The 69,997-nt window shown below is 34.2% G+C and overlaps 1 protein-coding gene across 2 annotated transcripts; it reads right to left on the bottom strand.

Moving 5' to 3' along the window:
• Nucleotides 1-4,949: 4,949 nt before the first annotated feature.
• On the bottom strand, nucleotides 4,950-40,183 carry LOC136031465 (uncharacterized). 2 transcript variants are annotated; one of them, XM_065711086.1, is made up of 3 exons: nucleotides 40,152-40,183; nucleotides 17,100-18,557; nucleotides 4,950-5,055 (listed from the first exon to the last, which is right to left on the bottom strand). In XM_065711086.1, exons 2-3 carry the CDS (start codon nucleotides 17,941-17,943, stop codon nucleotides 5,015-5,017), a joined length of 885 nt encoding a protein of 294 aa, XP_065567158.1. In that variant the 5' UTR covers nucleotides 17,944-18,557; nucleotides 40,152-40,183; the 3' UTR covers nucleotides 4,950-5,014. The 2 variants fall into 2 exon arrangements, with proteins under 2 accessions (XP_065567158.1, XP_065567159.1); XM_065711087.1 differs by lacking the exon at nucleotides 40,152-40,183 and adding an exon at nucleotides 30,680-30,820.
• Nucleotides 40,184-69,997: the final 29,814 nt, after the last annotated feature.

Genomic DNA, 69,997 nt, shown 5'->3' on the forward strand with positions numbered 1-69,997 from the left:
GTCCCGGTGTCCCGGTCTGTATATACATCGTTTTTGAATTGGTCTTTTTTTTAGTTTTTGGTTTTTCACCTTTTTTTTAGTTTTTTTTAGTTAATACCTCATGATTCTAATGATTGCCCTTGAGCTTTGTTGATGGTGATTGCTAATCGAACATTCCCTGTGTCCCCGTCGTCATTTATATATCCCCCTGTGCCCCCCGGCGTCCACGTTGTAGTTGTGTTCCTGTGTCTCGGTCGTCATTTATATTCCCTGTGTCCCGGTCGTCATTTGTGTCCCGGTGTCCCGGTCTGTATATTCATTCGTTTTTGAACTGGTATATGATGAAATAAATTTTTGTGTTTTTCCCCTTTTTTTCTTTTTAGTTTTTTTTTGGTTTTTACTTTTTTTAGTTTTTTTTAGTTTTTTTTTCTTTTTAGTTTTTTTGTAGTTTTTACCTTTTTAGTTTTTTTTTATTTTATTTTTTTTAGTTTGTTTTTCTCCTTTATTTTTCAGTTTTTTCCTTTTTTTTTCTTTTTTAGTTTTTTTTAGCTTTTTAGCTTTTTAGTTTTTTATTAGTTTTTAGTTTTTTTTTCTTTTTAGTTTTTTTGTAGTTTTTACCGTTTTTTTTAGTTTTTTTTTGTTTTTTTTTTTTACTTATGTCCTGGTCGTCATTTATATTCTCTGTGTCCCGGTCGTCATTCGTGTCCCGGTGCTTTGTTGATGGTGATTGCTAATCGAACATTCCTTGTGTCCCGGTCGCTTTCTCTTTGAGTGTCCCGGTCGTCATTTATATTCCCTATGTTCCGGTGTCCCGGTCGTCATTTGTGTCCCGATGTCCCGGTCTGTAATTTCGTCAGTCGACAAACATGACATCAGTCGACACACAAACATGACGTCACTCGACACACAGACAACTTATTTTTATATGTATAGATATACTAACCCCAACACCTAGATATACGCCACTATAGATATACGATATAGAGTACCACTATAGATACCACTATAGATATACGCCACCCCAACACCTAGTTGGTGGGGGCGCTTCGCGCCCCCCCAAGCCCCCCCGTGCGCGTAAGTCCTTACGCGCCATATTAGTTACGCGCCATTGTAGTTGTGTCCCTGTGTCCCACCTGTGAATATATATATATATATATATATATATATATATATATATATATATATATATATATATATATATATATATATATATATATATATATATATATATATATATATATATATATATATCTTCTATATATATATAAATAAGTTGTCTGTCTGTGGATCTGTGGATCAGGTGACGTCATGTTTCTGTGTCGGCTGACGTCATGAAATTAGTTGTCAGGTGACGTCATGTTTCTGTGTCGGCTGACGTCATGAAATTAGTTGTCGTCATTTTTGCTTTGACTGTGACGTCATTCAAGTTATATAAGACATATGTTCACGTAGAAATCTATTAATGTTAAGTTTACAATGACTGATGAAGATGCTCAAAGAGTCTATGCCAAAAAACTTGCTGCTGATAGTTCCTCGGCACGCTTTCTTTTCTGACTTCTCTATCAGCAGCAAGTTTTTTGGCATAGACTCTTTGAGCATCTTCATCAGTCATTGTAAACTTAAACATTAATAGATTTCTACGTGAACATATGTCTTATATAACTTGAATGACGTCACCGTCAAAGCAAAAATGACGGCAACTAATTTCATGACTTAATTTCAGAACTTAATTTCTGTGTTGACTGACGTCATGAAATTAGTTGTCGTCATTTTTGTTATGACGATGCTTAGTATATTGTAAAACACATTAATTTGGTTGATAATATACCATTTAAAACACCAAAATGAACATGCTGGAGTAGTCACTCGGTGAGAGAGGGTGTCAGAACGGAGAATGAAGGTCCCAGGTTCAAATCCTGGTTAGGCTAAAAAAGGTAAAAATCTAAAAACTAAAAAAAAAACTGAAAAAAACTAAAAAGGCAAAACTACAAAAAAAACTAAAAACTAATAAAAAAAAATTAAGATTAAAAAAAAAAAAAAAAAATAAAAACTAAAAAAAAAGTAAAAAGAAAAAACGAAAAAAACTGAAAAAGCTAAAAAAAAGGTAAAAACCAATAAAAAACTGAAAAGAAAAAAAGGAATAAAACTAAAAAAATTTTCATCTAAAAAACTAAAAAAAACTAAAAAAGGTAAAAACTAAAAAGAACTAAAAAGAAAAAAAAAACCAAAAAAAGGAAAAAAACTGAAAAATAAAGGAGAAAAAGAAAACTAAAAAAACATAAATAAAAATAAAAAAACTAAAAAGATAAGAACTTCAAAAAAAACTAAAAAGAAAAAAGAAAAAAACTAAAAAACCTAAAAAAAGGTCAAAACCAATAAAATAAAAAAACTAAAAGGAAAAAAAGGGAAAAAATTAAAAATTTATTTCATCATATACCAATTCAAAAACGAATGTATACCGGGATGACGACCGGGACACAGGGAATATAAATGGCACAACTACAACGGGGACGCCGGGGGGCACAGGATGATATAAATGACGACCGGGACACCGGGACACAAGGAATATAAATGACGCCCGGGACACTCAAAGAGAAATCAGAGACTGGGACACCGGGACACAAATGACGACCGGGACACAGGGAATATAAATGACGACCGGGACACAGGGACATAACTACAAAGGGGACGCCGGGGTGCACAGGAGATATATAAATGACGATGGCGACTCAGGAATGGTCGATTAGCAATCACCATCAACAAAGCTCAAGGGCAATCATTAGAATCATGAGGTATAGATCTGAATACGGATTGTTTTCCCATTGACCATTACATGTTGCATGTTCAAGAGTCGGTAAACCTGACAATCTATTTATATGCACAGACAATGGGACAGCAAAGAATGTTGTATATTCGCAAGTTTTACGTAGTTAAAAACATATATATATATATATATATATATATATCTATCTATATTCACGGGTGGGACATGGGACACAACTACAATGGCGGCGTAACTAATATGGGCGCGTAACGACTTACGCGCGCGGGGGGGCTTGGGGGGGCGCGAAGTGTCCCCACCAACTAGGTGTTGGGGTGGCGCGAAGCGCCACCCCAACAGCTAGTATATATATATAAATATATATATTTAACTACGTAAAACTTGCGAATATACAACATTCTTGGCTGTCCCATTGTCTGTGCATATAAATAGATTGTCAGGTTTACCGACTCTTGAACATGCAACATATAATTGTCCATGGAAAAACAATCTGTATTCAGATCTATTACCTCATTATTCTAATGATTGCCCTTGAGCTTTGTTGATGGTAATTGCTAATCGAACATTCCCTGTGTCCCCGTCGTCATTTATATATACCCCTGTGCCCCGGCGTCCCCTTTGTTGTTGTTTCCCTGTGTCCCGGTCGTCATTTGTGTCCCGGTGTCCCAGTCTGTAATTTCTCTTTGAGTGTCGCGGTCGTCATTTAATTCCCTGTTTCCCGGTCGTCATTTTTGTCCCGGTCATTATTTGTGTTCCGGTGTCCCGGTCTGTAATTTCTCTTTGAGTGTCGCGGTCGTCATTTATATTCCCTGTTTCCCGGTCGTCATTTTTGTCCCGGTCATTATTTGTGTTCCGGTGTCCCGGTCTGTAATTTCTCTTTGAGTGTCCTGGTCGTCATTTATACTCCCTGTGTCCCGGTCGTCATTTGTGTCCCGGTGCTTTGTTGATGGTGATTGCTATCGAACATTCTTTGTGTCCCGGTCGCTTTCTCTTTGACGAATGTCTTATATACCATTAATGACGTCATCGTCATAATGACGACATGACGACCTGATGACATGACGTCACTCGACACACAGATACACAACTTATTTTTTCTTTTCTTCTTTCTTTCTTATTACAGTGATAAGAAATGACGTTATATTAATGTGCTTTTTACCGGATTCGCCCCACGTCAACCGCTTGATTTTGGGTGAATATATTGATTTTGTATGTAAATTAATGATGAAATTAATCAAAGAAAAATCATATCATATCATATAACTATAATAGTCTATATATATAGATATCTAATATTTCTAAGTTTCATGTGATCACGTATTTTAAGTTATTTTCGCTTTATGTTCCTTCATTCATTTAAAGTAATATCTGTTCCTACTGAATTTGACTTACTATACGAATTGGTACGTTTTATTCTGGATTTTCACTTTTCGTTGATCTTTTTTTTGAAAATGTTTTTTAGACTAACTAAATGGAAGAAATAAACGTATTCTTGGCGGTTTTCAGCCCTATAGGCCCCTTCTTTCCTTTGTGAACTAAAGAATGGCTAGACAGACAGACAAATCAATGATGATTTAGCATAATGACGTCCATAGACAGGACAAGTTTTTCAACCCCAAAGGGGTATTGGTATTTATAGAGGCCAGCTTACAACCATTTCAATCTTATCATTAAGTAATGTTTTTCCGTGCGGCTACTAAAGGGAAGTTTTACGCTATACTTAAATATTTGTCCCACGTCGAACTTTAGAAGGCTTTGTAGCTCAAAGCGGCATTCAAATCTTAATCTTTGCATTTATTGTAGATATTCACTCATTTAAAGGAGTATAAATAAAAATTAACCTTTTATTCCATATTTTATTCTTTTGGGTTTTACTGTCAAGTGAGTAACACTCATTGAACTGTTTCCAAAACCTTTGGATTAATGTAAATGAAATTGAAAAACAAAAGGCTTTACTTATTACACGAAGAAAGATAAAGAGAGAGAGAGAGAGAGAGAGAGAGAGAGAGAGAGAGAGAGAGAGAGAGAGAGAGAGAGAGGAGAGAGAGAGAGAGAGAGAGAGAGAGAGAGAGAGAGAGAGAGAGAGAGAGAGAGAGAGGAGAGAGGAGAGAGAGAGAGAGAGAGAGGGTGAGAGTGAAAGAGATAGGTTTGAGAGAAAAGGAGAGAGATAAGGGGAATATACGAAGGACAAAGCTAAAGACATACTTTATTTAACTCTCATTTTATTAAAAAAAGAAAAGCAGGTAACAATGATCACTGAACTCTTGAAACAGATTCCAAGTGAGGTAAAACATCTGGAAAAATAAAAAAGAGGCATTAATCAAAATCTATAGAAAGCAGAAGTATAGTTTTCAAAATAAAAGAAGACACTCCGACGGTTTTAAATTACTTCCAGAAGAAAGCCCTCTATACATAAAAAACAGGATTACAGGCCAAGTATGGCCCTCTCACACAAAACAGGATTGTAGGAAAAGTATGGCCCACTAACATTAAAGAAGAAAGACCTCTATGCACTTTTCCTCTAATCCTGTTTTTGTGTATAGAGAAGTCTTTCTTCCTTAATGTAATCGGTCCATTCTTGGCCGGTAATCCTGTTTTTGTGTAAGTATGGCCCGCTTACATTAAATAAGAAAGATCTCTATACACAAAAACAGGATTACCGGCCAAGAATGGACCGCTTACATTAAGGAAGAAAGACCTCTATACACAAAAACAGGATTAGAGGCGAAGTACGGCCCACTTGCATTAAAGAAGAAATACCTCTATACATAAAAAAGGGGATTACAGGTGAAGTATGGCCCACTTACATTAGTAAGTGGGCCTTCGTAAATTTTCGCATAACTTTCTTTATCCGACCAGTGTAAAATATAACAATCAAAAACGAATATTATCCAAAGGAACAGTATAACTGATTGAAGATTCAATATCGTCAAACGTGAATATTGTGGAGGATTTTTTAGTCTAAGAACCAAGGTTGAGGAAGAACGCCTTTTAAGTCAGCTTTAGTTCCTTTGGAGTAGAAATAATTCTGATCTGCGGGTGCATTCAATGTTAAACCTAACTATAAGCCCAAACACCATCTAAATTTGAAAACAGAACTAAATTTTCGCAGCAGTAGTGTTAAAGCACACATAGTCGAATGTGGAATGATGTCAAAATTTATTTAAACTCCATAATTTGTGTATATGTTACCGTGATTGTCCGAAATCTGGTTAAAGTCGATATTCACCTGTGAATGTCGACATTAACTTTTTTTTTTGCTTAGATTCAATTATTTTTATAAGTCAGCGTATCCAGTCTTATGCAAGTTATGATGGTAAAAGTTAAAGTTAGGTTATATTATGTTAGGTTAGGCTAGGTTAATCTTGGTAATAAATATGACAAATCGGTTAAACTCCGAAGCTAACCTAACCTAGGAAAACAAACTGATCTAACCTAATCTAAACTTTAGATTAGGTTAGATTAGTATCTTTTTACAGATAGATCTTTTTACATTAGATTACTGTCTTTTTATGAATAGATCCATAATAAGAAGTAAAAAAAAAAAAATTTAATTATTTGGTTTGAACTGAACCATCCAGATTGCCTGATTGGATCTGATAACATCATTTTCAGCTCTGCAAATCAGCAATGGTGATCGAAAGTTATTAGGTCACAAAACAAAAGTTTCACTAGAAAAATATTTATTTTTGGATTTTCGATTATTATTGACAAACGCGAAACAAATTTTGTTTGCACAAAATAGGCCTATTTTGGGACTTATAGATAAGAAGAAAACAATTTTGATATCGAAAGCTCCGAATCCCAACAATTTTTACTTTTGAGAAAACGAGATTTAACGATTTGAGGAAGACGGATTGACCCAATCACATGAACGCATTACGTATAATTCTTTGGGTTATAAGTACTACTTCGAAAAAAAAATATTCCAATTTTAAACTACTTCTGAAATAACAAGTTTATAAAGACAAAGGATTTCAGTCGACAATGTATACTAAAAAAAGGAAAAAAAAAAAAATAACGGAGAAAAGACAATGAGGAAAGATGAAGAAATACTATTAGTTTTTCTGCATATTTATTACTTCTTTTGGGTGATTAATAAATAAATACGTTCCCATTTTGAAACATAAGCTAATTAACTTAAATTTTTAAAATGTTTTAATCTAAATTAACCCAATAATCAGACATGTTTACATTCTTACAAGCCTTATGCAAACCAGTGCAATAAAACGACTTACCCAACCTAAAACTATTTTAACGCTAACCAGCCAATATGCTATAAAATTAAGAAAAGAACAAATAAATAAATACACAAAATAATATCATCCGATGGTATCAAATATAATCTTATATTTGAAACAAACCATACTCAGACTTCTCCTTAACGCAAATATCAAATTTTCACATCAGACTTGAACATTTATACTCTGTATATATGTTATATTAATTATTAAATAAAAAAAACAAGTTCTTTTTAACTGAAAGTAAGGAGCGACATTAAAACTTAAAACGAACAGAAACTGCTTCGTATATGAAAGAGGCTGCTTCCTCATCAAGGCCCCGCTCTTTACGCTAAAGTTTGACTCTTTCTCTCAACTCTTCTTTTTAAAACAGTAAAAAATTTTAAATTTTCAGAATTTAATTTCTTAACGTTTTTGAATCAATGCATGTTTTGATTTTGGTTCTCCGCAGAGGAATAATTAAAACGAAATTTGCATTTTTTTTTTGGCTAAATGGCTTTCTCATAATTTTGATCGAATGATTTTGAGAAAAAAGAGCGGAGGAGGAAGCCTAGTTGCCCTCCGATTTTTTGGTTAATTAAAAAGGCAACTAGAACTTCTAATTTTTTACGAATCTTTTTATTAGTAAAAGATATACGTAACTTATAAATTAGCTTACGTAAAGAAATTCTGTATTATCATGTTTTATTACATATATGAGGGGGTTCGCCCCCTCGTCAGTACCTCGCTCTTTACACTAAAGCTTAAATTTTGTCCAAATTCATTAAGAATGACCCCTGAATCACAAAAGCCGTAGAATAAATAGTTGAAATTACTAAAAATACTTTAGCGTAAAGAGCGAGGTATTAGGAGGAGGTGAGCCTTACTGCTCCTTAGTTCCAGCTTAAAAAAACTTTTTCATATTTATTTTTTCACTGTTTTTCTTTTAAATAATGCTAGTAAATCCTGCACTCCCTTCATGGAAATTTTCTTCCCCCATGACATATTCCTCGATGGAAAGTTCCCCAGCATATCCCCCTCTTGTCAACCCCTCCCCCAACCAAAAAATCCTCCTGAAAACGCCTGTACACTTCCCAACAACCATTACTATATGTAAGCACTGGTCAAAGTTTGTAGCTTTTAGCCCCTCCCACTGGGACTTTGGGGGAGTAAGTCGTCCCCAAAGACATAGTTATAAATTTTTTGACTACGCTGAATAAAATGGCTATCTCAGAATTTTGATCCGTTGCCTTTGGGAAAATAATTAGCGTGGGAGGAGGCCTAGGTGCCCTCCAATTTTTTGGTCACTTAAAAAGGGCACTAGAGCTTTTCATTTCCGTTAGAAAGAGCCCTCTTGCAACACTCTAGGACAACTGGGTCGATGCAATCACCCCTGGGAAAAAAAAAACAACAAACAAACAAATAAACACGCATCTGTGATTTGCCTTCTGGCAAAAAATACAAAATTCCACATTTTTTGTATATAGGAGCTTGAAACTTCTACAGTAGGGTTCTCTGATACGCTGAATCTGATGGTGTGATTTTCGTTAAGATTTTAGGACTTTTAGGGGGTGTTTTCCCTTATTTTCTAAAATAACGCGAATTTTCTCTGGCTCGTAGCTTTTGATGGGTAAGACTAAACTTGATGAAACTTATATATTTAAATTCAGCATTAAAATGTGATTCTTTTGATGTAGCTATTGGTATCAAAATTTTAGATTTTTGTTTACTATTGAGCCGGGTTTTTTTTATCCCTAACTTCCTAATCCCTTTTTTTTTTTTACTAACCTTCCTTTTTATCCTAACATTTTATCCCTAACTCGGTTGAGAATTGGTTGTGTTTCATTTTATAATTAAATAAAAAACAAGTGTTTTTCAACTGAAAGTAAGGAGCGACATTAAAACTTAAAACGAACAGAAATTACACTGTGTATGAAAGGGACTGTTCCCTCCTCAACGCCCCGCTCTTTACGCTAAAGTTTGACTCTTTCTCTGAATTCTACTTTATAAAACAGTAAACAACTTTAGCTTAAAGAGCAGGGCGTTGAGGAAGGAGAAGCCCCTTTCATACACGGAGTAATTTCTGTTAGTTTTAAGTTTTCTAGTCGCTCCTTACTTTCAGTTAAAAAAAGTTCAGTTTAACGTTTTTGAATTAATGCATGTTTGATTTTGGCTCTCCACCAAAATCAATTTTTCTTGCTAAATGTCTTTCTCTTAGTTTTGATCGGATGACTTTGAGAAAAAGGGGTGGGGGAGGAGGCCTAGTTGCCCTCCAATTTTTCGGTTACTTAAAAAGGCAACTAGAGCTTTTAATTTTTTACCGAACGTTTTTATTAGTAAAAAAATATGTAACTTACGAATTAACTTACGTAACGAACTTCTATATTTGTATATTTTTATTATGTATAATAATAAAATTTTTATTATGTATATCTCGCTCTTTGCACTAAAGCTTTAATTTTGCCCTAATTCTTTAAGAATGACCCCTGAATCACAAAGGCCGTAGAATAAATAGTTGACATTAATAAAAATAATTTAGCGCAAAGAGCAAGATATTTATGAGGAGATGAATCCCTCATATGTGTAACAATCTTTGTTCGTTTTAAGTTTAAATGCTGCTCCTTTACTTTCAGTTGAAAAACTTTTTCACATTTATTTTTTCTTTTTTTTTTTAAATAATGCTCGAAAATCCTGCGCCCCTTCATAGAATTTCTCTTCCCCCATGACAAATTCATCCAAGGGAAAATCCTTCCACGTAGCCCCCTCCCCTCAACTCCCCTCCCCAACCGAAAAATCCCCCTGAAAACGTCTGTACACTTCCCAATAACCATTACTGTATGTAAACACTAGTCAAAGCTTGTAACTTAATTTCCCTCCCCCGAGGACTCTGGGGGAGTAAGTCAGCCCCAAAGACCTAGTTATTATGTTTTTCGACTATGCTGAACAGAATGGCTATCTCAAAATTTTGATCTATTGACTTTGGGAAAAAATCAGCATGGTAGGGGGCTTAGGTGCCCTCCAATTTTTTTGGTCACTTTAAAAGGGCACTAGAACTTTTAATTTCTGTTAGAATGAATCCTCTTGCAACATTCTAGGACCACTTGGTTGACACGATCACCCCTGGGGAAAAAAAAACAAAAACAAATAACACGACATAAAAAAATAACAAAAACAACAAGGAGTTTAAAACTTTTACAGTAGGATTCTCTGATACGCTGAATACGATGGTGTGATTTTCGTTAAGATCCTATGATTCTTAGGGAGTGTTTCCCCCTATTTTCCAAAATAAGGCAAATTTTCTCAGGCTCTTAACTTTTGATGAGTATGACTAAATTTGATGAAACTTATATATTTAAAATCAGCATAAAAATCCAATCATTTTGATGTATCTATTAGTGTCAAAATTCCGTAATTCAGAGTTTTGTTTACTATTGAGCCGGGTCGCTCCCTACTACAGGTTGTTACCACGAAATGTTTGATATGCAAGTTTATCGTCAAACTCGGGAGTCTCAACATTAAATCAAGACGGGCGTAGCATGTTCTTCTAGTGCCTTAGAAGTGGAGACGCGCAAACAATAAGTTGGCCTTAAAAGATAGATTTTGAAACTCGCTTTGAAAGACGGATTTTAAAGTGGAAATTAAAACAAAAAGAAAGAAAGAAAAAACACATACAGACCGGCTATCAACAAGCATAATGAGTCAATTTGGATGAGCCTTTAAAACAGGTTTTTTTTTTAAATACAATTCCCATATAACTTACTAAAAAAAAATAAAAAAAAATGGACAAACAATATCCCAAGAAGCAAGTGTGCAGTAAGTTTTAACAGGTCAAACTCTTAACCTTTTGTACTTCTGCCTAAAATCAGCGTTAATCTTGCAGAGTCTCTTAAGAGGAAATAGATTTTTGGGCATTTTTGGTACTTTCCAGAAGATTAAGGTTCTCAAACATATAAACATTAAAAGAAAAAAAGGATTTTATTGTCATTTTTAAGGAGTGATGCGGCTCAATGGTAAAAGAAAATATAAGAAACTGAGACTTCATAACAATATATACATGAACAAATCTAATATATAGATAACTTCGAAGACCACACTGCCTTTCCATGACCAAAGTAAAACAGTTCAAAATAGGGATGAAACCTTTTTATTGACAGTGAACAGATATAAAGTTTAACTGGATATTTCGAACACGTATACAGTGTTCATCATCAGCAGTAAAACTAAACTTTACTGCTGATGATGAACACTGTATATGTGTTCGAAATATCCAGTTAAATTTTATATCTATTCGCTGTCAATAAAAAGGTTTCATCCCTATTTTGAACTGTTTTACTTTCGTAAAAAATCTAATTTTGATGCTTATTCAAAATATGTAAAATTCATCAAATTTTATGGTACCCATCAAAAGCTACGAGCCTGAAAAAATTCGCCAAAGTTTTTGGAAAGGGGGAAAAACCCCATATACATCGAAAGACCTAAATGAAAATCACTCCATCAGATTCAGCATACCAGAGAAACCTACTGCAGAGATTTCAAGCTCCTATGTACAAATGTTGTTGTACAATTTGTTGTTTTTGCATTCGAATATTTCCCCAAGGGGGGATTATGTCGACACATTAATCGTAGAAGATCAGGAGAGGGCTCATTTGATCGGAAATAAGAAGTACTAGTACTCTTTTCAAGTGACCAAAAATATTAGAGGGTAGATAGCCCCTCTCCCACGTTCATTTTTCTCCAAAGTCGCCCGTGCAAAATTTTGAGACAGCCATTTTGTTCAGCATAGTCGAAAAACCGAATATTTATGTCTTTGAGGATGATGTGACCCCCCACAGTCCCCCGGTGAAGAGCTGCAAGCCATGAACTTTGTCCATTGCATAAATATAGTGGTTATTGAAAAGTATACAAACGTTTTCAGGGGGGATTTCTCTGGTTGTGGGGGAGTTTGGGGGTTATGTGGGAGGATCTTTTCATGGAGGAATTTTTCATGGGAGAAGGAAATTTTCCATGGAGTGGGAGACAGATTTCTTAGCATTATTTCATAATGAAATAAATCAGAAATTAAATAAAAGAACAAGTTTTTTCACTTGAAAGTAAGGATCAAAATTAAAAATTTTAAACGAACAGAAATTATTATGCACTAGTTGGTGGGGGCGCTTCGCGCCCCCCAAGCCCCCCCGTGCGAGTAAGTCGTTACGCGCCATATTAGTTACGCGCCATTGTAGTTGTGTCCCTATGTCCCACCTGTGAATATATATATATATATATATATATATATATATATATATATATATATATATATATATATATATATATATATATATATATATATATATATATACTAGCTGTTGGGGTGGCGCTTCGCGCCACCCCAACAGCTTGTATTTTAGCTTATTTTTCAGTTTTTTCCTTTTTTTTTATTTTTTTTTAGTTTTTAGTTTTTTTAGTTTTTTACCTTTTTTTAGTTTTTTTAGTTTTTTTAGTTTTTTAGCTTTTTTATTTTTTTTATTAGTTTTTAGTTTTTTTTGTAGTTTTTGCCTTTTTTTTAGTTTTTTTAGTTTTTTAGCTTTTTTATTAGTTTTTAGTTTTTTTTGTAGTTTTTGCCTTTTTTTAGTTTGACAACTTATTTTTATATATATAGATAGTTTTTTTTTTTACTTATGTCCTGGTCGTCATTTATACTCCCTGTGTCCCGGTGCTTTGTTGATTGCTAATCGAACATTCCTTTTGTCCTGGTCGCTTTCTCTTTGAGTGTCGTCATTTATTAGTTTTTTCCTTTTTTTCTTTTTAGTTTTTTATTGGTTTTTACCTTTATTTTAGCTTATTTTTCAGTTTTTTCCTTTTTTTTAGTTTTTTTTTATTTTTTATTTTTTTTAGTTTTTTACCTTTTTTTAGTTTTTTTAGTTTTTTTAGTTTTTTAGCTTTTTTACTTTTTTTATTAGTTTTTAGTTTTTTTTTGTAGTTTTTGCCTTTTTTTAGTTTTTTCAGTTTTTTTTTTAGTTTTTTATTGGTTTTTACCTTTATAGTTTTTTTAGTTTTTTAGCTTTTTTATTTTTTTTATTAGTTTTTAGTTTTTTTTGTAGTTTTTGCCTTTTTTTAGTTTTTTCAGTTTTGACGTCACCTAATCCAGTTTTTTCAGGTGACGTCACCTGACACATCCATCCATCCATCCACAGACAGACAACTTATTTTTATATATATAGATAGATATATATATATATATATATATATATATATATATATATATATATGTTTTTAACTACGTAAAACTTGCGAATATACAACATTCTTCGCTGTCCCATTGTCTGTGCATATAAATAGATTGTCAGGTTTACCGACTCTTGAACATGCAACATATAATGGTCCATGGGAAAACAATCCGTATTCAGATCTATACCTCATGATTCTAATGATTGCCCTTGAGCTTTGTTGATGGTGATTGCTAATCGACCATTCCCTGAGTCGCCATCGTCATTTATATATCCCCCTGTGCACCCCGGCGTCCCCTTTGTAGTTATGTCCCTGTGTCCCGGTCGTCATTTATATTCCCTGTGTCCCGGTCGTCATTTGTGTCCCGGTGTTCCAGTCTGTGATTTCTCTTTGAGTGTCCCGGGCGTCATTTATATTCCTTGTGTCCCGGTGTCCCGGTCGTCATTTATATCCCCCTGTGCCCCCCGGCGTCCCCATTGTAGTTGTGTCCCTGTGTCCCGGTCGTCATTTATATTCCCTGTGTCCCGGTCGTCATTTGTATCCCGGTCTGTATATACATTCGTTTTTTAGTTTTGTTTTTCTCCTTTATTTTTTTCCTTTTTTCTTTTTTTTTCTTTTTTAGTTTATTTAGATTTTTAGATTTTTTAGTTTTTTTATTAGTTTTTAGTTTTTTTGTAGTTTTTACCATTTTTTTAGTTTTTTTAGTTTTTTTTTTACTTATGTCCTGGTCGTCATTTATACTCCCTGTGTCCCGGTCGTCATTTGTGTCTCGGTGCTTTGTTGATTGCTAATTTATATTATATTTATATTTATATTTTTTATATTTATTAATATTTTTTTAGTTTTCTTTTTCTCTTATTTTTCAGTTTTTTCCTTTTTTTTTAGTTTTTTCTTTTTTAGTTTTTAGTTTTTTTTTTGTTTTTTACCTTTTTTTAGTTTTTTTAGTTTTTTTACTTTTTTTAGTTTTTCAGTTTTTTTTAGTTTTTACGTTTTTCACCTTTTTTTAGTTTTTTTTAGTTTTTTAGCTTTTTTAGTTTTTTTTCTTTTTAGTTTTTTTTGTAGTTTTTACCTTTTCTAGTTTTTTTTCTTCTTTTGTATTAGTGTGAAATAATTCAGACGTCATATGCGGACAAACACGACGTCACTCGACAGACAGACAGACAGACATAACCCACAAACAACTTATTTTTATATATATTTATTCATATTTTTTTAGTTTTCTTTTTCTCTTTTATTTTTCAGTTTTTTCCTTGTTTTTAGTTTTTTTCTTTTTTAGTTTTTAGTTTTTTTTAGTTTTTTACCTTTTTTTAGTTTTTTTTTAGTTTTTTTTAGTTTTTTAGCTTTTTTAGTTTTTTTATTAGTTTTTATTTTTTTTTGTAGTTTTTGCCTTTTTTATTTTTTTCAGTTTTTTTTAGTTATTAGATTTTTACCTTTTTTTAGTTTTTTTTAGTTTTTTAGCTTTTTTAGTTTTTTTTTCTTTTTAGTTTTTTTTGTAGTTTTTACCTTTTTTAGTTTTTTTCTTCTTTTGTATTAGTGTGAAATAATTCAGACGTCATATGCGAACAAACATGACGTCACCTGATCCATCCACAGATCCACACACAGACAACTTATTTTTATATATATAGATTTTTTTAGTTTTCTTTTTCTCTTTTATTTTTCAGTTTTTTCCTTGTTTTTAGTTTTTTTCTTTTTTAGTTTTTAGTTTTTTTTTAGTTTTTTACCTTTTTTTAGTTTTTTTAGTTTTTTTTAGTTTTTTAGCTTTTTTAGTTTTTTTATTAGTTTTTATTTTTTTTGTAGTTTTTGCCTTTTTTATTTTTTTCAGTTTTTTTTTAGTTATTAGATTTTTACCTTTTTTTAGTTTTTTTTAGTTTTTTAGCTTTTTTAGTTTTTTTTTCTTTTTAGTTTTTTTTGTAGTTTTTACCTTTTTTAGTTTTTTTCTTCTTTTGTATTAGTGTGAAATAATTCAGACGTCATATGCGAACAAACATGACGTCACCTGATCCATCCACAGATCCACACACAGACAACTTATTTTTATATATATAGATATATGACGGGCGTCGTCCACATGTCAATACCTTACTCTTTTACCTAAAGTTTTTTTTGTACTTTTGAAAGAGCTATTTATTCTGATTAAACGTCCTTTGTGATTCATGGGTCGTTTTTAAAGAATTAGAGAAAAATTTGAACTTTATCGTTAAGAGCGAGGTATTGACGAAAAACCATCCCCCTTGTGTGCGTAATAATTTCTGTTCGTTTTAAGTTTTAATTTTGCTCGTTACTTTCAAGTGAAGAAACTAGTTTTTTTTTTATTTAATAGTTGAAAGTGAAATATGGGAATATCCATTTTGCTTTTGGGGAGATTTTGGGGAAACTATAAAATAATCACATAAGTGGAATTTTTTTTGGAATGGTTGGATTTGATATACAAGAGGACAAAATGTAAATAAAATTGAGATTAAATGCTAAACAAATAATAAAGAAAGAAGCTACAAGTCCTTTAGATTTGATAATGATGATGAACTATTTATGGATTGAACACTTTAAGTAAGGGAAAACAGTCTTTTGCTTTTTTTGACACTTTTTTGTTGTTGAGATTATCAAGTGTACTATTTTGAATCAATCATATTTTGTCATTTATCGTTAGTTACTACTAGCAAAGAATGAAACTTCTTTGTTAAAATGTTGGGTTTAAACTGCAAAGGCACAGTTTGAATGTGAATGCAAAGAAATTTAATTATAACAATAATAAATTAGGGAAACTACAAGTCCTTATAGAGCTTGGGACTAGAGAATGATTTTTTGAATTTAAGCTTTTAATTAAGATGAACAAAAAAAATCTGATTTTTTGCAGTTTATTATTTACTAGCAGGTTTTGAAATTTTGGCGTAATGCTTAGAATAGATTATATTTTGAGCAAATACTTGTCAAAATTATATTTTGAGCAAATACTTGAGCAAAGTACTTCGTTTATTTTAATAAACATTATAGATAGTATTTATTACAAACTAGTAGCATAAAGCTAAAGTTCTTTTGCAAATCTACAATCACACCTTTTGAGGATGGATAAGTTGAAGCTTAATTGTAACTTAATAAATTAAACAAATCGCTAACCCTTCTTTTTAAGTAATAGCATGAATCATTTTTGGGGTTAAAACTTTTATTATTTCGAATGAAAAGGTCAGACTTTTTTAACAGTTCGTTATTTACTGTTTAGTTGCAAGAATTTTTGTTATAATCCTCTGAATTATTCACATTTGATTTTTTATAATAAATTAATTGCAATCATTTTTTTTGTGACAATATTGGGCTACATCTACAAGGTCTAAAACCGGCCAATAGATTTATATTAAATTTGTTTTGTTAAGATATTGAGCTGGAACTACAATGATTTTGTAACAGGCATTATTCGATAGAAAGTAAGGTGGAATATAACTCTAGTAATAATAAGTTGACTAAATTGAGTGTCCTTTTATTTTTATAATAAGAATAAATTATTTTTTTTATAAAAAATTTTAAGTAAATACAAAAACCGGCTATTTTTCACAGTTCACTATTTACCACTTAGTTTTGAGAATTTTTTTGAATCTTATTTTATTTTGCTATTTACACTGCACTGCCAGCAAAAATTTTAATTTCTTTTGTGATAAAGTTAGGATGAATCAACAAAGTCATCATTTTTGTTCAAATAAGCTGAAGTTTATTTTTATGATCATGAATTTAAAGAGGCTTCAAGTCTTTTCCTTTTTTTAAGCCTTTTCTCGATCAAAACTTTTATTAAAGATGAATAAAAATACAATAAATTTCTCATAATTGTCATACTTAACAATTTTTACAAACTGCAAGAAAGAGCCGTAAATTAGTTATTATTTCCTAATCTACAACTCTTTTTGTTCCCATTCTCTTACCTCTTATGTATATTTCTTCTAAAACTTCCTCCGGGTCTAAGCTTTCCCAGCTGCTTCCATTTGTATTTTTGTCATTTATCATCAGTAGCGATAGCAATAATTTGGTATTCTCTCTTAAATGAGAATAGCTAATACCTAATTTCGGAGACAAATCAGCGCAACGAAGCACTTCTATAAGCATTTCATCCGTGGATTTACTTGGAAACCCTAAAGTTTCCATTCGTTTCGGTCCAAGCAGAGCGTGCATAACACTTAACAGCGTGCAGCGCAATTTCTCTGCGCGCTCTTTACATAGTACAACCTTCTCTTCAATAGAGTTTCTCATAATGTCACGCTTGTCCAGAGAATATCGAATGTTAGTACATGCATTGTTCTTTATATAATCTAAGTCTTTACACTTTGAAGTTCTTATGAGAGACTGAATCTGAGTTGGTTTTTCGAATATTACCCTTGATGGAGAATTTTGAGCTACTTCTATTCGTATTTCGAGTGGATTTAGAAAGCCATTTCGGTGACTAGTTTTTTCGTCACATAAATTAGTTTTGACTCGTAGTTTTGGTTCTGGTTTCGTTTCAGGTTTTGGGAACTCAGAAGAAGATTCCTCTGTTGGCTCGAGGTAGGCACGTTTCTTTGGAGGCTGTAGAACCGTATCAGCCTTTTTTTCATTGGATCTAAGGTTTTCTTTTATTTTTTCAGGAGGGGATTTTTCTTCAGACATCATCTGCCTATCAACTTTTTCTAATTTTGTGGTTTGTAACGAAGGTACTTCATGAAATTCAGTTTTTCCTTCACTATCTTGGGAGTCAGATATCACAATTGGCTCACTTGGTGCTCTTTTTAGCATCACAACTTCAGGACTTTGATAAGGCACACTTAGTGTTCTCTGAAGCACAGACTTCGAACGCGCATGCTGCTTTGAAATAGTTGGTTGGCTGTTTAGAATCCGGAGAATGGATCTTATTATTTGTCCAGTCAATTTTAAATGTCGGATTATCTGGTATCCTTGATCGCTTTATCTCCGGTGAAGGATACACAATACCACCACCGCAGTGCAGAAGGCGGTTTTTGGGAATGTTAGCAGAGCTCGCAGCAATTGTATTTATAACCGTATCTGGGTCATATAAGCCGAGATAGGGTTTTGTAAAGGTAGTTGGTGCAAAGTGATGACGACTTGGTATAACATTAGAAGTGGATGCCTTCTTAACTGGAATGCTAGAAGATTTTGCCGCATTTACGTGAGATCCTTTTGTAGGAAGCCGCTGTAGAAACTCCAAGCCAATGTCTTCAGATGAAGATTTTGACAGTACTCGTTTCTTCACAATATGACAAAAATGAGCAGGAACAGTTTTGTCACGAATATTGTACGGGGAAGGCATGCTAGTATGGGGGGACCATGGCACAGTAATAGGTCTGGAGTGACAAGTTGTTGTCGTGAATTTAACTTCCATATGAAACAAGCTAGAAAGAAAACAATATCTATTAACATTTATATTTACTTATTCTTGAATTTGTTACTTCATTTGCTTTAACTTCAATCATGTTAATTCAATGAATATATTCGGTTCTAGAAATTTTAATCCGTATTGTAATTTTCACACCTAAAAATAGTATCTGACTTTTTCAGAATTCCGAGTCAAATTATCAAAGACATTTAATCAGCTGTTCCCTAATAGAGGATGAATAGAATGAAGATCGAGGATAGAGGATCGAAGAGGGTCTATGTATGACTGAACGTATAAGCTCTGATGATACTCCCTTTGAGAACAGTTTAGTAAACGATTCTGGTATTTATCTTAAAAGATCAAAAATTTGTGAAACCATCTCTAGGTGTGATAGTGACTGTATGAAATATGTGCCTAAGAGCAAGTGCCAGGTCCATGACCAGAACCCATACCTGTTTGTAGTGACATATCTTGTAGAACCTTGGATATATACTAGTAAGATATCTATGGATAAATGTTTACCATGACATGATTACAGAAAAAAGCTTAAAGGTTTTTACAGACTTTAGTATCTTAAAACTCTTCAAAAATATTTAATGTTATTAAGAGAAATTTTACAGAAATTCGGGAAAATTGCCAAGTCAAAAATAGCAAAACTCTTCATAGGATTTTTTTTATAGAAATCCAATTTTTAATTTCTGAATGCCATACCATGGGGCCTAAGTCCATCGAAATCTTATTTCTCCAAATTTGAAGGCAGTTATTATAGAACTATTAAAATATTTTTTTAAAGATTGCTCCCCCTCCCTTAGAAAAAAATTCTGCGTATATGTTTGTGTCTAAGCCTATCATAAGCCGAGTAAAAATATGCAATTGGTAAAACCATCTGTGGAATATTAAAAAAAAAAAAAAACCGTGAGGTTATTTCTTCCTCTGATTATAAGAAGTGTTATTCTATTATCCCAGAAGAGGGTGGACGTAACTTATTTACCTGAAACAGAAACTAAACCCCACAAATATAGCTAAAAAGATAAAATCTAGGTAATGAGAATAAAAAAGGAAATTTTATGTGACATTCAAACTCAGGTAACGTGAAAATTTAACTTTTAAAATTTTGAATTTCTTTATCCTCACTTTAGGATTTGCATAAAAAAACGAAGAAAAAAAGAAAACTACCTGTTGAAGGAGATTTAAAAGTGGCCACAACTCTTTTTCCGAGTTGCTTTAATGACCTGTTTTCTGAAGTTGAATTTACTTTATTTTAACATGTGCTTTGTTAAGGAACAGGATTGCTTTATGAAGTTGAATTTACTTTATTTTAACATGACTTTGTAAAGGAACAGAAAACTTATACTAAGCCCACACACACATAGCATTTTGAAAATAATTCGTTAAGATCTTTTCTGCTACTTTGAAATTAAATTTGTATGCGAAACCAGATGAGGTTTTGTTTTTGGAGGAAAATACTCTAGAAAATTTTAACAGTCCCCTTAAACTCTATGGGCTATTTTAAAAAATTCAAGTCAAAATTAGCAATAAAATCCTTAAAGGATTTTGGGAAAAATCCCTAGCGCCTGAAATTGGCATTAATCAAAAATAAATCTTACTTGCAGTAAGTGGGATCTGATTTTCAAACAGTAAAAAATTTGGAAAAATATGGCCAAAGACAAAAACCAAGATTTAAAACGAATCTGGGAAACAGAACACAAAAAGAAGACAACAGTTATAAAAAAGAACAAGTATAAATTTGGGTTGGATTACGAGAAAGGGTTACTATAAATATATGAAAAGGGAAAGACGAACTAAGACACACAAGCAAAGACTTAAAAAGAGAAAATCTAGACAAAAAATAGAAAACAGAAACAAATGAACTCTGGTAACACAAGGATTTCCCAAATATTAAATAATACACTTCTAAGTGATATTGAATCAACGCAAAGCGATGAAGATGTTGAAACAAAGCGTGGAAAGAGACTTAGGAAGTAACAATCACTCTTTTCCTGAATTTTTATAATATATTTTGATAGGTATTTGATAAAGAGCAAAACACTTAGTCGAAAACCCCCACCCCTCGAGGGAAATCGGTCACCTCTTTTAAAAGGAATTTGTGTTGCCTCCACTGGGAAACATGAAGGAAGGAAAATCATAAGCTTTCTTCAATGGTGTGTATGTTGCCATGTAAGATCCCCAATGTATGCTTGCAGAGATCGAGGTCAAAGTGTTTAACAAGTAAAATCTCAAGTGAAACATTTGCCCAAAGAGCGGGGCTACAATTTAGAATCACTTGCTGATATATGGAAGTCATGAAAAAGAAAACGAAACAAAGAAGAAAAAGAAGTAAAAAGTGACATATCTTTTATACTAAAAGGGAGGGTAAAGTATAAACATATAAAGATTGAGAAATGAGTTTAACCACACAAGTAAACAACTGAAAAGGTAAAACCCAGGCAAATAGAAGAAAAAGAGGAAATAAAATATTGTTGGAAACTTAAACTACAATTAAAATTAATCATCTAACTATTAAGTAAAACAGCTTTAATTAGTAACGAATTAACTGGAAAGAGAAAAAGAGAGAAAGAAAAAAAAATGTCGAAAGATGTTCAGAAAATAAAATTGTGCTGATATTCATTTTAGCAAGTATTTTGGAGAAGAATGAAAAAAATGGTTATAACAATTACCTATTTAAATAGAGTTAGGATGTCTCTGTACCTTTCTTATTGAATAAATAACACAATCATTAGCAGTCCGCATAATTGAACAACCTAAACGTAGTCATTTTTAGAAAGTTTTCCCTGATTTTTACTCCGTCAATTACATTTAATTAAGTAGCTGAAAAGTCTTAAAATCCCATCTGTAAAATTCATGCCCAAGTAGGCAAAGTGTATTTGATTTACTAATGACGCTTGCAGAAGTAGCAGCGCTAAGACCTCATTAGTAACTAAAGTAATCAAAATCAAAGTCCGAACGGGTAAGTAATGAAATGCCAATTGTACTTTACTGTGCGAAAAGTCATGTCAGCGATACACGATTAAAAACCCTCTATGCTCATGTACCACAGCAAGGAAAAAATCACTAAAAATACGTGCTATCGGTGTTTGAACTTTGTGACTCGCAGTTAATCTGTAGTTCATGTTTCAAGGTTCAAACAGTCGTTGGTATCAGCTAGGAAAGTAAAAATAGGAATCGGTGGGAGATTTGGTTGCCCAAACATTTGGTTTATAAAAAAAATTTCTAGAATATTCAATTTCATACCGAGTATGCACATTCAGAGGTTTCTAAGACGACTTATTCCATACAAAATGATTTGGTGAAAATGTAAGTAAGTGAATAAAAACTACATGCAGTTTACTTCATTCTTTCCTTAGGCAGTGCTATTGTGTCACCAGGACAGTAGAAAATCACATCATAGGTCTTACCAAAATTTTAGTCCCTATGTCTCTCTCTATCCTCTTCATCCAAAATAAGGGTTAAGATACAAATTAGGGATCATAAAATAAGAAAAATAAGATGATAAACTGAGTTCTACGGAATTCAAGTTTTAGCAAAAAAATTAGGTCATATTAGAAACAATTCAGAGCTGCCAAAACTTTTGAAAAAGGTATAAATCACTGGAGTGGACTATTTGAACCACCTGAGGAATCACAATTTTTCTGTGTCAGAACAGTTGGCTCACAACAGCTTTTGCCAAGTAATGTCACTTAGTTATTTTTTTTTTCTATGAATGGAATGTCGTGAACATTTGAAGCCAGGCTCAATAGAATGAAAATAAATCTTCTAATGGTCTTTGCATATAACAGAAGCCTTTCACAGGGTCCTCCAAGGCAAAATGTGTTCCTTGGTGCCTCCCTATATACCAGTTGCTTCTCAGCGTAACTTTTGGATAGCCCTTTTGTTCAAAAACGATGAAGTGTCTAACAAGTACACATCCAGAGTAATTATATCCCCTCCTCAGCCCTAGAAACCTAATGTCGCTATTTACTCAGTGCAAACGCATTTTGGTAGAACAGAGAGGTATGTTTGGTCTCGGCTCTCCAATTGGGTCAGAACTCCTTGATGTTGTTCCATAAGAGAAAGTTGTCAGGTATAGTTAAATCTATACTTATAAAATGGTCCCCCTAAACAATTTGTTAGCCCACACTGCTTTTCCATTTACAGCATTTAAAAGAGAAAAAAATTGGAACAAAAAAGAAAAAAAGAAAGAAAAACAACAACAAACTTTAAATATCAAAAATTTGAATATTTCGACTTCACGCCTGGGAGCCTTTATGTACGGAAAGAACAAATTAAAGTTAAATTAAATTACACGCAACATATATCTCATTGCCAATCTGAACAACAAACTAGTGTACTAGTAACAGCCTTTAGTCTTTTCTGTGTGCTTATTTAGGCTTTTACAGTGATTGCAGGATTTTGGTTGTTATTAAGATCTGCTTTACTTATTTATTTGTTTTTTTTTTGTGTTTTAGTTTTGTTGTTCTTTATATGTTGCGTTTAATTTAAGTTAACTTTAATTTGTTTACCGTTGATAAGGGATCCCGAATGTAGAGTTAAAATACTTGCAACTTTACTATTTAAAGTTTGTTGATGTTTTGTTTCACTGTTTTATTTAACTTATGCCCGTTTTCTCTCTCTTAAATTCTCCAAATCGCGTTGGTTTGTTAAAGAGAGTCTTTGTATTTTTCTAAGTTTAAAACAGTAAATTCGAAAAGGATCTTTTGATGTGATATTTTGCGAATAATGCCTTTTAAAAACTTTTTAGAAACATTTTACAGAACTTTGGCAAACTTTTAAAAATTGTACAATAGACAATTTTTATTTCAAGTAGTTTTTTAAGACAATCAAATCTAGCGTAAATACATTGTTCAAATTACTTTAAACTTAGTCAGGATCTAATTTTAAATATAAATTCACAATATTAGAACAATCAATTTTTGAAATGTTGAGTTGATCAAGAATGCTTATCCTCATCTTGATCAATCAGCATAACCAATCTCAGAGTATGTATCAATCAGCATAATCTTCATCCCAGAGTACGTTTACACATACGGAACTTATAAAATCGTTTGTTGTCCGCGTCACAGCTTCCCTATGAAATGATATAGGTACCTTTTATGAGCAATGATTCACCCTAGGGTCACATATATATATATATATATATATATATATATATATATATATATATATATATATACATATATATATATATATATATATATATATATATATATATATATATATATATATATATATATATATATATATATATATATATATATATATATATATATATATATATATATATATATATATGAGCGTCACAGCTTCCCTATGAAATGATATAGGTACCTTTTATGAGCAATGATTCACCCTCAGGGTCACAATATTAATTTATAATTTAGTCAATTTTTTGACTAAAAAACACTATATATATATATATATATATATATATATATATATATATATATATATATATATATATATATATATATATAAAATGTGCTCAGGGTTGCAGCCCGTAGAAAGAAAGTGTTAAAATAGCACGGAAGTACTATTTTAGCACTACTACAGTAAAGTTTTTGACTAAAAATCACTTTGTAGCCCGCAACGTTTAGTAGTTGTAACACCTTGGTAACTGATCGTGGTGGTAGCCCTGTTCACTCTTTGCCACCACGAAGTTTCAAAACCTTTGTTTCCCTTTAGATCGTATTTTGACCTTCTTGCTACAACTTTTTTAGTCCAATCTTCATTCCGGGGTCGGAAGAAATGAATCACAGTCATGTTATTACAGGTTCGTCAATATAATACTGGTCTTGATTATTCTGGAATCCTTCAATAATGACTGAAATATCGGTATTCTGAAGTAGCATTTCATTAGTTACAGTTGATAAATGCAATAAGGTCCAAACGCTGTAGCAATGACATATCTATGTTGCTTTATTGTGTGAAGGAAGTAATGAAAACGATAAAGAAAAAAACACTCCTCTTTAATCATCTAATGCAGCAAGAAAAACATCATTTAAAAATCCGTGCTATCATCTATTCAGCTCTGTGACTCACAATTAATCCGTAGTAGACATAACAAAGTACGAATAGTTGTAGTTACTGTTTCGTTACTGAAGTAAGAAGGTAAACGTTACCTTTCGAATAGCAAATACTATATGGAAAGGGGAGATTATAATGAGGTATAGAGTTCAGTTGCCCTCCAATCACTTCTGTTATAAAAAGGCCACTAGAACTTTCAATTTCCTACCAAATGAGCCACTTCCAAAGTTTCCATTATAACTTCTTCCTAACGAAGTGGATAAGAGAAAAGTTCATTAAATAAGTAAACAATGGATACAGCCCACTCCACTATTTACTTTAGCAGTGTTATTGAGTCGCCAGGACCGTAGAAAATCACCTAATATTGACCAAAATATTAGTCTCTATGTCTTTCCCTGCCTCTTTCATCAAAAATGGGGTAAAAATGCAGATTAAGGACTAACAAAAAAAAAAAAAAAAAAAAAAAAAAAATCTTAGAAAGTGGGCTCCACAGAATTTAACCCTTAACAGAATATTTGGTAATACCAGTAGCCTTTCAGGGCGCCCAAAAGCTTATGAAAAAAAGATAAAAATCATCAAAGAAAACCATTGGAATCATCGGAGGAACCATAATTATTCCTGGTCAAAGCTGGTGGCTTACACCAGCTTTTGGCAAGTGATACCACATAGTTATTGTTTTCTCGACCACATTCTATGGACGAAATGTATGCCAAGAAATATATGTCAGGTGGCGGAGTCAGGAGCTAAGACTTCTTAGATGAGAATACCGCCACCTCCAAGTACACAGTATCCCATGAATGACAGCGTAAATGTGAAAAGTACTCAAGAAAAAATAAAAATCTGCAATCCTAAAAGGCAAATTAGAGGTCCGGAAAAACTTTTTGTTAACCAAAGGCAGTTCTGATCCCTGGCACATAGTACATCGAATATGCAAGTCCGGCAAGTGTTGAACGGTCGATCCACATTAAGAGAGATGGCGGAACACATACAATCTCAGTGCATGGAACAGGAAAAGAACTTTTCTCCAGATGGTTGCACCGTGATGAGTGACAGTGAGTTTCATCGTTGTTTTAGGCAAGAAGTTTCAATCGTGTTAAATAACAGCGTAAACAGAGTAAACGATGTTAGTCTGCCTTAATTGCAGCAAATTATAAGGAATACAAGCTCAATGAAAGGAGCTGGCCTGAACGGGATCCTAAATTTAGTTTTGAAAAAACTTTCAATGTAATATCCCCATTCTGTTTAAAATTGTTAGTGCTTGTCTGAAGTTGGCGTATAAAACAGTTCGTGGTAACGAACTGTAAGTAAGGAGCAACCTGGCTCAATAGTAACCGAATCTCTAAAAAACGGAATTTTGATACCAATAGATACATCAAAAGAATCGGATTTTTTTGCTGGTTTTAATTATATAAGTTTCATCTAATTTCAAAAATTAGCCCTACTTTCAAAAAAAGAGGGAAATATCCCCTAAAATTCACAGAATCCTAATGACAATCTGATTCAGCGTATCAGAGAACCCTACTGTAGAGGCTTCAAGCTCGTATTTGCAAGAATGTCGAATTCTGTATTTTTTGCCAGAAGAAAGATCACGGATGCGTGCCTATTTGTTTTTCGTGTTTTTTTCCCAGGAGTGGGTGATCGTGTCGACCCAGTGGCCCCATAATATCGCAAGAGGGCTCATTCTGACAAAAACTATCTAGTGCTCTTTTTAAGTGAACAAACAAATTGGGGACAACTAGGCGCCCTCCCGCGCTCGTTTTCCCCAAAGTCGCCGGATCAAAATTTTGAGATAGTCATTTTGTTCAGCATAGTCGAAAAATTTAATAACCACGTATCTGAGGACGACTTAATCCCGAACAGACCCCTGGGGAAGGGCTGCAAGTTCTGAACTTATGCCCATTGTTTACATGTAGTATTGGTTATTAGGAAGTTTACAAAAGTTTTCGGGGAGAACTTTTTCTGGTGAGGGGTTTGGTTTTAATTTTTTTCTGGTTTGGAGGAAGGGAGTTACGTGGAAGGATACTTCCTTGGAGAAATTTTTCATGGGGAAAGAGAAATTTCCATGAAGGGAGTGCCGGTTTTCCCAGCATTATTCATAAAATGATCAGAAATCAAATGAAAATCAAGTATTTTCAACTGAAAGTAAGGAGCAACATTAAAACTTAAATCGAACAGAACTTATTGCGCATATGAGGAGGTTTGACCCCTCGTCAATACCTCAATTTTTACGCTAAAGTATTTTCAGTACTTTCAAAAGAGCTATCTATTCTAACTAAACAGCCTTTGTGATACAGGGGCCATTCTTAAGGAATTGGAAGAAAATTCGAACTTTAGCGTAAAGAGTGAGGTACTGACGAGGGGGCAAAACCCCTCATATATATAATAATTTCTGTTCGTTTTAATGTTGATCCTTGTGTCCAGTTGAGAAAACTTGTTTTTTTTATATTTTATTTCCATAAGGAATGAAAAGTAGGAATTTTTTTTGTCATTAGTAAAAGTAAAACAATACTTGATGGTTCTGTTTCTTCCTATTACCCTATTGTCTAATGTTGGAAATTTTTTGACGCATATGCAACGTGTACATACTCAAAATATGATAATTAAAAAGGTCGCTTACGACAAATCTGAAACGTTTATAATCATTGTTACATCCTCATTGGTCCCACGCTCATTTTTTTCCCCAAAGTCACTGGATCAAAATTCTGAGGTAGCCATTTTATTCAGCACAGTCAGATCATCGATAGTCGGCATAGATTTCAGGTCATATAAACGGTTTCTTATGAAATTAAATAAAAAACAAGTTTTTTTAAATGAAAGTAAGGAGCAACATTAAAAATTAAAACGAACAGAAATTTCTCCGTATATGAAAGGGGCTGTTCCTCCTCAACGCCCCGCTCTTTACGCTAAAGTTTGCTCTTTCTCTTAACTCTTAAAAAAAAGTTTTTTCAAATGAAAGTAAAATGCGACATTACAACCTAAAACGAACAGAAATTACTGCATATATGAAAGGGCCTTTTCCTCCTCAACGCCCCGCTCTTTACGCTAAAGTTTTTTACTGTTTTAAAAAGTAGAGTTAAGTGTAACCCAAGTAGAGATAGAGTTAACTTTTTTTTAAGAGTTAAGAGAAAGAGTCAAACTCTAGCGTAAAGAGCGGGGCGTTGAGGAGGAAAAGTTTCATATACGGAGAAATTTCTGTTTGTTTTAAGTTATTAATGTTGCTCCTTACTTTCATTTAAAAAAACTTGTTTTTCTTTTATTTAATTTCTGGGCGTTTTTGAATTAATGCATGTTTTGCATTAATTTTGTGATTACATTTTATGAGAGCCAAGATTGAGATCTTGGCTCTCAGCACATAAATAATCAAAACGAAATTTACATATTAATTAATTACAATTAATACATTGATTTTGAGAGAAAAGGAGCGAGGGAGGAGGCCTAGTTGCCCTCCAAGTTTTTAATTACTTAAAAAAGTAACTAGAACTTTTATTTTTTACAAACGTTTTCATTGGTAAAAAATATACGTAACTTACGAATTAACTTACGTAAGGACCTTCTATATTCGTATGTTTTTATTGCGTATATGAGGGGGTTCAACCCTCGTGGATACCTCGCTCTTTACACTAAGGCTTAGGTTTTGTCCCAATTCCTTAAGAATGACCTCTCAATCACAAAGGCCGTAGAATAAATAGTTGAAATTACTAAAAATACTTTAGCGTAAAGAGTTAGGTATAACGAGGAGGTAAACCCCTCATATGCGTAATTATTTTTGTTCGTTTTAAGTTTTAATACTGCTCCTTACCTTCAGTAGAAAAAACTTTTCATATTTATTTTTTCATTGTTTTTTTCAAATAATGATAGAAAATCCTGCGCCCCCTTCATTGAAATTCTCTTCCCCCATGAGAAGTTTCTCCATGGAAATATCCTCCCACGTAACCCCCGCCTCAAGTCTCCCTCCTAAACCAAAAAAATCCCCCTGAAAACACCTGTACACTTCCCAGTAACCATTACTATATGTAAACACAGGTCAAAGTTTGTAACTTGCAGCCCCTCCCACTGGGGCTGCGGGGGAGTAAGTCGTCCCTAAAGACATAGTTATTAGGTTTTTCGACTATGGTGAATAAAATGGCTATCTCAGAATTTTTATCCGGTGACTTTTGGGAAAAAATGAGCGTGGGAGGGGGCCTAGGTGCCCTCCAATTTTTTTGTCACTTAAAAGGAAACTAGAACTTTCAATTTCCGTTAGAATGAGCCCTCTCGCGACATTCTAGGACCACTCAGTCGATACGATCACCCCTGGGAAAAAAAACAACAAAAAAACAAACAAATAAACACGCATCCGTGATCTGTCTTCTGGCAAAAAAATACAAAATTCCACATTTTTGTAGATAGGAGCTTGAAACTTCTACAATAAGGTTCTCTGATATGCTGAATCTGAAGGTGTGATTTTCATTAAGATCGTATGACTTTTAGGCGGTGTTTACCCCTATTTTCTAAAATGAGGCAAATTTTCTCAGGCTCGTAACTTTTGATGGGTATGATTGATCTTGATGAAATCTATATATTTAAAATCAGTATGAAAATGCAATTCTTTTGATATAACTATTGGTATCAAAATTCCATTTTTTAGAGTTTCGGTTACTATTGAGCCGGGTCGCTCCTTACTACAGTTCTTTACCACGAACTGTTTGACTTGTAGATTTTTGGCAGCTAGCCTGGTGCTGCTTTTAGAGATAAGTTCAGAGTTTTTCTCCCATTTTTCAGTTGAGTAAGAAGAAGCCTCGATTAGCAGAATTTCATTGAGAACAATTTTTAATGAATTTAATTGATTAATTTAAGTAATGTTAACTAATAAATCAATATTGCATTTGAAAGTATTACTAAAAAAAGAAACAAAATGAAAGAGCTAAAGGATATTCTTTTCAAATATGAACTCACAAGTAGATAAATTTGGAAATTTAAGATGATCTCCCTTGTTCAAATTTTGAAGCAGATGAGGACTTTCTAAATTAATTCCTAATTTCATTATAAGGATTTATAACTAATTTATCAGAAGAGTCAATAGTTTCCAACTCCAGGACAAACACAGTATCATCTTTCTGGAGGGAGTGTAATTTTTCCCCAGAGAATCCACCCCCCCCCCGCAAAAAATTAATTTTTTAAAAATTTAAAAAATTTAGCAATTAAATTAATTGCTAAATTTCATTATAAGGATTTATAACTAATTTATCAGAAGAGTCAATAGTTTCCAACTCCAGGACAAACACAGTATCATCTTTCTGGAGGGAGTGTAATTTTTTCCCCAGAGAATCCACCCCCCCCCCCCCCCCGCAAAAAAATCTCCTGTTGCAAGATTTCCCCACATGGAGAATCGCTGTTAACTCTAAATTGTCTAATTTTATCAGAGTCATCGTTGTAGAACCACCAAGATAAAAACCATATGACTTCTATACACTGTTTTTTAATTTATTTGTTTTTTCCCTAACTATTTCGCATAGGCCGGAGAAACTTGATTGACCTAATTAACTTGTGGCATTCTCTGTTCGTTTTAAGTTTGACTTGAAAACTAATTTTAACTTCTTTTTGCTTTTAGATTTATCTATTCATTTTCACCAGAATACGTTATCTTTATCTTTCGTTTGATCATTTTGATTTTTGTTCGTTTTGGATTTCTTTTATTCATTAATTATAAGCTATGATCCTTCTGAGTTCGGATATTATACCGTTTTATTTCTACTACTCTAAGTTTTAAATATGGCTCTTTACTTTTCTTTGAAAAACTTTTTTTTTGGTAAATGAATATATATTTAATTTCTCAATCTAGTCTGAGCTGTGGAAATATCTATATAAACTTGTTTCTATTTTTAAATTTTCAATTATATAAATTTATTTTTTGTACAACTCTAATTGTATAGAATTAATTTAATATGAACATTAAAAATAAAGAGCCCCTTTTCAGGCTTCCTATTTATGGTCTAATTTTAATTGCTAAGTTTTTTTTTTTGTAGAGAAAAAAATGTGTTCAGCCACTTCTAATCAAGCAAAGATTTTGATACGAATGTGCATAGTAGAAAGGTCTAATCTAAACAAAGTACTTACGCAACAAATGGAAACTCCGAATAAGGCAATCGAAACTGATTAAAAAAAGAAAAAAATCCAATTGATAAAAGTTTTATCAGTTTGTTTTGGATTGAGAAACGAACTGATAACAGGCGATAAGATTAATGAAAATAAAATTCGACAGGAATATAAAAATCAAATTTAATGACAGACGGCATGATAGATATAAACACGAATTTATTGATAAGGGCTTTATCAGTTAGCATAGGTCATGTTTTCTCGAGATATGGAAGAAGAACAAAAATGTCGTGTATAGCAATTACTCTTTGAGCCTCATTAAAAAATTGGCTTTGCCCTTTCTGACCTTCTAAAGGACTAAAGAACTAATATACCATCTTTATAAACGAGCAATAATTGTGTATGTATGTATGTATTTTTTCTCAAAATTTTTCTCAATATTTTTCGGGAAAATTGGCATTCTGATATAAATTTTGGCCTAACAAAACAATCTAGATAGGTCAGAAGTTCAAGAAAATTGGTTAAGAGCTTTAAATTTGGAAAAAAAGAAATTATGTGAGTGACGTGATTTATAGATACATCAGTATTCCAATGATGCAATACTGCCACACTTATGTGCCACACTAATGATGCCACAATTATGTGTAAAAATTGAAGATTTTCACGTATAGAGAAGTCTTCATCAAATTGCTTAAAGAGCAAAAAACTGGTAACTGTGAAAATATTTACATTACAACGATTCAAAAGCCTTAAAATAGAAAACCAAAAGGTTGAAGCTTAGTAGAAATCGTTGTTAAAGATAAGATTTGCTTCAATAATCAAACATCTTTGAAAAGACTGTCCTGAAAAGACCTTAAATTGTCTGCGGCAAGCCGCAGACTATAACTACAAACGCTAAGACAAGCGATATTGAGAATCCACATACAGAATCCTGCCGCGTGCCTTAAGCCGAAGGGGGTTGCCAGCCCGGATCCCCTCACTTTTGTGGTTTATCTTGTGCTTTGACAAAAAAAGATCGTTTTCTGAAGTAAGCTCTAAAGCAAAGTAATTAGTAGATAAATTTGTTTCTCATACCCTGCCTAAAGATTCTTTTGGTACCTGATATCGGTCTAGAAGTTCTGATATAACGATAGTTGACAATTGAGCTAAACAAATTAGCGGTTGGTCATGAAAATAAAGAAGAATATCACAGCTGAAGTTGAACAAAAGTACCTCAAGTAGGAGGGGGGTTGCCAACCCTTAGCCGCTCACTTTTGTGGTTTATCTTGCGCTTTGGCGAAAAAAAAAATCGCTTTCTAAAGTAAGTTTTATTTCACAGTCCTTCATGGATTTGTGCACCTAATTATCATGAAAAGAGAAATCACCAATGCAACTTACAAAACTTACTCAAAACTCAAATGAAACTCAAAACTTAAATTCATTTGTTTTTGAGTAAGTTTGAGTGTCTTAAAAAAATCCCTATCGTTTTCCCTGTTGTTGGGGTTTATCCTGCTAGTACCATATAACTTGCTAAAAAGATATTCTACATATATGTTTCAGTTAGAGCAAAATTTTCGGTAAAAATATGTATGCTGTACGCTTAGGATATACAGGCTCGTTCATTAATTGAACGTTCATTGAACGTTCATTAATTGAACGTTCATTAGTTGATTGCCTGTCAGGTAAGCATTGCAGCCGAGATCAGTGCCAGCGTTAAATAATTAATATACGGTTTCACAGACTGTCTCTTTGCATAATGAGTTAAAAAAAAATTTTCCACAAGGCCTTTTTTATCAAAGAAAAGTAAAGAGCTTTATTAAACAAAAAATTGGACAGAAATAAAGTCAGATAATCTTCCAAGTGTAAAACTACCACACATCACTATCAATAAATAAGTAGAGCCCAAAACGAAAAGATCTTACAAAAAAAAACCGGCAAACCCAAAATGAGCAAAAATTAGCATGTTTAGGGTTGACATCCCCAATGCCTTCACAAGGCCAGACCATAATTTGCATTTTACTGAAAAAAACGAATGACCATTGATTGTTAGTTTAATATATACGTACTGACATTTATTCCTTAAATGAATTTTGTTTTCAGTACTGTGCAAATTATGTTCTGGTCTCGAGAAGGGAAGGGGGGTTGTCAGCCCTATTCATGTTATTTTTGCTCATTTTGGGTTTCCTTTATTTATTGATGGTGATTTGTGGTAGTTTTATGCTTAGAAGATCATTTCACTTGATTTCTGTTAATTTTTGGTTTAATGCAGCACTTTACTTTTCTTTGAAAACTCGTTTTGTGGAAAAGTGTTTTTAAATTAATATCTGTTCTTTTTTTATTTGGAATTTATTTATATCTTTTCGGTTTTTTCTATAAGAATCCACCGCTTGGCTTGCTATTTGTATTTTACAGAAACTTTTTCAACAATTTTCAACCCTAACATGCATATATTACCATTTTGTCAATTGATCTTCCCTTTTCAGAATTCTCTGAAAGTTCCAGCTTAATACCCGAAACAATTCTTGAGTTACGCTCTTTTGACAATATGCATGCATATAGGGTTTCTTGATTTAGTTCAAATTTTACCTCTGCATTGGGAATCTAGTAGTGGTAGTAGTAGTAGTAGTAGCAGTAGTAGCGGTAGCAGTGGTTGTAGATGTAGTAGTAACAGTAGCGTGCAAATATTTTCTTTTGGTCAATTGATCATCTTCCTTATAATTTTCCAGAAGTTCTAAATTAATGTACTCGATCATTCCTGATGTACGCCTTTTTGACAATCCGAATTCACATAACTTGTTTTGATTTAGTTCAACACTCTCTAAAAGGCTTGCCTGAATGCCCCTCGTATTTTTTGGAAAGTCAAGTTCAGCCATGCATACCTTTCTCAATAACATATACAATATGTACGCAATGAATGAATTGCCTAACTTATAGACCTTGCCTTGAGGACTGTGGGGAGGGGGAGTGGCATTACCTAATGCAAAATTATTAGACCATACAACAACGCTGAAGAAAGTAGACGTCTTAAAAGAGATTTTGATTGGATTTTTGTTTAAAAAGAGATTTGATTAGATTTTGATGGGCGTGGGTGAGAGCTGGTTGACTTCCAATCGCTATTGACTCTTAAAGAAGGCACTTAACTCTTATTTCCTGTCAAATAGGTCCTATCCAGGGTTTATACGGTAACCTATTCTACAGGAACCTTACATGCCCCCTGGGCATAACTTACAACTGTTGCCCTACGGCTCTGGTGGGTTGTGTCAACCCTGGAGGCATTGTTATATTTTCTTTTCGACTATATTGAACAAAAAGGCTATCTTACAATCGTGATCAGGAACATTTGGGGAAAAGAAGATGTGGGGTGGGGTAGGGGATAGCTGCCCTCTGATCACCTTTGACTCTTAAAAAGGCCGCAAGAATATGGGATTCCCAGTTGATTGAGCCATGTCCGAAGTTTGTGCGACCACCCCTCCCATAAAATCCTTATATGTTACTAATGGGCAACTAGTATAACTTATAGTCCTTACCCTAAGGGCTGCTGGGAGGGTGTTATCTTCCAGAACTTAATCACTGGACCTTTCAATTATGCTGAACAAAATGACTATGTTAACATTTTGACTGGATGCGTCTGAGGAAATGATAGGCTTAGGGTAAGGGGCTGGTTGCCACTCAATTACTTTCGACTCTTATAAAGAAATCGAGTGAAGGTCACTAGATTCTAGTTCAGCTTTTACCAGATTTTCCAGTCGATTGAGCCCCAATCCGAAGTTTGTACGACCACCCCTTCCCTAAAAACCTTGTATGTCAATAATGGGCAACTAGCACAACTTGTAGCCCTTACCTTGAGGGCTGTTGGGGGGTGACGGAAAACTCGAAGAATCGAGTGAGCTCCATTTGAAGTTTCTGTGAGAACTATTCCTATACGAGGGATCCTAATCAGGAGAAAAAAAAGAACATTTTGCCCTTGTCGCTCTTTACTTAGACAGCGCTATTGCGCTGCTGCCTATGAAGATGGGGCAGCACCTCATCCTTGGGTGCACTTAAGGTGCCAACCCAAAAAAACACACAGGGGGACCAAATGTACTTCTCAAACTTAGGGGGGGGGAGCAAATTTGTTAATCGGTCATTTTTTCAATAAAAATAAAAAAGAGGCATTTTTCAACGAAATTACCCCAAAACGGGTATTCTCGAGATGAAGGGGGGGACAGAAAATCTAGAGGAGGAAATGCCCCTCTCTCCCTTGACACTATTGAGGGGCACACCTCCTAGAGCACTGTCATACTAGAAACGGTGATCAGACATCCAGAAGGCGAGATTTTCTGTGGGAAAAGATTCAGAACTGAAAGTATGGAGCTTTCCAGCCCTACTTCACCAACCCAGAAAAGCCGCATTGAAGAAAGAAAACGATCCACACCGTTATGGTCGGTCACTTGTGGGACAATCCAAAGAATATGAATCAAGTGAATCAAACAAGCTGAGTGCATCTGTAGCCTCAAAGTCAATTAAATTAAAAAATAACAAGTTTTGAAAAGGGCTGTCCCCTCCTCAACGCCCCACTCCTTACGCTAAAATTTGACTCTTTGTCACAACTCTACTTTTTAAAACAATAAAAACTTTAGCGTAAAAAGCGGGATGTTGAGGAGGGGACAGCCCCTTTCACATACAGATTAACTTCTGTTCATTTTAAGTTTTAATGCTGCTACTTAGTCATAGTAAAAAAATAGTTTTTTTTTATATTCAATTTATGAACGTTTTTTAATTAACGGACTTTCGATTTTGGCTCACCGTACATGAATAATTAAAAAGAAATTTGCATTTTCGTTTTACCTTTTTTGGCTAAATTGTTTTGTCAAACTTTTTATCGGACAATTTTGAGAAAAAAGGGACGAGGGGGGCCTAGTTTCCCTCCAGTTTGTTTGGTTACTGAAAGAGGTCACTAGAACTTTTAATTTTATTAGTAATAAATATACGTAACTTAAAAATTGACTTACGTAACAAACTTCTATATTCAAATATTTTTATTACGTATATGAGGGGGTTCACCCCCCTCGTCAATACCTCGGTCTTTACACTAAAGTTCAAATTTTGTTCTAATTCTTTAAGAATGGGCCCGGAATCACAAAGGACGTTTAATTTGAATAAATAGCTCTTTTGAAATTACTAAACATACTTTAGCGTATAGAGAGAGGTATTGAGGAAGGGATGGAACCCCCAAACCCTCGCCATGCAAAATCCCCCCTGAAAACGTCTGTATACTTCTCAATAACCAATACTTTATGCAGACAATGGGCCAAGTTCATAACTTGCAGCCCATCCCCCGGGACTGCGGGGTATTGAGTCATCCTCAAAGACACAGCTATTGGATTTTTTGACTATCTCAAATAAAATGGTTATCTCAAAATTTTGATCTGGTGACCTTGGGGAACAATGAGCATGGCAGGGGGACTAGTTACCCTCCATTCCTTTTGGTCCCTTGGAAAAAGCACTAGACCTTTTAATTTCCATTAGAATGAGCCCTTTTGCGATATTCTAGGACCACTGAGTCGACACGATCACCCCTGGGGAAAAAACAACAAAAAAACAAAAACGCATCCGTTATCTTTCTTCTGGCAAAAAAATACAAAATTCAACGGTTTTACAGATAATAGCTTGAAACCTCTACAGTAGGGTTTTCTGATACGTTGAATCTGATGGTGTGATTTTTATTAAGGTTATGTGACTTTTAGGGAGTGTTTTCCCCTTTTTTCAGAAATAAGGCAAATTTTCTCAGGCTCGTAACTTTTGATAGGTAAGATTAAACTTGATGAAACTTGTATATTAAAAAAATCAGCATAAAATACGATTCTTTTGATGTCCTCTCTTTATCAAAATTCCGTTTTTTAGAGTTTTGGTTATTATTGAGCCGGGTCACTCCTTACTACAGTTTGTCACCATGTGAAACCGACAAATTTCTATACATTCCCATGCAGCCCCCTCCCATCTTTCAAATATTGTCAAGTTGACTGTCGACTTGTAATGCATGCAATAGAGAGATTGCATGAATAATATAGCCCTCAGGTAAGATACTCAAAGAGGTTTCTAAATGACGCATGGTTTAAATATTTGCATGCAATAGAGAGATTGCATGAATAATATAGCCCTCAGGTAAGATACTCAAAGAGGTTTCTAAATGACGCATGGTTTAAATATTTGCATGCAATAGAGGGATTGCATGAATAATATAGCCCTCAGGTAAGATACTCAAAGAGGTTTCTAAATGACGCATGGTTTAAATATTTGCATGCAATAGAGAGATTGCATGAATAATATAGCCCTCAGGTAAGATACTCAAAGAGGTTTCTAAATGACGCATGGTTTAAATATTTGCATGCAATAGAGGGATTGCATGAATAATATAGCCCTCAGGTAAGATACTCAAAGAGGTTTCTAAATGACGCATGGTTTAAATATTTGCATGCAATAGAGAGATTGCATGAATAATATAGCCCTCAGGTAAGATACTCAAAGAGGTTTCTAAATGACGCATGGTTTAAATATTTGCTGTTGGTAACTTTAAATATCTGAACAGAAAAGTTGAAATGTAGGAAGTTTAAAATTTTCTGTAAATGTTAAAAGTTTGTCTGACTTTCAACATAGAATAAATGAAAGAAGAAAGGTGCCGTACAATGTTTTAGTTCAAATATTACCTGTAAAGAACAAAAACAAACAAGCACAGGAGAAATATAACAAAACCTTATTTCGGAAACGTCTGTTGTAAACAAAAAATTGACATAGTGGGAAAGCAAGGTTCAAACCATTCCAAATCTACCTTAGATATGAAATTACTTGAAGAGAGCTTTGAGTATGTAGTTGCTAGGCAACTTTTGCAGATTGACATTTGACAGATTAACAGATAATTACATCATTTGCGTGGTCCAAGCCACGGACTATCTACAGTTACTTTGAAAAACTTCCTGGTAATTTATTCACCGTTTGCTGAGTCAGGTCTCTGGCTACCACCAGGAGGAGGCCAGGAAGCCATGCCCTCTCCCGGGAAAAAAGAAAGACAACTTAATACTTCGTATTGAGACACATATTTTTGCGCCTCATTTGCATGTACGTAGCATTTAAGACACTCCTACCAACCTATTGACACATCTAAAGTGCTTTTAAAAACACTGACTCCCCACTGGGAATAAATTCGGTGAATTGTTTGAGTCAGAATAAACAGCCTGGATTTTTTTTTTTGATTTTATCAAAGTCTATCTGGGCTAAGTAATAGTCTTAGGTCATGTTCCACACTTTGGCTATAATTTTGGAACACAAGGTCCCAAATACCATAAAACCTTCGACTGCTTTGTAGGGTCTTCAATTCACAAACATGCGAGGCAGAAGAGGTGGGGGGGGGGGGCAAAATGTGCTTTCCAAAACATAGAGGGGGGGATGAATTATGGCTTTTCTCGATATTTCCAGTGAAAAGGATATTTCAAAAAATATAGAGGGACATTGCCCCCCTCCCAATGACGTGAATGCTGCTTTGTATAATACCAAAAATTTATTTGAAAACACAAAAAATAGTGTGTGTAAATTAGAATAACCGGGTTAAGCCCGTTGGTTTGAAAAACCTCCGGGGTCGGACTTCACATTATATAGTCTCCTAACCAATAGAAAAAAGTTTTAGCTACTCATTGCATTGGATTAAGCCAAAAGATTTTGGATCTCCCTATAAACTTGTTTAATAATTGTGTGTTTTAGTAATGAACAATTCGCTCGTAATTCCACTACGATTTTCCGTTGAAGTCATTCACCACATGGATATCATAGAACGATCCAAAGAGCAAAAAAAACAAACTACCATTAAATGCATGGGGCCACTTGGCTACAGCAAACTCTGGACCTAACCAGATAGAACATATTTAACTGAAACATACAATCATGCAAATAAGCACACCTTCTTCACCGAGACTTCTTGCCGTAAATGCAAAACTTTTGATTGAGACTCTTCATATCTACTAATTATTCTTAAATAAAGAGTGAAACTAAATATAAGCCACTCCTTTAAGTTGTATTTTCCGGTCTGGTGTCCCGTCATATAAACCAATAGTTTATATTATATTATATATATTGTATTATAGTTTATATTATATATATATATTAATAGTTTTATTTTAAGCTAAGTTGCAGTACTGTTGAATATTTTAACTCGCTTCCCCAAGGCATTTATATTTACAGCCTTAGAAGCCCGGGGAGGGGGTTCTTATATTTTCAAGTAAATATGCAAAATAAAAAACCTAGAACCCTGCAGATAAGCCTCCTACAATGTGTACTTTAGAACTCGACAATTAAAAACAAACTACATGCGTACGTTTTCCATGCAGGGGTAAAAAAGCCTAAAAATAAAGAAAAAATCATATATTTCTGGATACATTTCGGGTAACTGAAATGAACATTAAAGATTTCTTTCTACATTGAGATTTGTTTATGAATTTTTAATACAATACATTACACTTTTGCTTTGAACTTTTTGAATCAAAAATTAAAACACGATAATTTAAGATTCATTACTACAAATATCCTTAGAAAACATCCAGGTTTTTTATGACTTTTCATATAATTTGCTTCCTTTTCAATATAATTTGCTTGATTTTCCATATAATTCAACTTTTTTTCAGGTTATTTAGGTTCTGCCTCTCTCTCCCCTAAAATTCACCGGATTGGTAAGGGGTGTAGCATAATCTTAAACTCTCCTACCACTTTTCGGTAAAAATATCCATTTTAAGAACAGTGTGCGTAAAATTTTTGACTTTGGAATGACCAATAAAATTTTCAATAGTGGGACCCTCCCACCCCCTATTAAAACAAACCGTCCGTCCAAACCTAGCTCTTACCAGTTGAAATTATAAGATTATAAGAATTGTAATAATTTTCAAAATTTACCGATTCAAATTTTTCTTCCTTGGAAAAGGTCGTAGTTCATCAGCCTGAAGGGAACATTACCGCATATAACACGACTTTTAACCATTTCCTAGAAATGTTTCGAGTTATTGATTGTTTAGAATAGACGGTTAAGGCAACAGGAGCATCAACTGAGAGGGGGGGGGGGTCAGGGAGCACTGACCTCAAGGTTTCGTTTACTCTAGATGGATTTTGTCTCCAAAAGGATTTTGTCTCCAAAACTACCTCCTGAAGCTTCTGCATCTGTGCCAGTGAACAAGATAGCAAACAATGCGCAGTTTTTTGAATTTCGATGGAATCACTTACTTGAACTAATAGATTCACGAAAATTTTCACTTTAAGCACATAATCCACTAAATGTAAAAAAAATAATGAGGTCAATGAACCCCACATCCTCCAGAGCCTCTGTCTATATCATTTCAGAGATTACATATTTTAAACTGGGCAATTTTAAAAGATAAATCATTCAAGCTCTTATTGAAATAATACATAGATTAGTGGCGGAAATGCATCTAACGTCGAGTAAAGAAGAGAGTTAGCTACAATACAAATCACGATAAAAGTAAAATAATTAACTCACCAAAATAACTATCTCGATACCAACCATACATTAAGTCGAAATTTCTGAAAATCCTACAATTGCTGATAAGCGAGAGGATTGATAACGTTATCTTCAGAATAAAAATAAGCCGTTTAGTGATAACGTGTTAGTGAAGATCTTTCTCTCAATGGACACACACATTTGACTTTCTAAACACAATGACGCATCTAGTGGGGTTTCCCTTTTCTCAACATTTTTTTAGAGATTTCATAGGTTCTAGAATCTTTTATTTTTATTATTACGGTAAATAATGAGGGAGAAATCCCTATTTTGGTAAATAGACAAATTTCACGAGTAAAGCTTGGCTTTGGTCGTATGAATTTATTGTTCATATTCGATCATGTAAGAAAAAAAAATGCATAGCCAGTGATGATAGCGACGAGAAGGAAGACAAATAGGGCGTATGTAAATAAGTTTGTCGATTTTGGAATCAGGATAAAAAGTAAATCCTTTGATGGATATATTATTTTCAATAGAACATTTTATGAGGTTTTGGTTGGTAATGAAACGAGTTGCGCTCTACTTGGAGTTCAGTACCATGAATCAATCAGAAACGTACACAGGACTTTTTTTCGAGGAGTCCAATAATAAAAACAATAGTTTTACATAATTCGAAAAACAATTAGCCTTGAATTCAGAAAAAAACTTACATTTTCCTTTGGGGGGGGGGGGGGGGGCTCAGACCTAAAGTATCCACAAAGCGCACGTCCTTGTCACGATAGGCTTGATATACTAGTTTTAGTGTTATATTTTAAGCTCGTTACTACTTGTCATTAAAAGCCTATTGATAGCTTATTTTCTCTCAATAAATTTTTCTCGAAATTTTGGCACAAACTCTGTGAGCTACATTCTTGCTCCCTCCTCCCCCTAAAAAATCCTAACAAAACACTAGATTCCCTGACAATCTTGTAAAAAACATCTTCTCCATCAAATCGGAAGTATTTCTACGACTAAATCTGCCGTTAACAAGTAAATCATGTAAGGAATTTCCCCACGATTCGTCCAAGACCTTTTGGGACCAAAAGAACAGCTCAGTGGAGACTGGGCTCCTCCGAAAAAGATGCCTTGAAATCTTTCAAAAAGACAACGTCAGTCACTTCAAAGTATTTTTACTGAAATATATATCCTTATTTTTAAGTAATTACTAAACTCAAATTCTTCCTACTACAGCTGAGGCAATAAAAGCACCAGATTTTTTGGCATCTTTTTTAAAGGATCCCCTATTCGCTTCAAAAGTATTTTGGTTTATATTCATATTTTAGAAGTAAATATTAAAATAAAACTAACTCTAACAGAGCTGAGGCAACAAAAGGCGTCTCAAACATATCACACGTTTCGTTTATATGTTCAACGTCAAAACATTTACAGAAAAATCATTATAAAGACTAGCGGCATCTTGGCGTCACGAACCTAGTAAAAATAAAGAGCCCTTAAAACTTAAAATTTTATTAACATTCCAATAATGCACATTCCGTAATTATTCCGGTATTATATAAAATGCACGGAACGGTCAAAAATGAAAACTAATAAACAATAAAACTAGAATTGAAAGCACTAGAATTGATCTTAAATAGTAGCTTAAGTTAAGAAAACGTAGTAAAAGACCAACGAAAAAATATATGTAAATACAATAGAACAAGAACCAAGGTAGATAAGGACACTATACGAAGAAAAAAGACCATGTAATAAATCACTTAATAAAGTACATGAAATAACTTCAATAGTTTTTCGTAATACTTGAAACGAGTACAGGGTAAAAACAATAAACAAAAGGAGAAAGAGAGAGAAATGATTTGTTTTTACCGCACAATCAAATACTTTAGAATGGTTGCCCAGGGTACTTTATACTGGGCTAGACGTTTACCCCCCCCCCCCCGGAAAATACCCACCGTGGCTGGTTGGTCTCCAATCACTTTCCACTTATAAAAAAGGACCAGGACCCTCAATTTCGGATCGAGTAAGAATCCTCCGAAGTTTCTACAGCCAAGAGGTGAAGGTGGGGATGAGGAAGAGGCAGTCCCACTTATATATGGTCCCTTTTAAGGTTTACACAAATTCCAGTGTCTTAGGTAAATTCCCTGTTGTTTTACAATTTCAAACATTTGCATATAAGGGCTTTAAACCTCTGGGGTTCTCTGATTGTTTTGTAGTTAGCGAGGGAAGGAGATGCCTCAAAGGGTGCATTTTAATGCCAAAACACTCCAACTCTCATTGAGCCTTCAGGTAAATACACAGTTAGTTCTAAGGGAGAGTGGAGATAGAAATTTATATATAATCCCCAGGGCGGTACCCAGAACTTTTGTTTGGAGGGTTGTTTCTTCAGGGGGAGGGAGTGGTACAAACAAACTTTTAAAAAATACATCAAAAATGTGAAATTGATATTTCATTACTCTTGATTTCTGGGAATATTTGTGGTCTATACTATTATTTTGACAGCAAAGAGTAACATTAAACCCCAAAATGAGTAGATTTGGCTCTGTATAGGAGGGGGACAACCACTTGCTCATCCCTACATCCACCTAATGGTCGCAGAAACTTCGAAGGGTGCTCATTACGTCAAAAATTAAGAGTTAGTCCTTTTTTTGAATGTCGAAAGTGACTAGAGACTAGGGAAGGGCGTGTATTTTCCAAAGGGGGGGGGGGGGGGGTAAACGCCGGATTCCACCTTACACTCAGACGCACATAAGTAGGGGCTAATTTTTGGATCTTGTAAATTTTACAATTTATTCGCGATGTTCCTTTATCAGTTGAAAATCTCGCCTTTTTTGCTTTTTAAATAAGAGCTTATAGATACATTACTAAGACCAAGATCAAAAGGGTTTTGATTTGGGGCAGGGTGGGGGTAAAATATGAAAAAAACAATTTTAGGTAGATGAACATAGGTTCACCCTTTTGTTTTTCCAAGAACGCTTGTCCAAGCAAATCTCAAACGTAGGTATTTTCGAAGACCACACTGCTTTTCCATGTAGAATAAAGAACAGTTTAATATACATATACAATGGCCACCATCAATAGATAAACTAAGTTATCTGTTGATGGTTATAAATCTCAGGGGAATAGACCCCCCTTCCCTAGATGCAGGTATGGATTATATATGTGTTTTAGGTGAATATCTATATTTAGATGGGGTTCAAACCGAGATGCGCTACCCTTCGAATCACCCATTACAATAGTCCAGACTGGGTATACAGTGACTGCAGTTTAGTGGTAAAAAGGCCCTAATCTAGGAATAGCTAAAATATGACATCAAGTCATTCTGCAGTAACAAATATTACTGGAACGGGTGGTATGACTTTTGCAGTGCCTAAAAAATGCCTTTTTACACAGGAACGTAACAGATGTCCACCTCCACAGTCTCTGTCTGAATTTATTCTGGGACCCCCCGCTTCTCTCTTAGCCATTGTTCAATCGATCACTGTGTATTTTTGCATGATTTTCCCCAGCCTAGGGGGAGTATGAAGGGCTTGAATCAAGCCTAGAAATGGACAGGGAAAAATTAATTCAGCAATAAACAAACTAAACACATTTTTTTCAGCAAAGAAAGGAGCATCAGTGAAATTCTGACTGTTAGGGAGTTTAACCACGTCAAGATCACTTCTCGGCTGAGCGAGATTAACCGTCTTAATTGTAGTAGGTAATAATAGCGTAAACAATTAGAGGAGGTACTTTCCGGAAACATCCAAGACAAGGCAATTTCAGGGATATCATGCTAGTGGATATTATGTATTGTTGCATTTAGTAGATCACATCCAGGGAAGTTATAATTAGTTAGATAAGTAACCCTTGCAGTTCTAAAACAATAACAACACCAATGAAATCTAATAAAGAAGGGCACCGCCTCTGACTATAGAGCTGAAATAAATCTTTTTAGCCCCAATAGCCATTCAGATAAAAGTATAACTAAAAATGGAGAAAACAGGAAAGTAGAAGAAGATAATACATCAAAGTCTACAAAATCTGTCAATTAAACTAGAATTTTTTTTTTTAAATCTAACTTCACCCCCTTTTCCACGACAGCTTTCATCAATCCCTAGGTGAGTACGAAATGATCTTGATCAATATGTATAAATAACGTAAATTTTATATATTTCATATATGATTATTACCTTTTTTGAAACAGTATATGTATCCTTTTTTGAACCAGATGTCACATAGTCTGAATAACTACACCATTTAAATGTATTTCGACCGCTCATCTCTGAAGATGACCACGGTCTAAGAATCACTTTTTGGGTAAATTACCAAGTACATCAAAATAAAACCATTTTTTACCCCCTCGACCAATCTGAGGTCCTGAACTAAAAATCCTGATTTTTTGAAATTTTTCTTTTGATAGTTTCAAATTATGAAGTTTTTAGAGCAATACTATATTTTTGTCAGTGTTACCACATTAAACCATGAAAACAAAAAAGCAGAATTAATTTAGGAGAAATGACAGCGCATTTTGTCCGTACAAACACAAACATTAATAATCTGTTGATCCCCAAAGACAACTACACTTTTGGGTTTTAGTTTTTTTTTGGGATTTTTTTTTTCACCATTTTTTTTTCAAAATTGTCCACCCGCTACTGCCAAAAACTAGCGGCATATAGAGGGCTTTTTCCATTAAAAATAGATTTTCCTAATTTTCCTTAATATTTTACGACATATATAGCTTCTATTAGTTGAAGATGCTCCTAACTGATTTAGTTGAAGATGCACCAGGGGCTAACTTGGGGGCATAGTTATACAGCCTTTAAAAGTTTTTACTTAACCAATTCAATAATCAGATTTCGATTTCACTACCCTTGGTACTTCTTTAAACCTCCTCAATTCTTTTGATGAAATAGAGCTAAACTATGTTGCACAAAGTTCTACTTAATTAAATTAATTAAAATTAAATTAATTAAATTAATTAAATTAAAATTAAGTATCACTCAATTTTAGATCTTGTTTCGGCTCCTTTTCCACAATCACTTGTGTCAATCTCAAGTTGGTTACAAAGCGATCTTGATCGCCATATCTTCAACGTAAAATCATCTGAGGCTGTGACAAGCATTTCAGGATCTTTAGGGTTGAATGCAATAGCGTTGACAACATCTTCATGAGGATATTTGGCAATACAAGTTCCATAGTGCCGATCCCAAAGATAACCGTGCTTGTCCTCGGCCCCACTAAAATAAAGATTCATATAAAAGAGGCATGGGCTAACTATGGCCTGCAAGCCAAGCGTGGACAGACAGCGCATACTGTACAGCCCGCAGACTTATACCTTTTGTATGTTGCGATCACGCGTCTATCTTATTTTTTTCCGAACTAATTATATTATCTCGCGCATTTTTGATAATTTCTTCATCAATGACTTTCAATTAAACCAAAAGTACAATATTATGAATTGCATGGGTTTACTTTAAGGCTTATGTTCCCTGTATAATTTTTGGAGTTCTATTTTTCAGCGAGTTTTCATATATATCAACGAAAGACGACGACTTTGCTGTCATTCTATAACTGAGATTCAGTTCCTTCCATCTACCAAACTACATTTTGAAATTCGGTGTACATAGTTTCTTAGATGGAAAATACATTGAATATTCGTTGGAAATTGTTGAAAAAAGGACAATTTTCCTACTTTTAAGCAAATTTAAATCCTTCTCCAATAAAAATCTTATATAATATATTAATTCTGGCTCGGTGAATGGATCGATGTGAGACAAATGAATACTAAGATGTGTCTTGTCTTTTTGGTGCAAGTCACAGCTGTGCAAAATCACTAGTTTCAGAGTAAACACTAAACATACACCTTAATTTAGAGAACTTTAGCGACAATAATAATTTAGAAGATCATCAAATAGACGGACGATTAACATTAAATTCTGCTAAAAAAAAGGAAGTCGAAGGTGACTACCGCGTATTCAATGAATAGCAGACTACTGACTAGTGGGCGACCCCGCTTCTATTTTTTTCGCTCTTTGTGAGAACACTCTAATGATTTTTGTTGGACTTACGATGCCATCTAGCGAAAAGCACTGTCTTTGATGTATATTCTTGTTTTTACAGCGCTGTCTCAATTGTTTCTTATTTTTTGACATGGTGAAATTACTTGAGATAATTCCATTTGATTGTAAATCCAATACTCCACGCGATGACTCTGCTACGATTTACTCCTGTTTTATTGAACGTTTCCCCAAATTTTTGGAGTGCTAAACTTTGCAATAAAATTGCAATAGCAAATGGAATTTGCGACAATACTTTCCACTAGTAACAACACCTTTAAGTATACCACTAGTAAGTACACCTTTTTACTAGTCACCTATGGGCGACTTATGTCTTGAAGCTACGGGAATGCAGAAACCCAGCAGATATAGTGAGTGTTCCCCACCCTAAAGATTAGAGATAAAATTTAGAATTTGATGGCAATATAGATACAGCCGAACAAGATTACTTTTCTGACTTGATTATAGGAGACGGTGATATCAAAGAAACTGGATACACCTGCTATATTCATCGATGAAGACAATAACTAGGGATTACATGATAGAGACCTTGACAGCGCATTGAGATCTCAGTACTTAGCCAAAGATGCCTCTTCAACAAAGTATTGATGCTGGAGGCAGCACTGATAAAAATAACTGAAAGTATCTATATTATTTATATAATATAAGTATCTATATAGTAAAGTATCTATATAGTAAGAATTCTGAAAGTATCTTCCAAATCGTTCGATCATTTTAAAACTTTCTGTAAGACATACAGTTTCTGCTTACACATCAGAACGGACGCGAGTGCTCAATGGAACAATATTTTAGCCATGATAGAAATGTACTGTCCTTGCATGACTTAAGCCATTGCCTGCGTTCTTAAACCGACACCTTTGTGGCGCTTAGATCGGAGAGAGATTAACCTTCACAGCAATGAGTGGCTCATCGTAGAAGCTTCCATTGAGGTCCTTCTCCCGTGCATATAAGCAACGGCAATGGACACTTATGTTCCTGCGAGCAATGTTGTGCAAATGGTCCAAAGGATTGCAGTTGTTTTATCACATTCAGATACTATGGCCAAGTCAATCAATTGGATTATTAATCAGATGTTATGGCCAAGTCAATCAATTGGGTTAAAAAACTAAAAGCTGTTCCTCAGGAGATATTTTTTAGCCAGTCTTCAAATTGGACATAAAATTTTTCATACAAGCTGGCTTTTAGAACCCATAATTTTATGAAAAAATTACGATATAAACTGATATTCCGCTCACCAGTCCATCTTCTCGCTTCCTCCGCAAATTACTTCCAGACAGAGAACTACAGAAGAACTCTCTGAATCCCAATTGAGCCCACATATTTCCGTATTGACCTCTATCCAGCCAAGGCAGGGACTAGCCAAAATGTATCAATGCATCAGCGACTTCTGATGAAGAATGAGAGTGGGTTTTCTATGTTTTTCGACATGAAGAATTAACGGATGAACTCTCCGATACAATATACGAAAAACATAACCATTGCCCGCGTATCAGCGAAGCATCAGGCCATCTCATCAGAGTTTCTGTTAAAAGAGAGAATGCGGAGGATCAGGAAAAAATAATCTTGATCAACTAGAATTTTGGAGCAACCACTTTTACACTTGCCAGGGATTAACTAAAAATTCATGCATGTATCTCTCAGACCATTACAAATGACTTAAAGTTTAAACGTAAATTAATGACTTAAAATTATAAAGTTTGTTGTCTTGTTGTATATTTGGTTCTTTTTTTAATCATTATAAATAAATATTCACATTTGTCTCATAAAAACAAGGAAACTTAAAAGAATACAGATGTTCGTTAAAATTAGACGTTTTTAAGTAAAAGCAGGTCGTTTCAATTCTTTGGTAAAAATCTGAAAAACAGAAACATAATTACGCTTTTTTCACTACTTCTGTTTCTGCTCCGTTTTTTAACTGCTGTTTCTTACTGTTTCTATTTGATCCAGAAATATAAAAGGGGCAAAACACTATTTCTAAATACTGCTTTAGTAATTTTGGACGCAATTCATATTTTGCTCATTATTCTTCATTTTTTAGAAAGTGTATGTAATATGCACAACCCTCGTTAACAATACAGATTACAATGTGACCCTCCGAAGAAAATATTTGCCCAATCTGGCATATTTATATCTATCAACCGCCATCCCTAATTATGATAGATAGATTGATGATTTATTAAGGACAATACAGTTCAGGAAAAACACTGCCCAGTAAGCGTTAAGAAAAATGCAATACTTATAATCTTAACGTAACTCAACTAGTTTACAATGTAATTAGACAACAAGCCAAAAAGGAAATAGAAATAAAAATACTTCAGAATAAAAAATAGTTTATGCGGCAATTCAAGCGACATATGCCAGGGATGGATAAAATACAGCCCTCGGGCCATATGTGGCTAGCCAGAAAATAGAATGTGGACCTCAGACAGATATCGACTGCACGTCGCCAGACTCTAACTCATATCAATCTCCTTTCGTAGCCTTTGCTATTACAGTCGATAATATTTATGGATAGAAGAATGTTATCACCAACTTAGAAACTGTTTGGTTTTTAATGTAAAATATATATTGCTTTTACAGTACCATGTGAACGTAAGTAGTATGGTCCTAGTACCACCCACGAATACCTCATTAGCATAAACATATTAGAACATAATTTGCATAACTGGTTACTGCCTCTGTAACAGGATCAACGACACATATAGGCTATATTCCAACGGGGACGTAATTTTTATATTCAGGTCATACTATTTAAGAGGAACGATTGCAACGAAAGTTGGAATGCGTGTTTTTATTTGACTGGATTTTTTGTATAAAAGCAGCTTGAGAATGGTGCATTACCAACACTATTGAAACAGAAATTCAATAATGAATAGGCGAACTCAAGATAAAGCTTTTTATGTAACTAATATCGAATTCATAATCTATTAGAATTATAATGCCTTACCTTTTAAATTATCCATTAGGGAATCCAATTTTGTTTCATTATACAAAATATATAAATCCGCTTTCCATTACTTCATAGTTCAACAGACAGTGATAAAGTGAAACTGAGGCCTCACGGCACTGAGCTGTAAACTTCTTATGGAAACAACCCATCAGGTCACTAATTTGACTTCTAATAGGGGGACAGTTAAATATGCTATATTACTAGAACTTTACAATTTTGCGATGTTATTTTACAAGTGAAATACTTTTAAAGATGATATGTATGCTTTAATATCTTGATTGAAAGCTTTCTTGATTGTAAGTGGAGAATTTTTAGTCTCATTGAAATTGGACCGTCCTTTGCATAAGAATTTCCAAGACTATTAATTTTATGATTTGCACTGGCAAGTAATAAGAGACACTTTGGCTCCTATGCAACCGGAGTAACCGGACTTCGAACATTTTTGATTAACCCAGATTTTATCCTCCCTTCCCCCGTCAATTCGGAGAAAACCCTGTTTCTTTGTTTCACTGAGTTTAAACCTAATAGATTTTTTCAGATTCTCTAGAAGGCTTGTTCTTATCTTATTTTGTAAGTCTCATCGTTTATGAATAGACAAATTGAGTTCCTGTGAAGCAGGTACATACCCATAGTCTAAGGAGCCTTGTACAGCTGAAACCCAAACCAACCTGAAGCAAAAACTGCTATGTATACTCCTATATCCCACCCTATTCAGAGGTTCAACTGTAGCTCCTTGTGTCTTCAAATGTTTTCTTATCGCATCTTCTTGACCCATTTGAGGACGGCCTTCTTTCTGTTTAGCCCTCGATGGATTGCCGAAATGAACAAGTTCGGGAACCTCCCTGTTGTACATCGTGTATATAGTTTTAAAATCTTGTTCTCTAGCATGGAAAATTGGCTATTAGCCATTGTTACTTCTCAAAAGAGACTCCTGGATAATTTACTCAGAAAAACACGTGGACTGTCCAGGCCAATTCATTAGTATGTCAAACTCGAAAGCGAGTGGTAACTGGCAGAGTCTCATTGGTTTCAGTCTCCTAGTCTCCTAGTTTCAAATGGGGAAAATAACTAGAAGAAAAGGTAGCAATTAGTGGAAGATTTTATTGGCTCCCCAGCCAGAGCAGCTCTATGATACAAGGTCAGCCCAGCGAAGTTACACAAGCCATTGACGAACTTATTCAAATATTCTTGAACCACCCTGATGAGATTTTTGAAGAGACTGATTTAGATGTAATATGCACTAATCACTCACCTCCATATAAAAAGGCAAGATGAAATCCATTGATTACTGAAAGAGCAAACCCGATTACAAAAAAAATTAACTACAGTTATATCATTTGACACTCAAGCTCCTAATAATTTGTTGTCTGTTAATACCAATTAGCTTATTGACTAATTTCTCAATGATCCAGATGGTATTTTGAAAATTGATTTGGAAAGGATATGTCTGAATCATTCCCCTCCAGATAAAAAAGAGTGGTATGATGTATCGAACCCGCAAACACCAAGCCGTTCCATGATCAATCCAAATATGAGAGTTATATCAACAATCAAGACTTCAGTTGTTACTCCTATCTCTACTGAATTATCGTAAAACTTCACTGCAGGAAGAAAACGTGAAACAGACTTTCAAAAAATATGAAAAAGAATATGTACCAACTAATATATTTTGGCAGCTTACGAAAGTTTGCTTTACTTAAGTCAGCTTTCGGTTATATATTTCAGAAATAAGAACACACACGTTACTCATTCAGTTAACTAAGGCTAAAGTATTGTAATAATGTTTGTAACTTTTGTTTAATAATACAAACTTATGTACAAAAAAAAAAAACTTTCTCATAATGCAACTTTGCATACTCATCTAAGAATTCACGCGAAAGAGAAGAGATACAAGTGCGATGTATGTAAAAAAATGTAACAAAATTAATAAAACCATATATATCTTAAAAGATGATATGACAGTCTTATGAAAGAGATGATACAACCTCAAACGTTTTTAACTGGTCTTAATTACTACTGAAATATTTTTAGTTTTAGAATTAAATAAAACAAACTAATTTTTTTAGCTGACAGTAAGGAGCGACATTAAAACTTAAAACGAACAGAAATTACTCCGTATATGAAATGGGTTGTCCCCTCCGCAATCCCTCCCTCTTTACGCTAAAGCTTTTAATTTTTTTAAAAAGTAGAATTGTGGCAAAGAGTCAAACTTTAGCGTAAAGAGCGAGGGATTGCGGAGGGGACAACCCATTTCATATACGGAGTAATTTCTGTTCGTTTTAAGTTTTAATGTCGCTCCTTACTTTCAGCTAAAAAAAATCAGTTTTTTTTTATTTAATTTCAGAACGTTTTTGAATTAATGCATGTTTGGTCTTGGCTCTCCGCACATAAATTATTAAAACGAAATTTGTATATTAATTCTTTTTTTGGCTAAATGGCTTTCTCTTAGTTTTGATCAGACGATTTTGAGAAATAAGGGGTAGAGAAGGAGGCCTAGTTGCCCTCCAATTTTTCGGTTACTTAAAAAGGCAACTAGAACTTTTAATTTTTAACGAACGTTTTTATTAGTAAAAAATACACGTAACTTAGGAATTAACTTACACAACAAACTTTCATAATGTTATATTTGTATTATGCATACGAGGGGGTTTGTACCCTCGTTAATACCTCGCTCTTTACACTAAATCTTAATTTTGTCCCAATTCTTTAAGAATGACCCCTGAATCAGAAAGGCCGTAGAATAAATAGTTGAAATTACTAAAAATACTTTAGCATAAAGAGCGAGTTATTTATCTCCTCCTAAATACCTCGCTCTTTATGCTAAAGTATTTTTAGAACCCCTCATATGCGTAATAATCTCTGTTCGTTTTAAGTTTCAATGCTACTCCTTCCTTTCATTTGAAAAAACGTTTTCATGTTTATTTTTCATTGTTTTCTTATAGTAATGTTAGAAAATCCTGCGCCCTTTTCATTGAATTTTTCTTCCCCCATGACAGATTCCTCCAAGGAAAGATCCTCCAACCTAGCCCCCTCCCCTCAGCCCCACCCCCAAACAAAATAAAATCCCCCTGAAAACGTCTGTACACTTCCCAATAGCCATTACTATATGTAAACACTGGTCAAAGTTTGTAACTTGCAGCCCCTCCCGCAGGGATTGTGGGGGAGTAAGTCATCCCCAAAGACACAGTTATTATGGTTTTCGACTATGTTGAACAAAATGGCTATCTAAAAATTTTGATCCGTTGACTTTGGGAAAAAAGAGCGTGGGAGGGGGCCCAGAGGCCCTCCAATTTTTAGGGTCACTTAAAAAGGGCACTAGAACCTTTCATTTCCGTTAGAATGAGCCCTCTTGCGACATTCTAGGACCACTTGGTCGATACGATGACCCCTGGGAAAAAGAAAAAAAACAAAAACAAAAACAAACAAAAAATAAACACGCACCCGTGATTTGTCTTCTGGCAAAAAATACAAAATTCCACATGTTTGTAGATAGGAGCTTGAAACTTCTACAGTAGGGTTCTCTGATACGCTGAATCTGATGGTTTCATTTTCGTTAGGATTCTACGACTTTTAGGGGGTGTTTCCCCCTATTTTCTTAAATAAGGCAAATTTTCTCAGGCTCGTAACTTTTGATGGGCAAGACTAAACTTGATGAAACTTATATATTTAAAATCAGCATTAAAATGCGATTATTTTGATGTAGCTACTGATATCAAAATTCAATTTTTTAGAGTTTTGGTTACTATTGAGCCGGGTCGCTCCTTACTACAATTCGTTACCACGAACTGTTTGACACTGGACAAAGTTTGTAACTTGCAGCCCCTCCCCCAGGGACTTTGGGGGAGTGAGTCATTACAAAGAAATAGTTAATATGGTTTTCTACTATGCGGAACAAAATGGCTATCTCAAAATTTGGATCAGTTGACTTTGGGAAAAAAATGAGCGTGGGAGGGTCGGTCACTTAAAAGGGCACTAGAACTTTTCATTTCCGTTAGAATGAGCCCTCTTGCGAGATTCTAGGACCACTTGGTCGATACGATGACCCCCGGGGAAAAAAACCAAAAAAAAATAAACCAAAAAAACAAATAAACACGCACCCGTGATCTGTCTTCTGGCAAAAAATACGAAATTCCACATTTTTGTAGATAGGAGCTTGAAATTTTTTCTCTAGGGTTCTCTTATACGCTGAACACGATGGTGTGATTTTCGTTAAGATTATATGACTTTTAGGGAGTGTTTCCCCCTATTTTCCAAAATAAGGCAAATTTTCTCAAGCTCGTAACTTTTGATGACAAAGATTAAATTTGATGAAACTTATATAGATAGAATCAGTATGAAAATTCGATTCTTTTGATGTATCTTTTAGCATCAAAATTCCGTTTTTAGAGTTTCGTTTACTATTGAGCAGGACCTTACTACAGTTCATTACCACGAACTGTTTGATGCGGTTTCAGAAATTAAGGTACATTTTCTTGAAAACAGAAACCTAAGCTTCCAAAAACTTTCTAGTGAAATAAAGTTGAATAAATTTTGAACAATGTTACGGCAATACTATGATGGAAATGATACAACTTCCAAACGTTTTTTTAACTGTTTCAGAAGTTTATAACTGATTCTAAAGTCGAAATTAATAGAGTCGAATAAATTTTAAGAGATAATACGGCAATCATATAAGGAAATACAAGCTCAAATGCTGTTAACTCTTCATAGTTACTTAGGATATATTTTTAACTATAGGGTTGTGTTTGAGTAATGAAGATATATTTTTGTGTTCTAAGGAAATTAATAAAGTCGTATATATTTCAAGCGATGATATGACAGCCCTATGAGGGAAATGATACATGCTCAGACGTTGCTAAGTTCTCCTAGTTAGTCATGATATATCTTCAACTATAGGAACCGTTTGAGACATGAGGGAACTCACATACTATTTGTGTAACATATCAAACAGTTCGTGGTAACGAACTGTAGTAAGGAGCGACCCGGCTCAATAGTAACCAAAACTCTAAAAAATAGAATTTTGATACCAATACATACATCAAAAGAATCGCATTTTAATGCTGATTTTAAATATATAAGTTTCATCAAGTTTAGTCTTACCCATCAAAAGTTACGAGCCTGAGAAAATTTGCGTTATTTTAGAAAATAGGGGGAAACGCCCCCTAGAAGTCATAGAATCTTGACGAAAATCACACCATCAGATTCAGCGTATCAGAGAACCCTACTGTAGAAGTTTCAAACTCCTATCTACAAAAATGTGGAATTTTGTATTTTTTGCCAGAAGGCAGATCACGGATGCGTGTTCATTTGTTTGTTTGTTTTTTTTTTTTTTTCCAGGGGTGATCGTATCGACCCAGTTGTCCTAGAATGTTGCAAGAGGGCTCATTCTAACGGAAATGAAAAGTTCTAGTGCCCTTTTTAAGTGACCAAAAAAATTGGAGGGCACCTAGGCCCCCTCCCACGCTAATTATTTTACCAAAGTCAACAGATCAAAATTCTGAGATAGCCATTTTATTCAACGTAGTCCAAAAACCTTATAACTATGTCTTTGGGGACGACTTACTCCACCACAGTCCCCGTGGGAGGGGCAACAAGTTACAAACTTTGACCAGTGCTTACATATAGTAATGGTTATTGGGAAGTGTACAGGCGTTTTCAGGAGGATTTTTTTGGTTGGGGGAGGGGTTGAGAAGAGGGGGATATGCTGGGGGAACTTTCCATCGATAGTTTGTCATGGGGGAAGAAAATCTCCATGAAGGGAGCGCAGGATTTACTAGCATTATTTAAAAAAAAATGAAAAAATAAATATGAAAAAGTTCTTTTAGCTGGAAGTAAGGAGCAGCATTAAAACTTAAAACAAACAGAAATTATTACCCATTTGAGGGGCTCACCTCCTCCTAATACCTCGCTCTTTACGCTAAAGTATTTTTAGTAATTTCAACTATTATTCTACGGCTTTTGTGATTCTGGGGTCATTCTTAATGAATTGGGACAAAATTTAAGCTTTAGTGTAAAGAGCGAGGATCTGACAAGGGGGAACCCCCTCATATATGTAATAAAAATATGAGAATACAAAAGTTCTTTACGTAAGCTAATTTATAAGTTACGTAAATCTTTTACTAATAAAAATATTCGTAAAAAATTAAAAATTCTAGTTGCCTTTTTAATTAACCAAAAAATCGAAGGGCAACTAGGCTTCCTCCCCCGCTCTTTTTTTCTCAAAATCATTCGATCAAAATTATGAGAAAGCCATTTAGCCAAAAAAAAAATGCAAATTTTGATTTAATTATTCCTCTGCGGAGAGCCAAAATCAAAACATGCATTGATTCAAAAACGTCCAGAAATTAAATAAAAAAAACAAGTTTTTTTAACTGAAAGTAAGGAGCGACATTAAAACTTAAAACGACCAGAAATTACTTCGTATATGAAAGAGGCTGCTTCCTCATCAACGCCCCGCTCTTTACGCTAAAGTTTTTTACTGTTTTAAAAAGAAGAATTGAGAGAAAGAGTCAAACTTTAGCGTAAAGAGCGAGGCGTTGATGAGGAAGCAGCCTCTTTCATATACGAAGTAATTTCTGGTCGTTTTAAGTTTTAATGTCGCTCCTTACTTTCAGTTAAAAAAACTTGTTTTTTTTTATTTAATTCTGTTGGGATCAATGAACTATTTTTTCGCAATTATGAAACAAGTCTTTGTAACCTTGAGCTAAGATATAAAAGTTTGAAGAATCATTTCTCTGCTTAAATACTACATCAATAGCTTCCAAGATGATTGTACTATATGACACTGAATTCACTGGTTTGAAAAAATTCATCTTGTGGTGTTGTATTCAAATGTGCATTTTTGTTATTGTCTCTGGAACATGATTGAATAAAAAACAAGTTTTTTAACTGGAAGTAAGGAGCAAAATTAAAACTTAAAACGAACAGATATTATGACGTATATGAGGGGGGTGCACCGCCTTGTTAATAACTCGTTCTTTACGCTAAAGTTAGAATATTTTTCAATTCTTGCTTTCAGTTGAAAAACTTGTTTTTTGTTTAATTTCTGATTGTTTTTTGAATGATACTGGGAAATCTGGTGCCCCCTTCATGGAAAATTCTCTTCCTTCATGACAAATTCCTACACGGAAAGATAATTTCACGTAACCCTCTCACCCCGAACCCCCCACTAGAAAAAACCTCCTGAAAACGTCTGCATGCTTCCCAATACCCAGTACTATATGTAGACAATGGGCAAAGTTCATAACTAGCAACCCTTCCTCCGAGGATTGCGGGGGATTAAGTCATCCTCAAAGACATAGTAACTAGATTTATCGAAAAGAAATAGAGCATACAAGAATTCATCATCGTTCTGGAGGAACTACCATTCATCACTTATTTCAAATCTCTCTACTGATGACACTTATAAGAGGCTTTTTACTTTTGTATATGGAGTAAATCTTCTTGGTTTTTTGCTTGAACATACTCCTTAATCCAGCTCTACTGAAAATCTAAGTGCATGAAAATATAAGTGCCCTCAGTATCGAGATTTGGCACAAATTGATAATTGGTAGTTCTTTCAGAACGATGATGAATTCTTGTTGGCTCTATTTCTTTTCTTCGAATCTTCTCTATTATTTCTCAAGGAATGTGAAGAATTCCTCTTGGAGGACTCTGCTTTTCTTTATCTTTTATTTTTCTCATCGTGATCCCTCTCTTGTATATTATACCCCCTCATTCAAGGGTAACGTTGTGCCTTTGAGATTTCATAGGGCGGTAAATACGCCCTTTCTTCCGCTAGTTTCTTACTTGACCAATCTAAAATTGCGCTTCTCTCCATTATAGTTGATTTCATTTCATTTAATATTTTTTCTCATCTCTTCAAGATTCAAGTCATCGACTCCAATATCCACATGTTCTAAATTGATTGCATTAGACTTATAATAATTGGTGAAAACATGATAACTGCCTTTACAGATGCTACAATCGCCCATAAAGATATATCTTTTTCAATATTTTCATCCATCACAGCTTTGTTTGGAACTAGCAGTGCGATTGCTTATGGTAATAGGTCTAAAAACAAAGACAGTTAAGCTTAAAGATGTTTATTGCTTACAGTTTACTATTACACATCCACAAAACGAGGTGCTATTACATATCATACTTTTTTCTGTGTCGGATGCACATATCATGATCAGATATATCCCTTGGTATCCACTGTGTGGATACCAAGGGATCCACACAGTCTTAACCTCACTTAACCACTTAACTCAGGGATCCTCACTTAACCTCATTTTCAGGACAGTGATAAGCTGGGGGCATTTAAACTCTTCAAAATTGATTGCAACTAAAACACTCGGAATTTATCAACTAGTTGAGTTTGTTGTGCTCAAACGCGTTTTAATTAGAATTTTTGGTACTCAGTCAGTAACTAAAACACTCAAGAAGCTAAGTTTGTTGTACTCAAAAGTGCGTTTATTAGATTTTTTGGAACTCAGCCAGCAATTAAAATACTTGGAGTTGATCAACTATCTGAGTTTGTTGCACTCAAGAGTAATTTTTCTTAGATTTTTGGGTACCACCCAGCAACTAAAACAGTTGGAATTTGAGCCGGCAACTAAAACACACTGAATTTATGTTCATCTATCTCAGACTCCTGGTGGAAGAGGGAGGGATATATCTAGAGTAGGGTTTTAAACATATTCAAAAGGATATAAAAAAAACACCTTTAAATAAAAATAATACTTAGAGTTCAGTATTAAGTATCCACAAACGGGGTTTCCTCTTGATATAACTTACTTTTTTTTTACCGTGTCGTATATACTTATCACGATCAAGTATGTCCCTTGGTATCCACTGCGCAAAGAACCTAAACCTTGTCTTCGGGCCAATGACAAGACCCTTCAAATTTGGGACAATTGAACTCTTCTAAATTAAAAAGTGGAATTTTGGAATGACAGTTTTTAATTAGAAATTTATGTGTAGGCACATTACCCTTTACGTTCAGTGCTTCAGCTTTGAAAAATTGTATATTTCTCAGATTTTTTCCTGGACAGTGGTAATGGTAAATGGTAATGGTAAATGGTAATGGTAATGAATGGTAATGAGTCAATTTTTTCATGTTCCAGAGAAAATAACAAAAATAAGCATTCAAATATACCACCACAAGATGATTTTTTTAAACCAATAAATTCAGTGTCATATAATCCAATCATCTTGGAAGCTATTGATGTAGTTTCGAAGTAGAGAGGTGATTCGACGAACTTTTATAACTCTGCTCAATGTTAAAAAGACTTGTTTTGTAGTAGCTAGGAGCACTTAACAACATTTGAGCATGTATCATTTTCCTCATAGGGCTGTCATATCATCGCTTAAAATATATAACACTTTATTAATTTCGTTGGAACACAAGCACGTTCATGTCTCAAACAGCGCCCTATAGTTAAAAATATACCTTAAGCAAATATGAACAGTTAACAACGTTTAAGCTTGGGTCATTTCCCTCATAAGGCTTTCGTATTATCTCTTAAAATTTATACAAATTTATTAATTTCGACTTTTGAATCAGTTATACACTTCTGAGCAAGTTAAAAAACGTTCGGAAGTTGCATCATTTCCATCATAGTATTGCCGTAACATTGTTCAAAATTTATTCAACTTTATTTCACTAGAAAGTTTTTGGAAGCTTAGGTTTCTGTTTTCAAGAAAATGTACCTTGATTTCTGAAACCGCATTCTAAAACTAAAAATATTTCAGTAGTAATTAAGATCAGTTAAAAACGTTCGAGGTTGTATCATCTCTTTCATAAGACTGTCATGTCATCTTTTAAGATATATATGGTTTTATTAACTTTATTACATTTTTTTTACATACATCACACTTGCATCTCTTCTCTTTCGCGTGAATTCTTAGATGAGTATGCAAAGTTGCATTATGAGAAAGTGCTTTTTTTTATGTACATAAGTTTGTATTAATAAACAAAAGTTACAAACATTATTACAATACTTTAGCCATCATTTCGATCATAGTGTCGCCGTAACATTGCTTGAAATTTATTCAACCTTGTTAATTTCATTAGAAAGTTTTAGAAAGCTTACGTTTCAGTTTTCAGAAAAATGTACCTTCATCGGTCGAACGGCATCCTATAAGTAAAAATATATCTTAAGTAAGTAGGATCAAGTAGAAACGTTCGAGGTTGTATCATTTCTTTCATAGGGCCGTCTCATCATTGCTTAAAATATATCATTGTTTTATTAATTTCTCTACATTTTTCTTTACATACAACACACTTGTATGGCTTCTCTTTCGTGTCAATTCATCGATGAGTATGCAAAGTTGCATTATGATAAAATATTTTTTATATACATACATTTTTGTTAATAAACAAAATTTAAAAACATTACTAGAATACTTTAGCCTTAGTTAACTGAATGAGTGACCTGTGTGTCCTTATTTCTGAAAATTATAACCTAAAAGCTGACTTAAGCGAAGCAAATTTCCGTAAATTGCCAAGAAATATCAGTTGGCGCAATTTCTTTTTTATATCTGTTTGAAAGTCTATTTCATGTTTCCTTCCAGCAGTGAAGTTTTACGATAATTCAGTAGAGATAGGAGTAACAACTGAAGTCTTGATTGTTGATATAACTCTCATATTTGGATTGATCATAGAACGGCTTGGTGTTTGCGGGTTCGATACATCATACCACCCTTTTTTATCTGGAGGGGAATGATTCAGACATATCCTTTCCAAATCACTTTTCAAAATACCATCTGGATCATTGAGAAATTAGTCAATAAGCTAATTGGTATTAACAGACAACAAATTATTAGGAGCTTGAGTGTCAAATGATATAACTGTAGTTAATTTTTTTTGTAATCGGGTTTGCTCTTTCACTATTCAATCGATTATATCTTGCCTTTTTATATATAGAGGTGAGCGATTAGTGCATATTACATCTAAGTCATTCTCTTCAAAATATCATCAGAGTTGTTCAGAAATATTTGAATTAGTTCGTCAGTGGCCTGTGGAATTTCGCTGGGCTCATCTTGTATGAGCTACTCGGGCTGCGGATACTGTTGGGACAAAAAAATCTATCTCAAGCGAACTAAATCAGGAAACCAGTTACTTCACAATCCAAAATAATCCAATTAAATTCATTTGATCCTGTTAGAAACATTTGAACTTGTATCATTTCTGTGTACATAAGCCTATAAAATCTTCCACCACTTGCTACGTCTTCAGGAAACCGGTTACTTCACAATCCAAAATAATCCAATTAAATTCATTTGATCCTGTTAGAAACATTTGAACTTGTATCATTTCTGTCTACATAAGCCTATAAAATCTTCCACCACTTGCTACGTCTTCGCTTTGATACCCTACCCATTTTAAACTAGGTGGACTTTTGGATTGCCTTACAAGAAAATACTACAAACCCTCACCGACACAAAAAATTTTGCACCAGCGACACTTAAACCAGTTATTAGTCACTTGAGTTCAACATGTTAACGATTCAGCCAAGACAGATTATGTGTTTCGCATGTTTCGCAGAATAAAGTAAATTATCTAGCAGCCTTTTCTGAGAACTAACAAAGGCTAATAGCCAATTTTCTGGGCTAAAAGAAAAAAAAAGTATAAACGACGTACTAGATGTAAAACGGGTAGGTTTTCGAACTTATTCATTTTGCCAAACCACACAGGGCTAAACAACAGAAGTCCGTCCTCAAATGGGTCAAAAAGAATTGGTATGAAAAAATTTGAAGACACTAGGAGCTAAATGTGAGGCTCTGAATAGGGTGGGATGGAGGGGCATACAGAACAGTACTTGCATCATGTTGGTTTGGTTTTCAGCTGTAAAAGGCTGCTTTACCACATGGGTACGCTCCTGCTTCACAGGAACTCAATCTGCCTATTCGTAAACAATGAGACTTATAAAATAGGATAAAAACAAGCCTTCTAGGAAATAAAAAAATTGTACTCCGAATTGACAGGAGGGGGGAATCTGGGCTAATCGAAAATGTTCAAAGTTCGGTAGCTCCACAGCCTAGGAGGCAAAGCGTCTCTTATGACTCGTGAGTGCAAATCTAAAAATTAATAGCCATGGAAGTTCTTAAAGCCTATGCAAGTGAGACTAAGAATTCTCTTGAAAAAACTTTCAATCAAGGTATGAAAACATACAAATCGTCTTTAAAAGTACTTCACTTTTAAAATAGTATTGGAAAATTATAGCGTTCTCTTAAGGCTAATGGTCTTAATTTGTGTCCAATGCTATTTCTCCTATGATAGAAAATCATGAATAACTTCTGCGATTTTGGTGATTTTGAACTGATTTTTTTTTTGATGACTCTCGAGTTAAAAAGGAAAAAAATGTTGGTTTCACTTTTTCTGTATATGCTTTACCTATTGTGCAAAAAAAGAAATCAAGTTATTTTAGTTTGGTGAATAAAAATTTAGTGGATGGGAAATGACAGTAGATTTTTTTTTTAGTTCATCCTGCCAGTATTTAAGGCTAATGGTCTTAATTTGTGTCCAATGCTATTTCTCCTATGATAGAAAATCATGAATAACTTCTGCGATTTTGGTGATTTTGAACTGATTTTTTTTTTGATGACTCTCGAGTTAAAAAGGAAAAAAATGTTGGTTTCACTTTTTCTGTATATGCTTTACCTATTGTGCAAAAAAAGAAATCAAGTTATTTTAGTTTGGTGAATAAAAATTTAGTGGATGGGAAATGACAGTAGATTTTTTTTTTAGTTCATCCTGCCAGTATTTAAAAAAAAATGTTGGTTGCAGAATTGTTATATTTTTATTTTTAACGGTGCAAAAAATTATTTTTAATTTTCAACATTTTTCTTGCTAGAAGGTATGAAGTTGGCTCCAGAGGGTAGAATTTTGGATCATATGTAGATTTTATAATCTACAACCATTACAGAAAATTTCTGATGTCTATCATAAATAGTTTGAAAGCAAAATCAGAAAAATACAATTTCAAAATGTGCTTACTTTTTACTTATTTTACCCCTGTTTCCGGCTTAATAGCGTTGTTCATCAGCCAATAGAAAAAAAGGCGGGATTCTTATCCAATTTTAGGCATTACGCCTCCAAGGCATTGTGTCTCTGATTAGTTGACTTGTCAACTGAAGTCAATAAGACATTTGAGATATGAGGAAGAAAATTATCAACAAAAGGTGGCTGAATTTAAAATACCGGTAAGTAAAAATTACATATACAAGTTTCATTCCCTCTTGTCCATTAAATAAAAAAAAAAATGTTTTTTTTAACTGCATGTAAGGAGCGACATTAAAACGAACAAAAATTATTCCGTTTATGAAAGGGGGTAGTCCCTCAATGTCCCGCTCTCTACGCTAAAGTTTGACTCTTTCTCACAACTATACTTTTTAAAACAATAAGAAACTTTAGCGTAAAGAGCGAGGCGTTGAGGAGGGGACTACCCCTTTCATATACGGAATAATTTCTGTTCGTTTTAAGTTTTAATGACGCTCCTTACTTGAAGTTAAAAAAAACTGTTTTTTTTATGTAATTTCTGAACGTTTTTAAATTAATGCATATTTTGATTTGGCTAACCGCACAACGAAATTTGCATATCTTTTTTTGTCTAAATGGCTTTCTCATATTTTCGTTCTGACGATTTTGAAGAAAATGGGGTGGGGGAGGAGGTCTAGTTGCCCTCCAATTTTTGGTAACTTATAAAAGCACCTAGAACTTTGTATATTTGTATTACATATATGAGGGGGTTTGCCCTTTCGTCAATACCTCGCTCTTTACACTAAAGCTTAAATTTTCTCCCGGTTCTTTAAGAATGACCCTAGAATCACCAAGTCCGTAGAATATATAGTTGAAATTACTTTAACGGAAAGAGCAAGGTATTTAGGAGGAGATGAACCCCTCATATGCGTAATAATTTCTGTTCGTTTTATGTTTTAATGCTGCTCCTTACTTTCAGTTGAAAAACTTCTTCATTATTATTTTTTCAGTGTTTTTTTTAATAATGCTAGAAAATCCTATGCCCCTTCATTGAATTTCTTTTCCCCCGTGACAAATTCCTCTAAGTAAAGATCCTTCAACGTAGCTCCCTCCCCTCTACCCCCCCCCCCTCAGCCAAAACCCCTCAACCGTTGACTTTTAATTAAAAGGAATAGTTGTGGGAAAAGTCAAGTCATGGCCAATTGTAGAAAAAGCCAAGACAGATTGTCCAATTAAGTGGGCATCAGGTCAAGGTAAACACTGATCAAAGTTTATAACTTGTAGCCCCTCCCCCGGGAACTATGGGGGAGTAAGTCGTCCCCAAAGACATCTTATTATGTTTTTTGACTATGCTTAAGAAAATGGCTATCTCAAAATTTTGATCTGTTGACTTTGAGAAAAAAAATGAAAGTGGGAGGGGGCCTAGGTGCCCTCCAATTTTTGGTCGCTTAAAAAGGGCACTGGAACTTTTCATTTTCATTAAAATGAGCCCTCTTGCGACACCCTAGGACCAATGGGTCGATACAATCACCCCTGGGAAAAAGAAAACAAAAAACAAATAAACACGCACCCTTGATCAGTCTTCTGGCAAAACAATTCTATGACTTTTAGGGCGTGTTTCCCCCTTTTTTCCAAAATAAGACAAATTTTCTCAGGCTCTTATCTTTTGATGGGTAGGACTAAATTTAATTAAAATCCGATTCTTTTGACGTATTTATTAGTATCAAAATTTCGTTTTTTAGACTTTCGTTTACTATTGAGCCGGGTCGCTGTTTTGTTTTTCTATGGTTCTTTTCATTTTTTTTAGAAAGGTGCTGCTTGGAGAACAAGATAAAGATAATTTGTCAAATGGATCGAAAATTTCAGAAGAATTTTCAGCAAATCCTCTCATAGACGATTCAAATAAATTGGGAAACGGTAGTGGTTCTTACGGTGTTGATTGCCCCGATACGAATACTGAGATAGACTTATCTGGAATTCCAGATGGAAACTGCATTGTGAATCTAAGGTATTTCCTTGCTGAAGTAATTTCAGCATTCAGACACAAAATCAGTTGCGATCACGGAAAATTGATTATAAAGCAATTAGAAAAGAAAGGCCTGAAAACTGAACTGAAAGTTAAGTGTAATAAGTGTAACTGGGAAAAGAGGATTAAAGGTGAACCAGAATGTCCAGCAACAAGCGTAAAAGAATATCTTTCAAGTTTTACGGACCAGACACAGGTTGCTTTTCCCGAAAAAAAATCAAGTCTTAAAGGCTGCTTGAATTCGAAGGCTGTTTGGGGAGCCATGGGTAGTGGAGGAGGGTATTCTACACTGTGTGAATTCTTCGGGGTGCTTGGAGTGAAACCAATGTCACGAATAGTTTATTCCCGTATTGAAAGGCAGCTTGGTAATGCTTGGATGAATAGTTTATCGGAAATTTTGCTAGAAAATGGACGAGAGGCCTTAAAATCAGCCATTCATGATGATAGGTATAAGGAGGACTCATACTGGACAAAAGTGATATGTGATGGAGGCTGGAATAAGCGTAGCAAAGGACACGATTATTCGGCCAAAGGATGTGTTGCAGTTATCATAGATGCATTTACGAAAAAACTGTTATATGTTGGCATAAAAAATAAATACTGTTATATATGTTTTTCTTCTGCAAACGCCAAAGTAATTCCCAAAGATCATTTCTGCTTTCTGAATTATAACGGAAATTCAAGGAGCATGGAAACAGATATTCTAGTTGAAGGCTTTCGTTCCAGTGAGGAGATGCACGGATTACAGTTTTTAGAGTTTATCGGTGACGGTGATTCCAGTGTTTTTTATAAGCTAAAACAAAGTGTTTCCTACGGTTCCAACATACGGAAACATGAATGTGCAAATCACGTCACAAAAAACTATACAGCCCATCTATATAATTTGTGCAAAAATAAAAAAGGTTTGTACACAAAATGTCTTCCCCGAGGAATTATCCAGCAACTGACAAAAAATTTAAGGGGTGCGATAAAAATAAATTCTGAAAATAATGGAACAGCAGAAGAATTGAAAATCTTGTTAAAAAGAGGTCCGTACCATGTTTTCGGAAACCACACAAAATGTGATTCTGGATGTCCTAAGATTGCTGAATTGACCGTGAATAGTAAAATAGAAGATCGGTGGAATAATTTTCCCCTGCACGTGTTTGAAGATGTTATGACAGAGGTCGATATTGTGTGTCGAAAAGCAGAGCAGCTTCGAAATGACGCAACTACAAACTTAGCTGAAAGCTACATGTCAGTTGTTGCTAAATTCATCGGAGGAAAGCAAATAAGCCGGTCTAAACGAGGTTCATATCATGCAAGAGTTCATGGAGCAAGTCTTGCTTATAATTCAGGTCCAAAATGGCATCAATTAGCTTGGAAAAATATTTTTGGGCTTAGTCCTTCTAGCGTAACAAAAAAATATTGTAATAAAACGGCTAAACTCCGTGTAATATCTAAACGTAATTTGACCAGTTATTATAGTGCTCTTGGAGGAAAACACGTTGCTAAGTTAAAAAATATAAACTATAACTTTGGTAATCGTGACTATGGACCAAATTGCAATAAGCCAGACATGACTTCTGATGAAATGAATTTGGCCATACAAAAATATACTGACGAGAATTTAAAATTGGATTTTGCCAGTATAAGCTGTTTGTTCAACAGTACCAAGGGCCAATCCAAAAATGACACTTGGGTTGAAGAAAGATCTAAGAGAATAACTAGTAGTTACTTCCACAGAATTGCAACCAGAAAAAACAGCACCAGAGTTGCCCCAATTGTTAAGCAAATTCGAAACTTGGGACCTAGATTCTGCTCTGCCCTAATGAAAAAGGGCTTAGATTTAGAAGTAGTGGCACTAGAAGCATATGAAAACAAATTCAACTTAAAAGTCGTAAAGGGAGATCAAATAGGACTCAGTGTGCATCCACAGTATCAGTATCTTGCTGCATCTGTAGATGGGCTGCTCCCTAATGGCACACCTATAGAGATAAAAATGGTGCATAATATACCAGAGTTCAAAACCATTTATGATGTGGCCCAGTCAAAAAATTTAGTTAAAGCATTTTTTCTTGAATTATCCAGTGAAGGTCTTCAGCTAAAAAAAAATCACAGGTATTTCGCCCAGATACAAGGCCAACTCGAGATACTGGATAAAATGGTATGCCACTTAATAGTTTATAACTCTATTGAGGATTGGGAAATAATTACAGTTCACCGATCGAAAGACTACTGGGAAAAAATATTTCCGAAGCTTGAAGCCTTCTGGAATGAATCCTTACTTCCTGAAATTTTAGACTCAAGGGTTGCAAGGAATATGGAAATCAGAGAACCTGTGTCTGTAAAATGTACAACAGCCCACCAACCGAAGGACTCAAGCTTGTCTCAAGAAATAAAAAGAGGAAAAAAAAGAAGGTTGAGTCGAGTTGAAGTGAACAGCAAGAAAAAAAACGCACAGAAGGGATCGGGGGAGAACAGTGAATTTACCAGGAACTCAATGCATGAAAACAGTGATTTTGAAGAAATAATTTGGTCTGATTTGGAATAGATAAATCTTCGTGTTTGATAAAAAAAAATGTGTTAAAAAATATTGGCAAGGAAAATTATTTTTTCCTCCATAAATTTCTGTCTCATTCTTCGTCAATGTCCAAAAATAATGAAGTTTCTTATCTGGTCTGAAGTATATTAAATACATTTAATACAAACAATTTTAGTTTTTTTCTTATAAATTTCTTGTATGTTACTTGGGCTTAGTATTTGTGATTTTTATAGTTTTTCCTACAATTATTACGTTTTCTGTACAATTCGTTCATTTTTGGTATTTAATTAAAGCGTCTTTAAGTTTCTTTCCGAAATCTTGTGCATCTCGCCCTAACACAAAATAACGTTAATGCCCTAATCTTATTACAAGGAAAATAGCTTTCATCTTATTAATTCCAAAATACTGACAAAAAAAAACCACTATAAAAATCAAGGTGACTGGAAAGATATTGAAAATGAACTGAATGTGTAATGTATAATTATTTAGTGTTTAATATACTAATTACAGGAAACATCAACAATTAAGGTTTACAGATTCTATTTAGCGACAATTTTTTATTTTGGTTTACGGTTAGAACGGAACTCTAGTCGAACTCCTATGGGCAGTAATTTGTGTCCTTTTTGGTTTAACTTTAGCACTCATTTTAATTTTTAATCGTTTAGGATTTAATTATTTGTATATAGCAGTACCCATTTCTTTTATGTTTGGTATAATTATTTATTTTTATTTCTCTTCATTTTCAGTCAATTATGCATAGACAGTAATGTTTGACCGTTTCACATTTAGATCATTGAAGGATTTTATTTTCTGTCCGTCTGTTTCAAATGGCTCTTTAATTTTCAATTACTTAACTCACTAGCCTAATTGTATAATGTACATTCCCAGATTGCTATGAAATCACGATCTTGTATCAGACTTAGCAGACATCTGCCATGCTTGGGATACTTATGTCATGCTTGGCACAGATCATTCACTCTTAGTACTGTTCTCACAGTTCCGCTATGCTTGGCACACTTCTGCCATGCTTGGTACTAGCCACCTGAGGTATATGATTTCTGAGAGTGAAAAACCTCTCAAACATTCATCCTTTTTCTTTGGGTAGTTTACTTTTGCATGTGCGGACTGTTTGTTTTCGTTGTTGTATTTTAATGGGGGCAGATACGATGGACAAGGGTTTTTAAATTCCTTTTGGGAAATCCCAAACTTTTTACTGTTATCGCTTTTCTTCTATTTCAATAAAAATTCTTTTTTATGTGCTTTAACCCGTATGCGCCTGAGAGGCTATATTTCTTCCAAAATAAGTTCATTAGTACGGGTATGCATTGAGTTTTTCGTTTTACACAAACTTTTCCTCTTGTTATCTTCCCAATAAATTAGTTTTATTTCCATCAATTCTGTTTATGTGCTACTTTTTCATAGTAAATTTATGATGGAATGGCGGATTAGTCTTCTTAGTTATTTAGCAGGATGAGATTGAGGAGCACAAAAACACAAACGTACGCAAACACAGGAACAAGTCTACACACACACATCAAATTACCAATTACGCACTTATTGTTTGATGCAAGCTGTGCTAGAGTTTTGTTCGCAGGAATTCTTCAATTCAATTCAATCATATATATTTAAATAAAAACACATAATTCCATGTACATAATCTGCCAGGAAAGCACAAAAGGGCTTGACTAGGGCAGAAACTTAACTAAAGAATTATTAAACAATCAACTAACAGAAACAACGAATCAACTGGATTTATCAAAAAAGAAAAAAAAGAGAAAAAAGGGGAGTGACGAAGAGAAAGAAAAGAAAAAAAAGAAAATAAAAGAAAAGATCGAAAAGAGGAGGACCGCATGATATTCAAATCTAAACAGTATTTCTGGAACGACCCTTCACTGCTCGCTTGAAGGTAGTAAGGTTATTTGAGTTCCGGATTTCCAAGGGGATTGAATTCCAGATAGCTGGTGCATATCCGTAGAAAGTCCTTTGCGAAAGCCAAGTTGGGTATCGCACAGAAGATTCTACTCCTGGAGGTAATCATACATTCTTTCATGGACTACTTTCTCATAAATCTTCGAAAAAAAGGTAAAATAGAAATGGATCGGTAATTACTCGGTTCATTTTTTGACTTCCCTTTGTGAAGGGGTAGCACTCAGGCTAATTTAAGTCTTTCTGGAAAAGTTCCCTCTTCAAGTGATAAATTAATCAGATGAGTCAAAATAGAAATAACAATTGTTTTTGTTGCTTTAACGATACTTCATCTACTCCACAGGATTGTTATTTCATACACATAATTATTTCATTTATTTCATTTTCATCACAATTTGTAAAAAGGAATTCAGAAGTAACATGACGAGGTTTAAGTTTGGGGACTGGTGGACTTCGAGAACTGAAGATTAAAAGAAAATAGCCAGGTGGGTGTTTCACCCACCTGGCTAACTGCTTGCAATTCTCAATACCCAAGGGTTCTCCCAATAGCCAAACAATTTTCATTTCCAAACGGACTCGGTCTCGGTTGAGGTTTGGGAGAGTTCACGCTTTACATTTCAAAACAGACACCCATCTCGAAAATAAAAGATTTGTCTACTTTTCGTACAAGTTCTACCATTTGCATTCAATGCACATCGAATCAAAATCTCTGAGCGAAAAAATATAGGATTACCCTTTAAATTGATGTGCAAAAGAAAACACTATTTTTAGCTCAGCAGTGGGTATATTTTCTTTTACATAACCTGTTCATTTAAATTAATCTCCGTAGAATCTAACGTGCTTTTGCTAAACAAACATCTTTTGTTTTTTTCTCCCACTTGTTTATGTTTTTGTCAAGTCTCATAAACGAGTTTGCTATCGAATAGATACTAGCAGTGGCGTTATTAAGATTCTTAGAATCTGTTTCAGAAATTGGGCGGGAACAAAAAAGACCATTAGCCTTAAAAAAAAATGTTGGTTGCAGAATTGTTATATTTTTATTTTTAACGGTGCAAAAAATTATTTTTAATTTTCAACATTTTTCTTGCTAGAAGGTATGAAGTTGTCTCCAGAGGGTAGAATTTTGGATCATATGTAGATTTTATAATCTACAACCATTACAGAAAATTTCTGATGTCTATCATAAATAGTTTGAAAGCAAAATCAGAAAAATACAATTTCAAAATGTGCTTACTTTTTACTTATTTTACCCCTGTTTCCGGCTTAATAGCGTTGTTCATCAGCCAATAGAAAAAAAGGCGGGATTCTTATCCAATTTTAGGCATTACGCCTCCAAGGCATTGTGTCTCTGATTAGTTGACTTGTCAACTGAAGTCAACAAGACATTTGAGATATGAGGAAGAAAATTATCAACAAAAGGTGGCTGAATTTAAAATACCGGT

Source organism: Artemia franciscana, chromosome 9 (assembly GCF_032884065.1).
Source record: "Artemia franciscana chromosome 9, ASM3288406v1, whole genome shotgun sequence".
In the NCBI taxonomy this organism is placed as follows: domain Eukaryota; kingdom Metazoa; phylum Arthropoda; class Branchiopoda; order Anostraca; family Artemiidae; genus Artemia; species Artemia franciscana.

Bases quoted from the DNA above. Each gene is read 5' to 3' on its own strand.
- LOC136031465 (XM_065711086.1), bottom strand. From the start codon at position 17,943: ATGCTAAAAAGAGCACCAAGTGAGCCAATTGTGATATCTGACTCCCAA. The intron at 5,056-17,099 runs GTAAGAGAATGG...TTATTTTTCCAG, and splicing joins AGAAGAAATATACATAAGAG to ATGTTTTACCTCACTTGGAA.